We start from the raw sequence: 70,319 nt of genomic DNA on the forward strand, positions 1-70,319 counted from the left end.
TGCATCCCAAAACCGGCGTGAATGCAGGAAAAATCTCAATTCCCGCGGAGCCAGCATCCCCCGGGGATGGGCAGAGCTGCAGCCCGGGCAAGTCCCCCCGAGGCGGGCGGTGCAGGAGAGGAATCGACCTAAAAAACCGAATAAAAGCTAAAAACAACTCGGGGAATTGCACTTTTGGGGCGAACATCGGGAAGAGGGAGGGAGAAACGTGGCGTTTGAAGGGGCGTTTTAGCACAGCGATGATCCGAGATTCAGCCGGAGGGGCGGAACTTGAGACTGATGGTCCGCGGTGTCCCTGCCCGTGTCCCCTGTGCTCCCCGCCGTGTCCCTGCCGTGTCACCCGTGTCGGGGGCACTCTAGGGACGGCCCCCGGCAGTCCAAGGCCAGCCACAGCCGCCGGTCCCGGCAGCTTTTGTCTGGGAGCGATCCTCGGATATTCCCGATTTTAGGAGGCGTTATCCCCCCTTCGGCACCCGCAGCCTCTGAGCCCCTGCTGGCCCGTGCAGAGCACCAAGGACAACCAAACAGCGATTAATTAGCTTAATAAACGGCTCCTAATTAGCGGGTGGGAGAGGTGAGGCCCCGGGGCTTCTCTCGGAGGCGGCGCCGCTCCGCGCACAGGGCTGGGAAAGCCGGGCCGCGAGCTCTGCAAAACGATGCGTCCGTTTTCAAATACATCTGGAAATGTACCAATTGATCAGTTGATCAAAATTTATCAATTGATCAAATTTATCAATTTCATGGACCCCTTAAAATCCCTTAAATTTTAATAAATTTAACCCCAGACTGTCACCGTTCCCCCGAGCTCTGGCTCCATCTCACCTTGGCACCCCCCAACTCTCACTTGAAGATACCAACCCTCCCCCAAAATCCTTCCAGAATTCCAGAACCTGTCCAAAAATTAATTAAATATTCTTTTCCAGACCCCTCTGGGGGGGCCAAACCCGAGGATTTTCCCACCTGCTGCCCTCCCTGGAGCCCAGTCCCGAGGGATGTTACGTGGGACAACGCTGCTGCTTTGCTTTTGGGGCGGGCATCCCCAGTTTGAGGAGTTTTTTGGGGAGTTCCCACTTTTTCCCAAAGGGCCTCCCCACTTTTGGGAGTTTTCCCCCACCTTTTGGAGAGGACCCCACATAATTTCATGGATCAATTCCCAGCCTTTTATGCCTCTTTTAGTAACAATGTATGGACTCCCATCTCTCAGAGATCAGGATGAGCATTCTGATCTTTTATTTTTTCCAGAAGGGTTTGGAGAGGGATGGGGACATGTCTGGGGACCCTGCGGGCAAGAAACTGGGGGGAAATCCTCTCAGGGAAGGATTTCTTCCTAATATCCCACCTAACCATTCCCCCTTGTCCCAAATCCCTCTCCAGCTCGCCTGGAGCCTGTTTAGGCACTGCCAGCGTCTCTGAGGTCTCATCTCCCTGGTGACTTCTCCAGGTGGACACCCTGAGCTCTCCCAGGCCGGATCCAAAGCAGAGAGGCTCCATCTCTAATAATTATAGATAATTAATCTATTATTAGATTAAGATAATAGATAATTAATAGATAGATCTAAGATAATAGATCTAAGATAATAGATAATTAATAACCAGGGCGGGTTTACAAACTGTTTGTTGTCGTTTGTTTGTGGAGTGGGATTTATTTTTGTTTTGGTGGGGTTTTTTTTTTGTATTTTAACAAAAAAAATTGGGTTCTTGTTGTATTTTAACAAAAAATTCCGTCCGTAATGTTTTACCACCTCTCTCCAGGTGAGGGCGCTGCTCTCCCGCCGCCGTCTGCGGGGCGTGGCTTGCAATAACGGAGGCGTGGTCACCGTGCGATGTGGGCGTGGCCTCCCCGCGCTGTGGGCGGGGCTATCGGGGCGGGGCCGGGCCGGGCCGGGACCCCGCGGGGAGCGGGAGGAGGAGGAGGAGGAGGAGGAGGAGCGGGGAAGAAGAAAAGAAGGGCGGACGGAAGGAAAGAGCTGGCGGCCGCAGCAGCGATGGTGAGCGGGGGCTGCGGGGCCGGTGTGGGCCGGGGAGCAGTGTCCCGGCGCGGCCTGTGTGAGGCAGCGAGGCCCGGGCCTCGTCCGGCGGGGCTGGGTGCGGGCTGAGGGGTCCCGGACGCGCCTCAGGGGATGCCTGGCCCAGGGTTTGCTGTCAGGTCCTCACTTCGTCCGCCATCTGAGGCCCAGACCCTTCCCCTGAGCCTAAATATATCCTTTTATCCACACACTGCTTTTCCACAATTACCTATTTTCTGGGCAGAGAGGATTGGGAACGGTGTTTTCTCCTGTCTCGGTTAATTTATCTTGGGTGGGGCGCAGTGATGTTTTCCTCGTGATTTTGCTGAAGGTGCCGATCTGGCTGAGAGAAATCGTGTCTGCTGATTGATTGTTGTTTTTTTTTAGAGATGCTGCTTGCTAATTGGCTGTTATTTTTTTAGCTGGAAGCAAACTTCGGGCTTGCTTGGAACATAGCCCACATTGGCGTGAATCTCGCAATTCCTCAAACCTGGAAGGGGCACTAGATTTCTTGGTTGTTTGGTTGTGGTTTTTCCCCCCATCAGCAAGGGGAATTGAAATCCCAGCTGCTGAGTGATAAATGAGGCAGCATTATCTTTGTCCCACTCCTTTGTCCCAATGGTTGTGGCATTCCCAAGTGCTGCTGGAGCAGCTATGGGACAGCACCCAGAGCCCAGCACAGCTTGTGTTGGCGTTGCTTTCAGCTGCCAAAATTTGGCACTGGCTAAATCCTTGGCTGCTTGTCCAGACTGGCCTGGGGCTGCTGGGGCCCTGCTGTGCTCTCACCTCAGTCCCTTCCGTGCCAGAGCTTTGCGGAGGAAATTGCTGCTTATTGCACCTGAAAGACCTGCTCAGGTCGGCTCTTTTATTCACCGCATTGGGCAGTAGCTATTGCACGGGATTCCTGGCTGCTGGAAAGCTTGGGAAGTTGGCTTTGTACTCGGGGAAGGAGGAGAAACACTGACACACAACATCTTCCCTGAGCTGTGGTTTCACTCTGGCATCCTTCCTGTGTCCTTAGCAAAAGGCAGTACATTTTCTTACCTAGACAGGGTAAAATCTTTCTTTTTCCGTGTTTAGCTCATGTCCAGCCTCTTTCTTTCTTACCTAGACAAGGTAAAATCTTTCTTTTTCCGTGTTTAGCTCATGTCCAGCCTCTTTCTGTCTTACCTAGACAGGGTAAAATCTTTCTTTTTCCGTGTTCTGCTCATATCCAGCCTTCTCCTTTCTTACCTAGACAGGGTAAAATCTTTCTTTTTTCCGTGTTCTGCTCATGTCCAGCCTTCTCCTTTCTTACCTAGACAGGGTAAAATCTTTCTTTTCCTGTGTTCTGCTCATGTCCCGCCTCTTTCTTTCTTACCTAGACAGGGTAAAATCTTTCTTTTTCCATGTTCTACTCATGTCCAGCCTCTTTCTTTCTTACCTAGACAGGGTAAAATCTTTCTTTTTCCATGTTCTACTCATGTCCAGCCTCTTTCTTTCTTACCTAGACAAGGTAAAATCTTTCTTTTTCCATGTTCTGTTCATGTCCAGCCTCTTTTTTTCTTACCTAGACAGGGTAAATTTTTTTTTTCCGTGTTCAGCTCGTGTCCAGCCTGCTCAGAGTTTCCCACTCTCTTCCTCCTCTGAGAAGTTGTATCTGGGTGAGCAGGGCAGGGTTTGCTGAGGTGCTGCCTCGCTCACTTCCTGCCTGGGGTTTCTCCAGCAGTGCTGGCTGGTGTGGAGATAACCCCAAATCCCAGCGTTTATTGTGGGTGGTGTGGCAGCATTCCTGTGCCCCTTTCTAAGTAGGGATTTTGGGGTTCTGCTCATCTTTTTTCCCAAATACACGACGTTGCCAATAAAAAGTTGTTTCCATCTTCTGCTGCATCAGCTGCTTCCAGCACAGAGCTGCTGAGAGGGACTTGGGGGTGCTGTGGTGGCAGCTGGCCCTGCCCTGGGCTGAGCCCCTGCAGGGGATGGGGCAATTCTGCCCCTGCTCAGGTGAGACCCCACCTGCAGAGCTGCCTCCAGCCCTGGGGCCAGCACAGGAGGGACCTGGAGCTGCTGCAGAGAGTCTGGAGGAGGTAACAGGGATTGGAGCAGCTCTGCTGGGACAGATGGGATTGTTCAGCCTGGAGAAGAGAGGCTTTGGGGTGACCAAACTGTGGCCTTCCAGTGCATGAAGGAGCTGACAAGATAGGTGGAGAGAGACTGTGTGTAAGAGACAAAGGGGAATGGCTCCACACTGACAGAATGTCAGGTTTAGGTTGGATATGAGGAAATAATTTCTCCCTGTGAGGGTGGTGAGACCCTGGCACAGGGAACCCAGAGAAGCTGTGGCTGCTCCATCCCTGGGAATGTCCCAGGCCAGGCTGGAGGGGCTTGAAGCCACCTGGGATAGTGGAAGGTGTCCCTGCCCATGGCAGAGGGATGGAATGAGATGAGCTTCAAGGTCTCTTCCAAATGAGTCTGTGATTCTACAATTCTCTTATTTTTTGCATCCCAGGCAGTGCAAGACATTTCCTTTCAAGTACTTGCAGGCCTGGTCCATGCTTTAGTCCTGCCCTTAGAGCATGAGCTGAGATTTAGGATTCTACCTATTTAAGATTCTACTGAGATTTAGGATTCTACAATTGATGTAGCAGCAGATGTCCTGGTCTGTTTGCTGTGGGGATTGTGATACAGTTTTCTGTGTGAGAAATTTATATTTCCTAGAAATCTGCGTGTAGAAGTCACTCAGGATCCTTTGTGTTCTGTCTCCTTTGCCTCTCCTTGCTCATCAGGATTTATCCCTGCCATATCAGGAAGGACATGTGATGGATATTGCAGGGGTCGAAGGGCTCTGGTGTGTGGGTGTTGAGAAGATAATTTTTGAGGGTTCTGCCCCATGCTTGGACCTGCCCAGGAGCAGGGCCCTTACTGCAGAACAGCAGCATTCAGTTTGTGCTGATACTGGGGGCTTTGTCCCAGGCTTGCATAACCCTGCTGGGGAGCTGTGCCAGGGCTCCCTGCTGCCTTTGTTCATGGATGCCTGCTCCCAGAACAATTGCCATGCTGGGCTCTGCTTCCAGACTGCTCCTGCCAAGCTCAGTGCTGGGGGTACCTCTTGGTGGCACCCAGGTTCTCGCTAAATACTTCCAAGAAATGCCCATTTTATTCTCTGGGAGGTGTGCAAGGATTTCAGGCGTGGAGGACTGAAATGTGCCCAGGTGAGCCCCACATGCAGGGAGCTGGGCACTTCTTTTACCCTAATTATTGTGGGTGGCAGCAGAGGATGTTTCCTTGCACATTCTTGGAGCTGGTGACCCACAGAGATCCATGGTGAGCCCACCATTGGGTGGGTCCTGTCTCTTGTGAGGTCTTGGAGTGTTTGCAGAACCTTCTATAAAATGGTTTGCCTAAGGGAGCAAAGTGAACGTGACACCTTGTGTGTGTTTTGGGTGAAATGAAATTTGAACTTGATTTTTGGAGTCTTTTGGGCTCCTGTAAAATTGTAATTTTTTTTTTGAGCCACCAATCAGTCTTTTCCCGTGTTTGTTTGGGTTAAATGAAATTTGAACTTGATTTTTGGAGTCCTTTGGACTCCTGTAGAATTGTACTTTTTTTTGAGCCACCAATCAGTCTTTTCCCATTTTGTTTTGATATTTTTACATTCCATCTCAGCAGTGGGTAGCTAGAATGCTGCTGTATTTACTGTGACTTGCTGCCTTGTTTGTTTTTGTGCTGAAGCTATAATTAGCCATTGTTTGGCCACTCCCCTGGAGCTCTCAGGGCTGGTGGTACACTATGTATACATTCATTTTACAGACTCTATACGTGGCAAACCTCCCCCCCAGCTGCTGTCATTCTAGAAAAAGGAAAAAATTCAGTATGGCAGTGGTGGAAACACATGCAATACAGATTAAACTGGTGGTATTGGGGAGCTGTGGTAAGTTGAGTGTGGCCTGAATGTGTTTTTAATTTCACTTCAGCCCATACTTTCAAAAGTTCACGATTTTTGATTTCTGAGCGATCACGCATCCGGTGTCGCTCTGTCTGCCCACATCCTTTGCTCCTGCTGGGCATCCCGTGGTCCAAACCTCGAGCTGCAATTAGGAGCTGACTAACGAACATTCCCTGCCTGCTGCTTATGCAAAGGTATTTGTCAGGCTGGGGTTGGCAGGGAGGGCCGGAGGAGCAGAGCCATTACCGGCGTGCAGACCAAAACACCGCAGGCACAGGCAGCAACCAGCACTCTCTGAGGAGGCTGGGCTGCTCTTGCTCAATCCCACTGCTGCCTCTCCAGTAGGAATTGGGCAGGCTGGTGGCTCTGAGGCTGGGCTGCTGTTGCTCAATCCCATGGCTGGCTCTCCAGCAGGAATTGGGCAGGCTGGTGGCTCCCAGTCCAGGCTGGTTACTCCAGTCAGATTTGTGGCCAGCACACGTGCAGGTAACGAGGTGTCAGCAAAGGCAGGGCTAATTGGAGTCTTCCTTCCACTTAGGAGCTGAATAAATAAATGAGGCTGCCGTGTCCTTGCTGGCTTGGTGGGGTTTGTTTTCAGCCAGGAAGCTTCTCCTGGGAAGAACTCGTTGTGTTGGAGCTGAGGCCTTAATTACAGTGGCAGCACCGGTGTGTTCCGCCTGCTCCCGTAATCGGAGCTGACCTGACTCGGGCTCTTGGAGCCTTCTCCCTTGGCCTGGATTTACTGTGTGACAGCCACCTTCTGCCTCTCAGCTCTGGGGACATGAGGGAAGCTGGTGGCAGACACAGATGTTCAGGTTAGGGTGTGTGGGGAAGTGGTCAGAGGGTCCCTAGTTTGGGAATACGTGTGGATTCAGGTGAAAGCTGAGGATGTGGTATAAACTGACAGAGAGTAGGTTTAGGTTGGATGTTAGGAAGAAATTCTTCCCTGAGAGGGTGGAGACCCAGGGTGCCCAGAGCAGCTGTGGCTGCTCCAGGATCCCTGGAAGGTTCCAAGGCCAGGCTGAGTGGGGCTTGGAGCCACCTGGGATAGTGGAAGGTGTCCTTGGATCCCTGGAAGTGTCCCAGGCTGGGTTGGGTGGGGCTTGGAGCCACCTTCGATAGTTCTTGGAAGGGACAGTTTAGTTCTCAGAAGGGACACCTTCCACTAAACTGTGTATCTAGGCTCTACAGCACTGATTAAGAAAGTTTAGATCATCTACCACTCCAAAAAAGAGCTGGAATAATTGGATTTCTTTGAAAGGCAAATAGAATGGATCCCTGGAAGTGTCCCACACCGGGCTGGGTGGGGCTTGGAGTCACCTGGGATAGTGGAAGGTGTCCCAGCCCATGGCAGGGGTTTGGAATAAAATCAGCTTTAAGGTCTTTTCTGGCCTAAGTCTTTCTGTGATTCTTTGATCTGAGCACTTCCTCCCTGGACACTCAGCCTCATGGTATTGCATAACATAAGCTTGCCTTTAAAAGCTACTTTTATTCTGTGGCCCCGTTTTAAACCCACTTTGAATGTTCTTTTGGAGGAAGGAAGGTTCAGCTGGTAAAATCTTTCTTCCTGTTTTTCTCACAGGTAAACTCAGGCAGTGTTTCAATTTCCACAGAAGGCACTTGTAATGAAAGTCTGAGGTTCTCTGGTTTATTGCCATTCTGTTTCTCATTTTTGTTTTTTCTTTTGAGCTTTTTTTGTGTCCTACAACTCGCAGCTGAGGAAATGCTGTTCTGGCAGAAATGCAAAATGTGCTTTCATTAGCTTTGGCATTCCTCCCCCCTCCCTTTTCCATCATCTGGGACAGAAGAGCATTACTGCAGTTAATTTGTGCTCTTTTGTAGTGGCATAAGTGCTATCCCTGGAACCAGCTCAGCTAGCTAATGACTTTTAGAAATAAAGTACTAAGGACGTATTCCTAATCTGTGCAGCTAAAAATTCAATATGTAAACTGCTTAGGTAGCTGAGTGCATTAATATCAGTACAAATGAGCACTGCAAGTCCTAATGATAGCAATTAGTATTTTATCTGATACCTGGGTCTGTTTTACTGCTCTAAGAATAAAATCAAATCCTCCAGTGGAGGTTTTTTTTCTCCCTGCACTTTAGTGTGCTCATAAGTCAGGTTTTTAAACTGCTTCTGAAATAATCCTGTGGCTTGTGAAGCTTTTATGTGGAGAAGGTTCTCTTACAGAAATAAAAGCAGCTTATCTATTCTCTTCTAATGGGAAGGGAAACCTTTATTTTTTGATGCCTTCACAAACAAGCAGTTTATTGTCTTACATGAAATTCTGTCCTGTAGACAGGTTTAAAATCAGGTCAGCCTGTTGGCTTTAGCTCAGCTGGGGAATGAGGAAGAATTTTTTCACTCTGAGCAGCACCTCCAGGGCTGCAGGGCAAGGGATTCTGATGGCTGGGCTACCCAGAGCCTGTTTATTCCCATTTATTCCCCTGGAAAATGAGGAAGTGGTGTGGGATTGCAATCTTGGAGAATTCCAGAATGGTTTGGGTTGGAAGGGACCTTGGAGATCATCCAGTGCCAGCTGGACCAGGTTATTCTGAACCCTGTCCAACCTGGATTTGGACACTTCAGGGATCCAGGGGCAGCCCACAGGGAAAGATTCCTTCCTGACATCCATCCCTCTGTCACACACCCTTGTCCTGTCACTCTGCTCCCATAAAAAGTCCCTCTGTCTCTTTTTTATAAGCTCCCTTTTAACCCAGCGTGTTCCTGGGTGTAATAAAAACATTTGAGTGCAACCTTCTCAATGCCCTCTGGTTTCTGTGGGATCAAGTGAATAATTCAGAATGTAAAGGTCTCTCGTGTCTTGCTGGATACTTTCAGGGGAAAGGAGCATTTGGGAAAAACTGAGCCAGAGGGCTGAGAAATTGTAATTCACTGCTAACTCACAATTTGGATATACCAATGAGTTCCTGTATGTCAGTTCTCAGGGGTTTCAGTGACAACAAAATGTGCAGACAGCTGGGATCTTCTGTCCTGAGCTTTCTCCAAGAGTGAGGTCAATCTCTTGCCAGATTTATTTATTTTGGCTTGGCCATTGACTGGAGTGACTTCTGTCAAGAAGGTCATGTTCCATTTTGACTCAGGGCTTACAGTGTCCTCCATCTTCAGGAGAAAAAAAAAAAAGGGCACAGCCCCTTTTATATTTGATGCTGCAGCATTTTCTTGCCATGAGTTGAGAGAACAGCTATTGAGGCAGCAGCCCATTAGTGGCTCCATTTCCCTCCTATAAGTGCAGCTCCAAACCAGAATGATATCCTGGAATTTCATCCCAGGCAAAGAACCCAAGTCATTGGTGCTGGTTAAACGCTCATTTCCAGGGCTCTGCTAGTGAAGATTGTGCAAACTCGCTGAAACTTAAGTAGCACCTCCGGTTAGCTGGAAAAGGTGGCTCTTCTGGAATTCTGGGGTTAAAGTGGCTTTGTGGTGAGTGGCTTGGAGGACGGGGCATTCATTAGCTGGGACATTGCCTAATTGCAGCGGTTTGTGTGTTTTGGAGGCTCTGATGTATTTTTAAATTGCCCTTTGCCAAGTGAATAGGTGCTAATTTGCCTTCTCAGAGCTCAGTGCTGCCTGCTTTTGGCCGATTCAGCCCCTGTCCCTTCAGCCTGGGCTGGGACATGGGTGAAAACCCTCCTCTGTTAAGGGTAAACGCTGTTAATTCCGTTTTAAAAGTTATTTATTTATTTTATTTATTTTATTAATTATTAATTAATTACTAATTTAATTTTATTTTAATTTAAATTGACTTCTTAATTTAAAAAAATATGTTTGGGTTGCTTAAATACTTTCAAACTCTGCCATGTTACATGCATTTTACTGCTTTTCCAATGTAGTAAGTGTTCATCACTGTTGCTTTTTGGTAAGGAAACCTGCCGTCCTCCTTTGATTATTAGAAAAAAACTTGGCTTTTTTAAAAGTACTGTTAGTAGCCTCTCCAGTTGTATTAGGATGACATGTTACCCCCTAAAAAAAAGTTAATTAAATGATGCTTCTGTTGTTGGCTTGACCCAGAAGTGAGACCTGAGAAGGGAAGTTTTTAATTTAGTGGTTGTTGAAAAAAACTGCTCTATTCCCACCCGAAATCCAACAGCACAGGAATCAAGGATTTATTCCTTCCAAAATTTAGTTACAAATCTTTTGAAAAGCCTCACGTACTTTCCCTGTTGTTTGGTTGAAAAGCCCCACATATTTTCCTTGTTGTTTGGAGGGTGAAGCTCTCAAGTGCTGGAGATCTCCCCAGTTAAACTGAGCTGGTCAGAAGGGAAGACGGATTTGAACAGGGCTCTGTTCTTGCTTAATCTTTTTATCTCTAGAAACCCTTTCCCAGAGGATTGGATGGAAGACCCCTGCTCAGGGGGAGATGTCCTTTCCCTCCTGTGCACATCCAGTTTTTCTGATCCTCTTGAAGAGCATCTGGTTTGAAGCCATTGATTAGGAGCGTGGGCTGTGTCCCGACAGTAATTCTGCTTTGACACTGTAATTGTGCTTGCATCACCGTTTTCTGGGGGTTATTTTGGCAGCAGCAGTGTTTTCCTCTCCCATCCCCCCTCGGTGTGTAACATGCTAATTACATCTTTAAATTAAGGACTTGCTGAGTGCTTCCATCTTCATTGAAAATCCAGCCCGAGGTACTTAATAGACTTGTTTTGGTGGTGCCTTCACTCACCACCTGAGAATTCCTTGGAAAAAAATGATCACAGTTCCTTCTTTGGGGAGTGGGAAGATCTGGTGGTGGTTCTTGGGCCTTTGCAGAGAATCTTACATTACTCATCTGCTCTTGGTGCTTGTCTCTCAGTAGCTGAAGGTTTGTGCTTTTATCTATGACTCTTGAATAAATAAATAAAGGAATAAAAACTATCTCCTACCTCTGCTTTTTATGTCACAGATCCTTCAGTGAGGTCCACAGCTCACAAATGGCATCAGGCAGCTCAGATACCAAAATCCTCTGATTCCTCACAGAGTGGGACGCTTGCCTCTTCCTCTTCATCTCAAATCTCATATAAGCAGACTGCTTGACTTTATATATCTGTTCTCTAAATTTGTACCACAAACAGTGATCCAAAATACAACTTCCAAAAAACAAATCCTTCACTAACAAAATTTCAATTTTCAGAAATAAACAGCCAGAAGTGCACTTGCTTAAAATTATTTCTAGAAAGAACTAAACCGTGTATCTAGGATCCATAGCACTGATTTAGAAAGCACAGATCATCTACCACTCCAAAAAATGGCTGGAATAATTTGATTTCTTTGAAAGGCAAATAGTAATATTTCCTTACTTGAAGAAAAAGGAGAAGATGCTCAGTTTAGTTGAAATGTATCTCGAGGACACACACTTCTAGAACTCTTAACTAATTTTTGTAGGAATTTAGGAAAGCATGGGATGTGCATACCAGGAAGCCCCTTTGTAATCAACAGTTGCATTTTTGATGTCCTACTTGTTTTCATTTGTGTTTTCCTCAACTTTGCACAGGATGCCATTACACCCTACAAGGAAATCCTCCAGATGTACTGGGAGAAAGTGACAGGCTTTGTGAACGCCCGCTGTGATGGGCTGGAGCCCTGGCAGCTCATTGGGTTGACTTTTTCTTCCACACTTGCAAGTGTGTGGCTGCATGACTTCCTCTGCCAGCCCGAGAGTAAGTATTGGACATTTTCTTTCCTTTCAGGGAAGGGAGGTGGCCCTGATCTGTTCGTGGGCAGTGGAAGGAAAGAGGGTGGAACAAGGCCAAACTCTTGTTAAAACAGACTGTGAAAAATGTGTATTTTATGATTGGCTTTTCACAAATATTCAAATGAATGTTATATGTGTTGTGTTAGAAAGTTATGCTGTATTAATTTTCTTAAGTAGTGTGAATTTAAATATAGTTTTAGGATATAACATAATGTTAAAATAGAAACTGTGCTATGTAAGATACTTTTTTAAAGAGAGGACTTGCACCAGATATCAGCCACAGGACGCCTGAATCTGTCAGAGAAAGAGAATTTATTGCTCTATTATTGAGTTCTTCCTGCCTCTCTCAGCCCTGAAGACTCAGTCAGGATTCAGAGGAAGAAGCTGACACTGCCCAGACAGAATCCTGTGTTTGAATGGAATTTCTGCATCATGGATGAGATGTAGGAATATGCAACAGGCTATTGCTTTTAAGGGTTAACCTCAGTTAATGTGGGTCCTTTTTTAGGCTTATTTTGCCCAGAAAGAGGTACCCTGACTGTCTGTAACTCTTTGTTTCTATTGTCTCATATTGTCGTAATCCAAATTGTCCAAATTTTTATTACTCTAATTATATTGCTATTTTTATAACCATTTTATTACTATTCAGCTTTTGAAATTTTAAAAACAAGTTACTGGCGTTTTTCACAAGACTTTCTGCTGTCACCAAATATTTACCAAATTCTTCTGAATCAAGGTTAAGGCCTGTCTGGTAAATGAAGCTCCCCCATTCTGTCAGAGGGTGCATGGAATGTGCTTCTGTCTCCTTCCCTTTCCCTTCCCTCCCTTTTTCCTTTGGCTAAACCATGTGCTTGTCACAACACACTCTTCTTGCCCAAACCCTGGGGGGATTTATGGAGAGCTGGCTTCCTGTGAACTTAGTCACTGCTGCAGAGTGTCTGGATAACTCCTGCTCGTTACCCTTCCTGCTGTGGGGAGATGTGGTCTTGATTCCATGCTGGGGGCACATTTCAACCTCAAAATGTTCAAGATACAACTGCATGTGATAGTGTGAAGAAATTTTCTTCTTGTGATTTTTTTTTTAATGTATTTCCGGAGTATCTTCCTGTTTTGAGTGGTTTCTGGTACTGGCAGCTCTACAGTGGAGCTGAGTTCTGCAGAACTGCAGTTTTCTCTGGTGGTGTGATGGCCTGAGGTCACTGCCATGCCCTCAGAGGTGCATTTCCGTTCCCACAGGCCTTGGGGTTGCACTCTGGTGGCAGCTTGTTAAAAACAGCCAAGTTTTTAACCTGATGTCTCCTTCTGTGTCTCTTTCTGAGGCAGCCCTTTCTGAAGCAGCTGGAATGTCTGTAAGGAACAAATTGCTATGAAACTTCTGTTCCTGGCTAGTATTTGTACTGTTACACAATGTATTTTAAGTATGGGCTGGCTCTTAGGAGATCTGATTAGACTGACAGAATTTTTCAGGAGTTGGCAGTCTTTTCTTGCTGTGAAATTAATGGATGGAACAGTGTGCACACTGAGCTGTGCAGCAGAAATGTCATTACCAGGGCACTAACAAGTGTTTACTACAGAATGTGCCAATTAGTGTCCTTGGTAGCTTTCCAGATTGTATTTATGAAGTGAAATGTGTATGAAGTGTAGATAAAATTGCAAAGTCTTCAAATGGTCGATTTTTAAACTTTTAGTTATTTTTTGGTTTGTCCTGTAAGTGCTGGTGTGCAGGTAGGACTGGGAAGGCATTTTTGGTGGCTGTAAAGCATCTGTGTCATCCTGATTTCATTCCTGCATTTGGAGCTACCCAAGGAGTTTTCCAGTGCTTGTCATCAGTGGCTTCTCTCATTTGAGTCTCTGTGCTGTGGTGGAATTTCTGCTGTTGCCTCTGTCCATCCCCTTTCCCTGAGTCACCTCCCAGTGCATCAGACAGGGCAGATCCATTGTCACCAATGTCCCTGTTCCCTCCTTTGGTCTGGGAGCCTGTTTCACGCTGCTCAGTGGTTTTGTTTTTAAGTAACTATTCTGCTTTTTAGAGGCAGGAAATGGTAATAATTCCTTACTTTTAGCAAACCCTGAAATCCCTCTTTTTCTTATAAAATCCACATGTGGGTGTGAATTCCCATGCAAGTAAGAAAAAAATAACTGATTCCTGCCGTCCAGATGTTTCCATGGCATGGTCCATCCATGAAAACCTTGCTCTTGGATCCACTCATCTGTCTCCCCCTGTGTTATTTCAGCTTGGATCAGGAATGCTGAGCCTGGATCACGAGCTGCATCAGAAGTTTCTATTTTGTCTTTTTGTTTCTTATGTTCCTTTCTGCTTTTTGTCTTTCAGGTTTGACATCCCGAACTAAAAAACAGTTCTTTAAACTGCTGAGAAAAATGCCATTTGTTGGGGCTATAGTAAGTATTTGAACAAGTATTACAGGACTATTCCTGGTTCTTTTTTCAGCTTTTTTGGAGAATATACAGTTCTGTGCATCTTTGTTGTCATGTCACTGTGATCATAATGACCCAGGACATACATCTGGAATGTCTTCTGCTGCCTCCTGGTTTAATGACAGATGTAATTTCTACGCAATCTTTATGTCATAGCATCACTTCCATAACAAGGGGGTTCCACCTCTTTTTAACTTTTGAGCTATTTTATATTAATATAAACTCAATAATGAGTGAATTCTTCAGTAACATTTTAGATTTTAAGAAAATTATTTTAATTCTGGAAGTAGGTTCAGGATTGAACTGGAATTATTCTTCTGGAGCAGTGTGGAGTGTGAGACAGCAATTGTCACATGGACAGCAATTCCACATTGTTGTGCAGTGTGTATTTATTTTAATCAAGCAGCTGGCCATGATTTCTTCAAGGCTCAGATAACTATTAGCAAAAGTTAGCAGAAGGATATCAGCACTTTGTGTAATCATTAAAACGACTCAGGAGCTCTAGTGTTTGGGAGCTGGTTTTTTGTTTGTTTGTTTGTGGTTTTGCTTTGTTTTAGTTTTTTTGGGGGGAGGGGTTTCTGGGGTATTTTTGTGATTTCATTTTTTCTTTTTTGTTTTTGGTTTTTTGGGGGATTTGGGTTTTTTTTTAGGTTTTTTTAGGGGTTTTTTGAGTTTTTTTTTTTTAATTTTTGAGGGTTTTTTAAAATTTTTTTGAGGGTTTTAAAAAATTTTTTTGAGGATTTTTTTGGGGGGGTTGTTTTGTTTTGGTTTAGTTTTTTATTATTTTGTTTGTTGTTTTCTTTTTTTTTCCCTCATAAAAAGTTGAAACCACAACTGTCAGCATGTTTTAGCAGGTTAAGGACTGGGGCTGTAGAAATGCGCAGCTGGGTTTATTTCACCTCGTAAACCACGGCATCACACTCGATTGCACTTCCTGCTGCTTGCTGTGCTGGTGTATTTACACCCTGATTCCAGAGGTCACATCTCTTCCAGGCAACTTGATCCAAAGAGTAGCACAGAGGAATTGTATTTGTGGGGCTCCCAGATGAAGGGAGGAATGATGAATCTGACTCCATGTTCTCAGAAGGCTAATTTATTATTTTATGATGCTGTGTTATATTAAAGAATGCTATACTAAACTATACTAAAGAATACAGAAAGGATACAGACAGAAGGTGAAAAGGATAATAATGAAAACTTGTGACTCCTTCCAGAGTCCTGACACAGCTTGGCACTGATTGGCCAATGAGTCAAAATAATTCACATGAAACCAATGAAACAATCTCCAAACACATTCCACATGTGAGCACAACACAGGAGGAGCAAATGAGATAAGATTTTGTTTTCCTTTTTCTCTGTGGCTTCTCTGCTTCCCAGTAGAAAATCCTGGGCCAAGGGATTTTTCAGAAAATATGAGTGACACAGAAGAATTTTTTTTCTTTTGCTGTGGAGACAGAAGGAGTTCTCCAGTTTCTCCCACATCCCTCTGGAAGGGACTAAATCCCTTCCCTGGCCTGTTCAGTGCCCCCGCTTTCACCTCCTAACCTGAGTAGCCCTTGATCAAGTAAATTCTTTTCGGCTGGTTTCTTGCCTGCCTGTTAGAAAAGGACACTTGATACAATCCCTGTTGTGTCCAGACTTCCCTTCCCAGGGCTGACCCTGCTCCCCTGTGCCAGAGCACTCCTGCTGTCTCCTATCTGTGTCCTCTTCCTGCTCTCTGGTAGGTTGATTCCTGATAACTTATCAGGTGCTCACAAGAGGCCTTGACTTTGAGGCATTCCAATGTCCAAAAGTCAACATCCCAACACCTGTGTTGCCTGGAAGAAGGATCTTTACTTTGGAATGTGTTGAGAGAAGAAATCTGGGGCTTCCTGAGTGCAGGGTGTGGGTGGGAAGAAAGAAAATCTTTCTGTATTGATTCTTTATTGAGATTTCTTTATTGTGTCTCTGTTTTTGTGAGTTTCTAAGCTGTGTGTGTGGGGGTAGAGGAGGCAATGTACAAACCAATGCTCCTGAAGACCACTACAAATTAATAACTGTGACTTGAAAAGGTTTGCTGGATAAAAAATGCATTTTTTTTCCTTGAGTTTTATTTCCCTAGGCACTAAGGAAAGGAGTCAAAGCTCCCAGTGGGGCAGTTCCTGTCTGCTCCATCAGCACCTCAGATACAGGCAGCAGGTCCTGTCTTGCACACTCTCAACAATTATATAGAGTTTGACCAGTGCCATAGTTTGATAGGCTTTTTTCTTGCTTTTTAGATTCAAAAGAAGATTGATGAAGCCTTGAATGATGTCACTTCCAGTTTATCCTTCCTGAAAGATGAAAGGGAATATATCAAAGCACTGCCAGAACAAGGCATGAGCCAGCCTGAAGTGCTGCAGAAGATGAAAGAGTACAGCTCAAAAGGTGAGTCTGTGCTGCAGCAGACACCACACATGACACTTCCTCTCCTAAATGAGTCCCAGTGACTCCTGCTCATTATTTCAGATTAAATACTTTGTCCCCTTGCAAGTTTTTGTCTGTTTTTCTTCTGGATGTGACTGAGATTCATGAGTTCTAATGCTTTACATTGAAATTCTGTTCCTTCCACAAGAATTCTGAGCTCATGGGGAGATGGGAGAGCTGAGGAGAGGAGAAATATGAAGGAAGTTCTCTTTTTGGATTGCATTTCTGAGCAGCTGCCTTGGTGTTTGACTTTTACCAGAAATGTGAAGCCCCAGAAAATACTCACAATCAAAGAAAGCAATTTCCAAGTAGGATTGGTAGGGAATTTCCAAGACTGTGACCTCAGTTAAGAAAGACAATGGTTTGTGCCTTGAAAAAGCCTTTTGAGGAAGAGTGATGATGATGTTCTCCTGGCTTGAGTCCACACAAGCAGGGTCTGACACTTCATCTGAGTTGCCTCTCTCCTGTTTACATGTTCCCCCCGATCTGTGTGCCTGTTACTCCTAATGAGCAAATCTGGGTGACTTCCTGTCCAGGGGAGAAGATACAACTGCCCTCCTCCTATCCTAAATTTGAGAAATGCCTTGAGCTAGAACAGTGCATCTGCTCCAAATTCAGAAACACACAATTTCATGATCCAGTATCCTGGAACAACTTCCTTCTTTTCTCCTGCTGTGTATTGCTAACGTTGTTTCTGTCTTGTGTTTTCTCTTAAATTTTTGTTTCCTTCCTTCACTGGGTTCTTTTTTATTTTCTAAAGTCCTCCCTATTTTTGCCTCCCACCCCTTTGGAAGTTGCCTGGAAGTCCCAGTTTAGTGAAATTTAATCAAAGTGCCAGCACTGTGGATTTTAGCAGTACAAACTTGGCTTTTCCATCTCTTCCCAGCTCCCTGTGGTGGTGGGTGCTCTTTGAAAGTGGCTTTAATTTAGTGTCCAGTTGGTTGAACAGCAGTTTGGGGAGACTGCTGGGGATTAAGTGGATTATTTATTAATATAACTGCTAGCTCCAGCTACATGTTGGTTATGTGCTGACTCTTTAGTCATCATTTACTTGCTAAGTTCACACAGTGCCAGGGGCTCAGCTTCACACACAGCTGTCCCTGGGCCACAAAACTCAGGGAAATCTCAAAAGCTGAGTCCTCCTCTGTGGAACTGAGGGGATTTTCCATGTGCTTTTCCACCCTGGCTGGGAATGGCTGAGTTTGTGAGCAGTGTGCCCTTCCCTGTCTTGCAGGAGATGTACGCTGGCAGGATGGGAAAGTCTCAGGGACTGTGTACAGTGGTGAAGAGAAACTCACCCACCTGCTGGTCAAGGTAAGGTGCAAGCAGGCCAACTTTGCATTTTCAGGGTGACCAGAAACCCCTCAGAGCTGTTCCAGCATCCCAAAGTAAACAGGGAAGATATAAACTTAAGTCTGGGAAGAGGAATTAGTGGCAATTTGGGCAGTGTGACTCTGGCCAGGTAACTGTCCCTGTGAAAGCACCTTGTAGAGATAACTGGGATCTAATCAGATGAGGTGTTGAGTGAGAAAATAATTAGTAATTACAGGTAAGCTGGAGACTGGTACTGGAACAGCTTTCACTGTTTTGAGCAGAACTAAGCTCCTCTTAGTTTGAGCAAAAGAGAAGTTTTGGGAAATGTGTTTTTGAGCAGTGCAGCACTGAATCACTGTCACAGTGTGCAAGTGCAGTGGAGCACTTAGACAATGGAGCACTGGCAGGCTTCAGTGGTGTTTCTGTGAGGTCTGTTTACCTGCTCAGGAACTCCTCCCTTTGAGAAGGCTGCAAAATAACCTAAACAGCCTAAAGGTTTGTTTTCAAGTACATCTCCTTGCAGAGTTGTTTTGCTAGAAAGGGAAGTCTGGCCCTCTTGTTCCTGGGAACAGTTTTTGTTGCAGGCTCTGTTTGGTGGCTCCTATTGCTCTTTTCTTCCTCATGTTGACATTTTCTGTGCCACTTTTGGAGAAACAAAGCTCAGAGCAGCCTTTCTGGAGGGCCTGGGCTTGGATCACTTTGTGGAAACATTCCCTTTGTTTGTGCTGATTATTCACTGGTTTGTTTTGCTGTATTTTATTGAACATTCCCTGCAGTTGCTTTTTGATCTGGACTGCAGGAGGTTGGGGCTGGCCTGTTCCAGCTTTGTATCCTCTTGAGTCCACAGTTGTGGAATGAGCAGAAATACTGGTTTCCACAGCCACCTTCCTTGTGGTGTGGGTGGGCATTTGTGCTTTACTGCCTGCTTCAGAACCCCCTCTTAACAATAAACTTGAGAACAAGTTCTGCTAAGTCACTTTTTTTGCCTGATTTGTGTAAATCAATTGCAGGATGTATCTTGTGTTCTTTAAAAACAGCAAATTTATTAGATCTGTCCTTAACAACAAGAGATATTGCTGTGCTGTAGAATCCACTGCAGAGGTCTGAATGCCTTAGAAAAACATTTATTTTTTTTTCTTTATTTTACTCCTCAGCTTCCCAGCTTGTGGCATTTACTTGCAGGAGCAGTTAAGTCCTGTAATATTCTTAGGGTAAAATGCAGCTAATTTGCTTCTAGAGTGCACATGGGGAGTTCTTAAAGCCTCATCTGCAAGTCTAACTTTCTGTCTTTGTTTTCTGAAGGTGTATGAAGAGTTTGCCTGGAGTAATCCTCTCCATCCAGATATATTCCCTGGTCTGAGGAAGATGGAAGCAGAAGTAGTGAGGATTGCCTGCACACTCTTCCACGGGGGCCCCAAATCTTGTGGTGCTGTAAGTAACCTGAACATTTTGGGTATTTTTGACTTGGATCAGTGCAAATGCACCTTGTGCTCTCCAGGTGAGCATGAGGGTAAGCTCATTCTGGTGTGTTCCATGCCAGCTGTGTGGAGGTTGCTTAATTCCTCTTCTTGAGAGAGACAATTTCACTCAGAGAAACAGTTTTCTAAACATGACCATTTACTTCAGCTCTTTTTCCCCCCACTCTTAAGTGACACAGGCTTGATGGCAGTTGGAAAGGAGAACTGGTGTAATGCAGCCTGGCTGGATGTCAGTGGAGAACTGTGAACAGAGAAGTGTCACTCTGAGAAGCTCCCCTCAGTTTTAGTCTCTGAGCTGGAGATCTGTGAGCCTGCCAGATTGCTGAGCTCCAGGGCAAGGCCAGCTGGCTGGCTGGCTACCCACCAACAAGCAGGCATGGCATGGATTGTCAGCTGTCCAGCTGGAAAGCTGCATTTCCAGGCTCGTGTGGCCTTCCTGTGCAAACCAGTTGTACAGTCTTGATAAAATTCCCAGCAAGAGTCCAAATGTTTGTTCTTAAGCTGATGGAGGGCAGGGTTGGCACAAGGGCTTACCAACTGAACTGGCCTTGAGTGGGCACTCCCTGTCAGCTGGAGGGTTCCTTGTGGTGAGGAGCTGAGTACTTGAGCAGCTTTGCAGAAGGTGTAGTGGGGATCAGACTCCCAGTGGGACTGAGGATGAGCTCAGCTGTGTAGGAGTGCAAGATGTGATTGCGTTTGAGAGGAGGAGGAGGTGACACCCTCTGACCTGACTTTTCTTCTCAGGGCTGTGTTCCTTGTACCACCTTCAGCTTGTGAAAAAAGCCAGTCTCGTGGTTTTAAAATTTTAAAAGTTTCATAGTAATAAAATGGTTATAAAAAGAGTAATATCATTAGAGTAATAAAAATTTGAACAATTGAGATTAGGACAATATGAGACAATAAAAACAAAGAGTTACGGACAGTCCAGGTACCTTTTCTGGGCAAAATAAGCCCAAAAAAGGACCCACATTAACAGAGGATTAACCCTTAAAAACAACAGCCTGTTGCATATTCATACACCTCATCCATGATGCATAAATTCCGTTCAAATACAGGATTCTGTCTGGTCAGCTTCTTCCTCTGAATCCTGATGGCATTTTCAGGGCTGAGCAAGGCAGGGAAGAAGTTAATTTCTCCTGATAATGGAGCAATAAATTCCCTTTCTCTGGAAGATTTAGGTGTCCTGTGGCTGCTATGTCATTCCTTTCTTTAAAAAAATATCCCATATAGATAGTTTTTATTTCAACATAATGTTATAACCTAAAACCATATTTAACACAAAACTTAAGAAAATTAATACAGCATCACTTTCTAACATAACACATACAATATTCATTTGAATATTTGCAAAAAGCCAATCGTGAAATACACATTTTTCACAAGCTTTAGAGGAGGAATGTGCCTTTTTGGTTATAAAAACCATTTCACCTCACCTCAGCTGCTTCCTGGCTTGCAGAGCTGTGATTATCCCCGTAGTGGGGCAGGGGGTGGGCACGAAGCTGTTGGGACTGGTTTCTGTCAGCAGTTGGGACATCAGCTGGCACAGCAGGCAGAGAGCTGTGTGCCCCTGCTGGGTGCTTGGGGAACTTTGCTTGCTGAAGCCTGCACGGGGAACCTTGGGGCTTTGTTATGTAAAACACGATGTAAAGGTGCCAGCCTTGGCCTTGGCTGCTCTCCCACTGAAATGGAAAAGTGGGATTGCCTAAGAGAAGGTCAGAACAGGTAAAAAACTGCATAACCAAAGTGAGACCTGCATGAATATACTCTGGGGAATGCTGCTTTTCCTTCTGTCCTCCTCTCCCTCCTGAGGATGGTGCCACACAGCAAAGGGTGGGCACAGCCTGCTGTGAGGTTCTGTCCTGGCTGCTTGAACAGCCCCATTGGCAGGGAGAAGGGGAGGGCTGGCTAGTTGACCAGCCAGAAACAGAAGATTAATTGCACCCCTGTAATTCCCATGTCTGAGTGAGTGTTTCCAGTGGACTTCTTGTCTTCCTCCCACTGCTCTTCCTGACTCTGAAGTATCCAGAGTTTTGTATTTGCAGGGTGCCCCGTGGCAGGAAGGAATGATGAATCTGACTCCATGTTCTCAGAAGGCTAATATATTATTTTAAGATACTCTATAATATTAAAGAATACTATAGTAAACTATACTGAAGAATACAGAAAGGATACTTAGAGAAGGCTAAAAAGATAATAATGAAAATTTGTGACTCTTTCCAGAGTCCTGAGACAGCTTGGCCCCAGCAGACACCAATGAAACAATCACCTGTGGGTAAACAATCTCCAAACACATTCCACATGAGCACAACACAAGAGAAGCAAACGAGATAATATTGTTTTCCTTTTTCTCTGAGACTTCTCAGCTTCCCAGGAGAAAAATCCTGGGCAAAGGGATTTTTCAGAAAATATGACAGTGACACCCAGAGTTGCTGATCCCTGATGGAGAGAGGTGGGTGGGTATATGGAGGTCACATGCTCTTTAAGTAGTTGGGCTCAAAGACTTCTCTTATTTTCTTTTCTTCTCCCCAGAACTGAATTAACATTTCAGAATAATTTCTGGAGGCTTGGACAGTTGCAAACTCAATTAAAAAGAGGATTTTTTTCAAACTGATGATTTGCTTTCTGTCTTGGGAAGGCTCTGCTGCAGCTGGTGGCTCAGTGCTGCAGTTATACTTCTAGAGCTGGTGAGACTGTAAAGCAGAGAGGTTTTAATGCTAAACCAGGGGAAGTGCAAAGAGTTATCTTTAAACTGTTCAAGAGGGGCTGCTGGCTCATTCTACTGACAAGGCCTCTGGGTTTACTTGATTCAACTTTTGCAGTGCTGAACTTCAGAACAACTGCTTTTTTTCCCCCCTGAGCTTCCTCATTGCCACCTCTGAGAGGTAAAGTGTCATAGTGCCAGGCCCCTGTCCACTGGATTTCCTAACCTGATTTAGAAGCAGGGACTGCTTGGCCAATTTGTTGGTGTTGGTATCGGTCCCTGAAGGTGGTGGAACTCATGGGTGCTTCTGCAGAGGGTGTCTGCATCTGTGCTGTATGGAAAGCACCTAAAAGTTTCTGTCTGCACTTCTCAGTGAGGCAATTTCACTTCCTTTGTGCTTGATTTCCATAGCACGTTCAGAACAGCACTTTGTGGCAGTAACACTGCTGCTCAGCCTGGCAGAAGCTGCCCAGTGACACCTCCATGCTGTTGCCAAGGTTTTCAGCAGCCTGGGATCTCTGTGTGGTCCTGCCCTCTGTCATGTGGACACCTCCCTCAGTAGGATCTCTGGGGAGCTTCCTGTTTGAAAGTTTTTGGTGTGTTTCATAAAACACTGTCTTTTTTACTCTTCTGAATGTTCAATCAGACAAGCAGCTTGTGTTATTTACAGGAGTTGCCTTTAGCTGAGCCATGTGGGCTGTAATTCTCCTTTTGTTGACATGGCCATAAAAGCTCTAACAGTGCCCTGGTGGTTGGGGAGGTTCAGACATGCCTTTGTCTTGAATTGCTCTGGGAGATGCTTCAAGTTTTTAAGCAGTTTTAAAAGTAATAATTTTCAGCAGTGGATGGCTGTTTCCTATTTCTCACTAATTACTACTATTGTTCTTACTTTAATTGTGTTATGAAGAGCAAAGAGACAGGGATCGGTGAGTTGGGGCGCCTGGAAGATTCTAATCACATTCCTGCAATGATTTGGAAGGACTAATTAAGCTCAGCACATAGAAGAGGAACAGGGGAGTTTGTTCTTGTCTGATGTGTTCATGTTCACAAGGTGCTTTGTTTTGCAGTGTTGGCTCTGTGGATTTCCCCTGTAATTTGAGGAGAAATCAGCACTTTCATGCAAGCTGCAGTATTTTTGTTTTTAAGTAGCTTTTTGAACTTTATAAAGAAAGGGCAGCTTTGAAGTGTAGGGAAAAATTCTGTGTGCATGTGAGACGTGAGTATTTGATGTGGATCTCTCTGGGAATTCTTTTTCCACTTATTCTAGAGCGGAGGACAGGAGAGAAAAGGCAAAATCACCAGATGCAAGCCTAAGCTTCCTGTAGAAACCCATTTTGTCTCTTCTCCCCAAATTATGTGGCTTCCAAACTCTGGCTGCACATTTGATGTAGGAAGATTTGAGTGATATGTCTTGAGGGGGGCTTAAACTGTTCAGATCTGTCAGATTTTTTCTGTAGTCGTGAGCAGGTCACCTTGAGAGGCACAAGTTGTGGAATTTACAACCTGAAGGGTTCCAGGGGTTTTATGGGAGGTTGCCACAACATTGCAGTGGATTGTGGTGTGGTTTTTTTACTCTCTTACCCTAGAAATAAATTGTTGTTAGTTTTTTTTTTTTTTTTTAATTCATGGGGTGGTTCAGCTCAGTGAAACTTCTGGTTGGCTTTGTCTCCAGGGTCTGAATGGACGTGTTTTTAGGTGAAAATGGAAGCAAAACTTCAGAGACCGTGAACCACTTTGGTTCTTTAATGTCTGACAGTTTGACAGTAACATGGCCAAAGGAATCCTGGAATAGGGACCATATCTCTTATTGCTGTTGTAATGTTGAGCTTCCAGAGCACTGGGATTTGGAGGGAGGGAGCAATGGAAGTGATATATCGAGTTTGGAAAGCAGGAGGGATATTTATTCCCCGTGCTCTCTCCTCTCCCCTCCCATTTACAAAACAACAAATAAATCAAGAACACAAAATGTCTGTTTACTTTCCTTTTTCCCCTACACTTTGCCCGGCCTTTGAAGATAGTGCAGGGCTGCAGAGCTGCCTAAACAATGCTTGTTTCCAGCCCCTTTTCCCATGGCATGGAAAAGCCTGTGGGCTTCATTGAGGGGAGAGAAGAATGTGTGTGAGCCCTGGGCGGGTGCTGAATCACCGCGCCTTGGCCGGGCGCCGCAGGCACTGGGGAAGTTGGATCCTGTGACAGTGATTCAGGCTCTGGCTGCAGCAGAACGAGTTTGCAGTCAGTGGCTGAGCTGACAAAGCCTCCTGGAAAGGAGCAGCCTCCGTGCACAGGTATCATCCATGTGGACCAAGAGGATTTTGGTGTTAGAGCTGTGCTGGGCTAAAGGTGCTGTTCCAGACTTAGGCACTTCTCCGTGCTGGAGACTCACGATGTGCTGACTCTGGGCCAATTTAGGAAGCTGAGCTGCTGAAATTCAGCTTTTTGGGTGGATTTTCAGCTGTCTGAACAAGCTTTCTGTGTGGTCATCTGGCAGTCTGGGTGCCTGGGAGAAGATCCATCCTGGATGCTCTTCCTCACCCTGCATGTGACTGGCTGCTGACAAGTGTTGGCTCTGACCTACCAAAAACTGTGTGTGGCTCAGCATTCCCATGATAGAGCCAGACTTTGGGGAAAGGCTTGTTACATATGAAAGCAAGATGTTGGTGTTTTGGTGTTAGGATTGAAACAGGAATAAGACTGTACAGAGGCTGCTTTTTCAAGAGCACATTATCTAGATGAGCATAGGGAATGCTGCCCAACAAGGAGCAGGTGTTCAGTAACACAAATCCCCACGTCCTTCCTAGCAAAGTTTTCACAATCATTATCCTATGCAGTGTTGCAAGGATAGGTGCAAGTATGCAATAATCCCATTCCTCTTCTCCCACCCAGTAGGAAGGCAGTCTATCACCAGCTGGGTTTTTTTCCCCAAAGGTAATCACAACCTGACAGATCTTTATTCATAAAGGGCATTGAGAAGTGAGTGGCACAGCCCATAAAACCCTTAAAACATTGTTCCTGCTGCCATGCATTTGCTCCACAATTAATGCAGAGATGTCTTTATCCAGTGAGAAGCTCTGTTAGGTTTTATCTGTGACAGCTGTTGCTTTTAAACTTGCCCCAAAAAGCAGGAATTGTCTATGGAGTGACAGTTGCTTCTACACTGCCTGTGGCAGCAGCTGCTGCTGGCTTGGATTGTGTCAGGAACAAATCTTGGCAGGCTGTTAACTTTGTTCCTTATCTCTGTACTTCACGTTTAGTCATTGTCACACAGTCACTTGGCATTTTCAGGGTTTGCAGCCATGTCAGCAGGGAAAAACCTAAGGAAAACCCAAATGTCATAAGGCATACAAATCTGATTCGCTTCTGTTTGGGTTTATTTTTGAGGTGGAAGAGGCTAAAAGGGGAAGTTGCAGTTGGTTCAGCAGGTCTGAGGAGCAAAATTAGTCCCCCATAAGCAGTTTAAGTAAATTTTGATTCCTCATTTATGTGAACCTCTGTATAACTGTCCCAGCTACTCCAGATCCTCAGGTTTTGGCTCACCCAATAAGTCAGTCCTTCAGGCTGCTTGAAAAACCAACCTCACATTTTCCCAGGTTAAAATTTTACTGGGGAAGGTTGTACCCAGTGTCCCCTGCATGCCAGAACTCATGACCTACAAGAGACCTTCCACTTGAGGAATTCCTTCCTGTGAAGAGTTTAATTTGTGTATTTGCAGCTGCTCTTGAGTTCAGTATGCAATAGTAAACCTGTGTGTGCCTGCCTCTCTTCCACCTCCTGATGCAAACCCTGTGGTCAGGGTGAAGAGGGCTGGGACAGCAGCCTTAGTGGGTGGTGTGGGTACTGACTGCACTGGCTGGGGGAGAGGAATGCACAAATTCCTCCTGATGTAAAATTCCTTGTGTCCCTGAGGCCTTAGAAGCTCTGGTATTGAGCAGACCTGGGCTGGTCTGAGCAGAGAGGAGGTGGGAGAGTTCCAAGTCCTGCAGCATTCCGGGTTCTGGGAAGGTTTTGTAGCTGAGAAGTGGTGCCAGCCCTGAGCTGACTCTGTGCCTCAGTGTGGCACTGCTCCAGGCCTAATAAACCCTGCAGGACTGCAGCTGACCTAACACAGAGTCAACTTTGTTGTTCCTGTGTACGTGGCATAATTCATCTGTAATGCAGATAAACAATCCCCAGGTAATCAAGAGCTCGAATACCAGTAGTTTTGTGTGAGGTGACTGTGCAATGTGGTCCCTTCCTGCTGGGCTCTGGAAGTCTATACTTTTTGTTTGTTTCCCCTTTCCCCCATCCCATTTAAATAGAGGATTCAGCATTTAAATGTGCATTTTCAAGCTAAGTGTCAGAATGCATCCTTGTGCTGTTCAGTGGCTTTGCTGCCCTTTAAACCCTGAGTTGTCCTGTGTACCTTTGAAGCAGAGTCAAGAGATGCTGTTCCTGCATCCCCTTTTTGCTTTTCCCTCCTGCAACACCCATTGTTATTTTTCCTGTTTGCTTCTTTTCTGGTGACAGATGACATCTGGGGGCACTGAGAGCATCCTGATGGCCTGCAAGGCATACAGAGACCTGGCTTATGAGAGAGGCATCAAGCAGCCAGAAATGTGAGTGGTGCCACCACAGCTTTTTCCTTTGGTGGGGCCTGGTGGGATTTACTGTCTCCTTGAGCTGAGATGGTGCTGGACCTCAATAATCCTTCATTTCATAGCTCATTGCTACCCCTTTCTTGTCCATCTCTGTGTGGAAAGAAGGGTTCAAAAGCACAGAAAGTTTTAAAGCAAGCAGCCTGGGGGGCACAGATGTTGCTGGGACAGCTGTATTTTGGCAATACTTGTCTGCTGCTCCAGACAGCTGCTTGGATCAGCTCTGCTCTTCTGCAGAGATTGTCAGGCCCTTTGAAGTATTCGAGGGGCTTGATTTATTCACATCAAAGAAGGCTTAGCCTGAAAACTCTGAGGCTGGAGTTGGGCTGGTTGGAGCTCAAATGAGGAATTGTGCTAATCATTACACTGCTAATAGAGGATTTGCTGTCTCTAATGTGCCGTCTCTTTTCTTGATGGTGCATGGGAAATATTTCTCTGGTTAATTGCTTTGAGGGGAAAATGTTAAAGGAAACAAAACACTGGTGGTTCTTTTCTTCCCTCTCTAGCATTTAAGGCTCTGATAATGATGTGAGGCCTCAGAAAACAGGGTTAATTGAGGCTGTTCAGCCACTGCCACTGGAGACGGGAGACAGCAAATGTTGCATTCATTTGATCTGTTCCTTTTCCAGGTTGGTCCCTGTGAGTGCCCACGCTGCCTTTGACAAGGCAGCACACTACTTTGGGATGAAGCTGATCCAAATACCTCTGACCAAGGCTATGGAAGTGGATGTTCAGGTATCACTTTAGTCTCTCTCTGTGAGGAAATTAACATTGCACAGCAACTAGGCAAGAAATCTGCCTGTCCAGGTAGAGAGTCAGTGGATAAAGAGGGAGGAATGCTTTGTGGAAACAACAAAAAACAGCATGAGGAAGTGTCATTGCAGATGAAGTTGTATTTGAAATAACTGGATGTTATCCCTTTGTCCTGTGGGATTCATTTAGACTCAGGTATTTTATGTATTACTTAAATAGCCCCAGATTTCAGAGAAGAGTGAACAAAAATATCATGATATTTCCCAGTGGATGAGTGGTTGTAGCTCGTTGCTTTCCATACTCTTGTATGCCTTGATCTCTGCATGTTCTCACCCTTTATCTTTTTTGGCAGGATGGCACTTGGTAAATGGAATGTGAGCATCTTCTCTCTTTAAATCTTCAGGCAATGAGGAGAGCCATCTCGAGGAACACAGCCATGCTGGTCTGCTCTGCTCCCCAGTTCCCACATGGAATTATGGACCCCATTGAAGAGGTGGCAGAGGTAGGGTACCCTTACCTGTAGGAACCTGTGTGTTGTAGCAGTAAAACCAGCACAGGAAGAATGGAGGGGTTCCAGGATGCTGAGCAGTGAATTTGGTGGGGAATCTCACTGGCTGGAAGGGTATTGCTGTCCTCAAAGGAGCTGTTTACCAACAGCAGGGTATGTAGGATGCAGTTTGGGACTGAGGGGGAATGAGTGACTGTGAGACCAACCAGAAGTGCTCATGCTTTGCTACCTGAAAGGAAAGAACACCTAAATGGCTCGCTGGTGAAAAGGCTTTGATTTATGGCCTGCTGGTTGTAGCAAAATAGGTGTGGAGGGAGAAGGAGTCAAAGGGCTGGGATCTTATTTTCTGAACACACCTCTTGATTTCTTTCCTCTCTGTGCTCCAGTTATTTATGTTGTATGTGACCAGCCAGGGCCTCTGACCTTCTGTTCATTTGGCTCACACCCTTTTATTTTATTGTGGATGCTCCTTTCAGACGATGTTGTCACATTCCTTTGGCAAACACAGCAAGCTACCAAAATGCCACATTGTTTTTCCTGTGTGTGGAAGGCAGGAAAAGGCATCCCACAAGCAGCCAGCCCTTCCACATCTCCTGTCCTCCACAACTTGAGAGTGGTGTGATGTTCTCAAAGGGTTCAGTGAACTGAACTGTGAAATACCAAGTATGTTTTGGTGACTGGAGTTTGGGTGCTCCAGCCACATCATTTTGATCTCTTGTTCACACACAGCTTGCAGTGAAGTACAAAATCCCCTTCCATGTGGATGCCTGCCTGGGTGGATTCCTTATTGCTTTCATGGACAAGGCAGGCTTCCCTCTCAAGCGTCCCTTTGACTTCCGTGTGGAAGGTGTGACCAGCATTTCTGCTGACACCCACAAGGTGAGGAGAAGGGTCTTCCAGGGCTTTCATTTTTGGGCTGTGATTCCTGTTGCCATCCTGGCCTTCAGGCATTTCTTCTCTACTGTGTGGAGGAGCACTGAGGTGCAGGGGTAGGGGCTGCTCTGTTCATGTGCTTTGTGCAATATGCCCAAGTCCCCACCTTATCAACCAGAGCAGTGCACTGAGTGCCACATCCAGTCATTCCATGAGCACCTCCATGCATGGAGACTCCACCACCTTCCTGGGCAGCCCCTTCAACCCTGACAGCCCATTTTTCCCCTTCCACAAAGAATTTTCTCCTGATTTCCAACCTTAACCTCCTCCCCTGGCACAACTTGAAGCTGTTTCCTCTTGTCCTGTCACTTGTTTTCTCTGAGCAGAACCTGACCCCCTCTGGCTGTCCCCTCCTGGCAGGGAGTTGTGCAGAGCCAGAAGGCCCCCCCTGAGCCTCCTTTTCTCCAGGCTGAGCCCCTTTCCCAGCTCCCTCAGCCTCTCCTGGGGCTCCAGGTCTGTTCCCTTACCTGGAAATACTCCAGCCCCTCCAGGGCTCTCTGGCTGGAAGACCAGAACTGCACACAGCCCTCAAGGTCCCCCAGCAGAGAGGGACAATCACTGCCCTGATCCTGCTGGTCACACTATTCCTGATCCAAGCCAGGTGCCATTGCCACATGGGCACGTGGTGGCTGATGTACAGCCACTGTCACCAGCACCCCAAGGCCCTTTCCAGCTTTCCAGCCCCTCTGCTCCAGCCTGGAGCTGCAGGGGCTTGCTGTGACCCAAGTGCAGGATCTTGCACTTTGCCTTGCGGAACCTCAGCCCATGGATCCAGCCTGTCCCAAGCCCTCTGCAGAGCCTTCTGCTCTCCAGCACATCAACAGATGGGATCTTGGTGAGGGCCTGGATTCATTCCTGTGCCCTCTTGCTGCTTTCTAACCCTTTCTGTGCCCCTTGCAGTATGGCTACGCTCCCAAGGGCTCCTCGGTGGTGCTCTACAGTGACAAGGAGTACAGGAAGTACCAGTTCTTCATAGCCCCTGACTGGCAAGGGGGAATTTATGCCTCCCCCTCCGTGGCAGGCTCCAGGCCTGGTGGGATCATAGCTGCATGTTGGGCAACCCTGCTGCACATCGGAGAGTCGGGCTACGTTGAGGCTACGAAGAGGATCATTAAAACAGCTCGTTTCCTGGAGTCAGAGTACGTGGGTGCCTCAGGGTTTGGATCCTGCTGGACCCCTCCTCACAAACTGCTTTTGGTTTGTTTTTTCCTAGGACCTGCTGGGCAGTTCTAGGAGAACATTTGTTTGTGCCCAGATAGCTGAGGGGTGCAGGCACCTTCATTCAGCTTGGCTTTGAGAATTCCTCCTGCCTCAGCTGTGGCTGAGGGGGAATCTGGAGGGAGGACAAAAGAAGGGTTGTACTTTTCCTTGTTGGGGTGCTTGGGTGGCTGTGAAAGAGAAGCTGATTTTCTCTGCTTTTCTGTCTTGTCTTCTCTCTTTTCCATTTCTTCCTGGGTTTACTTGACTTCAGGGTATGTAATGACCCAGGTCCTCTGACAAGCCCCAATGGCCCGGGCGTGGTGCATGATTTTTGGGTGGGAATGTGCTGCCATCTCTTCCCTCTTGTAGCTTTTCCTTTAAGGCTCCAGAATGTCTGAACGCTGTAACATTGATCAGTCATTTCTTTTCTCCTCCTTCTTTTCAAGGTTGAGAAAAATCGACAGCATCTTCATTTTTGGGAAGCCAGAGGTGTCTGTCCTGTCCATTGGCTCAGACACTTTTGACATCTATAGATTATCTAATTCTTTAGCTGCAAAAGGATGGAACTTGAATGTCCTACAGTTCCCACCAAGGTGAGTGTGTGGAGACCAGGCAGTGATGTATTTATTAGCAAGATGCTCAACTTCAGGCCATGTAGCTCTCGTGATTTGCTGAGTACTGTTGTCCATAGCTGATAAATTGTATGTAGAATTTTTCTCTGCAGAGTAGGAATCACTTTTGTACAAATTGCCATTATACATCAGCGAAGATAAAGTAATAGTAATTTTAATGAGCCTGGCAGAAGACTTTCTATTTACCTCTATCTAATACAAGCAGAAAAATGTAAATAACCAAGGCTCTATCTCATGTTTAGTTAACTGAGGGTTTGTAGATTGATTTATTGATTTTTGCTGTCTTCCTCCTGCCCGCTGAAGATGAAGGAAATCAAAACAACAGTGAATGGCTGATCATTTTCAATGTAAAATTAATCTTTGTCAGAGACTTTCCTTAAGTGGGAAATTGGACTTTTGTGGGCAGAAGGGGTCAGTGCTCCCAGATGCAACTGCACTGAAAAAAATTTAGTGGCCATGTGAAGCCAAGTCCATGGAGCCTGAGGTGATAGGTCAGAGGTGGGTGCTTCCTTCTGGTGATGGCTTAGAAGCTGCAGAGGAAGGAGAGGGAAATGATTGCAGGGGTCCCTGTGCTTGCAGGCAGCTGCATTTTTCTCACCAGAGTTACCTGGAATGAGGTGAGAAACTTTAACCTAATTGTGAAGTCAGGAAGGAAGGAAGGAGGTGGTTCTAGCAAGCATTTTGCAGGGATTACCCTTAGTGGCAGTGCTGTTTCAAGGAGATACACAGTTCTCACTGGCCACAGAAGGGCTCAGCTGCTGTTGGGGGCTCAGGAAATATGGAGCTGTGTGTACTGGAGGTGGTTTAATGTCTGCCCTCTGCCCTGCCTGCCCAGCATCCATCTCTGCATCACACAGCTGCACACCAAGCCCGGCGTGGCTGAGCAGTTCCTGAAGGATGTCAGGGACAGCATCCAGGACATCATGAAGGACCTCAAGGCCAAGACCACGGGCATGGTGAGGAGGCCAGAACACGGTGAGGGGGTGTTTGGGCTGAGGGTGTTTCTCCTGTGTAACAGCCTCTCTTCTCTGCTTAGGGAGCCATCTATGGAATGGCGCAGTCCATCCCAGACAGGAGCCTGGTGGCAGAGATTTCCCAGGCCTACCTGGATGGCCTCTACAGCACGGATGTTCTCAGCACTGAAAAGCACATGAACGGCTCTCCCAGCCACCACTGACTGTAGTGCAACAATCTGTGCCTTGCCAGCCAGCACTGGGGTGGTTCCAAAGGTTTCCTAGGGAAAGAGATTGCAGTTCCTTTGTTCCTACAATTGCAAGTCCGAGGGTGGCTTGATCTGGAAGAATTCCTTCCCTGTCTTCGTCTCTTCTGAAATCTGCATTGTTTTCATGCCCAATTTCAGTTTTAGGGCTTTTCCTCCCTCCCCCCTGCCTGTTTTCATCATGGCTGTTGATGGTGAATTGAATGTCCATTCCACAGCTCTGAATTCCTCAGGTATTCTGCGTGTCCCTTCATTCCATGTTGTTTCTCCTCCTCAGACCTGGTATTCAGCCAGTGTCCAGCCAAGTGTTAAATTTGAGTTCTCACATTGTGTTCCACAGCTCCAATCTTCCTGGAAGCTAATGGCAGACAGTAAATTGGAAATTTTGTTTTCTCTTGAGTATTGCTGTAAGCTGCTGCATTTAACAGACTGTGCTGGGAACCTTACATCTGTGTAATGCAGAGCTGATAAATTGGCAGAGGGAAGGTAGTCATGGCCTCCCTTTGAAATCTGAGTGAGACTGCAATCAATATCTGCTGAGGGGGAGAAAAAACCAACACAAACTCCTTTTCTGGAATCTCTTGAACAACAGCAGAAATAGAAACCGAGCAGGTGGTGTAGGGAGAGGAACTGGAAGGTACTGAAACCCCCGGGTACATCGTGGCTGTTCTGCTCCCCTGCCTCTCGTAGAAGACATGCATTGACCACCCAGGAGTGCTGTTTTCCCTTGCACAAATCTGGAGGGAGGTGCAAAGCTCATTTCACTGTTCAGAACTTGAAGGTTTTACACTGTCCCCTCAGGATGCTGTAGCAGAGCCAGCCAGGCCCTGGCCCCTGTCACAGCCAGGGACGTTGTGCGCAGACGGTTTTTTTAACCACAGTCTTTTAGTATCAAAAAGGTGACTTTTGTAATAGCAGTAATCTCAGCTCTTTGCACTGATTCTTTTAAGGCACATTCTCAAAAGGGCATTCACCATTGTGCCTTGATGCTTCTCTGGCTTTTTTTTTTGTGGCAGGCCAGGGAGGGTTAGAGGGTTCAGCTGTTGGACCACGACCTTGGTTGTGGTCGTTTCTTTATGGTACTAATTCTGAAAACAAACCTCAAAGGCAGGCTGGCCTCAGAGGAAGCACCCTTGCCTGTTAGGTAGGATAGTAGTTGTAATGAGCCAAGTCCCTTCACAGTATTACAAAGATGCTGGGAGAAGCAGAGGAAAGGATGCAGCAAGTCAGAGCTGTTCCAGCCTTGGGCACATGGCTCAGCCTTCCTATTTTTCCCCTGCTGTTTTTAGGGTGAGAGAGTTTTCCCAGCACAGCCTTGTGGCCTCAAGGACAAGCCAGAATCTCTCAAGTAGCCTTGGAGTTACTCCTGCAGGGCTTTCCCATGTTTCCTCTCAGCTTTTTGCATGGAGCAGAGTTTCCCAGGCAGAATCCCACGTGTGGGTGAAGACTTCATGCTGTGTCTGCACAGTCCTGTGCAGGGCATCTGAAGGCATCCCTCTGCTCCAGTCTGTTAGCCTGAAGCTGGCCCTGGCTGAAGCCCAGGAATTGTAAGGAATGAGAAGGTCACTGACCAGCTCCTGCAAAAACCAGCCCAGCCATTGTGGGAAGGATCCTGGCTTTCCAACAGCTTTATTCCCTGTGCTAGGAGACACAAGCATTTTGGCCATCTGCCCTGAGCTTGATGACTTCATGCAAATCTCTGAGCCCTTTTGAAATCACTGAATTGCCTGAGAGTCTCTTGGTGGTGATATCAGCTCTGGCAGTTTGTATTGGACCTATTTATTCTCTCAAGGTCTTGCCAATGTGACCATTACTGTATCTCTGAGTTTGGAGACAGTCTTCAGTGTCTGGCTACTGTGATGGTTCTCTTTGGAACCGAGATTTAACAGAACAAAAAAAAAAAAAGGGAGGTACTCTTTTTGTTTCTGCTTTAAAAGAAAGAAGGGGTGGATTGGGGTGGGCTGAAGGAGAGCAAAACTCCCTTCTCTTCCTTCCCTGGTTGCATTTTCCTCCCAGGAGGTAGGTGGATCTAACAGATCAGTGCTCCATTTCACACTTTTGGATGTATTTGAAGATGTTGTTTGTAAGTCAATGTATTCTATTCTGGGCTTTGCTTATTAATAATATTTGTGGGTTTAATTGTTCCATGTGTATTTGTCCTATACTGTAAATGTAATCCTGTGGTCAGGAGTAGGCCACTGTAATTCCCTGGTGTGTAGTTTTTATTCATCCTTGTCACCTAACATGTAATCTGCATCTACTTTATCATGCCAAATGGTCCTGGAAAAACAGATTTACAGGCTGTGTGATTGTTTTAAAGACAAAAAAAAGAGAAGAATTTGATGAACTGGATTATGATCTGAAACTGGACGGTACTTTTAGACCTGGAGGGATCCTTGCCACTGTGAATTCCTGTGGGATTTCCTGGTTTTCCAAGCAGGATGCTCAATTTGTTGCTTGTACAAAGCACTCCCAAGGGATTCACCTGTTTTTAGGTACTAGAATGAAGAATATCCAATGGGATGGACCAAGAAGAGATGTGTGTCTTCATGCCATGGATTTCATCTGCACTTTTCTGATGACTTGGGGGAGAGGGGAGTGGAAGGGTTGCGTACAACACAATAATACCTTGCCCAATAAATCCACAAGGACTTTTTAATGGACAAATGGGATGAGTTGATCTGATGGCAGTTTTCTGCTTTGCTCTGATTTGCCCCTGGTCGAACTGGAGGCTGAAATAGCTGGAGAGATGGTGAAAATGGGCCTGGTTTGTATTAAAATGGTGCATTTAGCTATCTAGGCTCACTGAGCTCTGATTTTTCTGCTTCAGTGCTTGTTTGAATGAATGTGGACCTGGAATTTGCTCATGCACAGCCTGGTCTGTGGCAGGGAGGATGGTTTATGAATCTTGCTAACTCTGCCTGAGGGCTGCTCTGTCCTTCTGTCAAAATGAAGGTGGTGTCAGTGTCTGCATCTTATGTGTGATATTCAAGGATGCTGGAAGTTAAGAGCTATGGATTTTCTATTAATACTTTGTAGAACTTAAAAGGGTTTAAAAAAAAAGAGAAGAAAAAAAGACTTGAACCGGGTGTTTGTAGTGTTCTTCCCCAGACTGTGGTGCTGAAATCAAATGCTGTTGGTTTCACATGAGATTGTTCATTGTATCAGTGAAGATCCTGCACCACCAAATCCACCCACAACCTCTTTTTGGGAAGTATTCCACCCTAAGCAGCCCCTGCCCTGGTGCCATGCTGCTTTTGTGCCTTTTGGTTGTCCTTTCCCTGTGTTTGTGCCTTGGCTGTGATTTTACACAAGCAGTTTTTACCTGCCCTGGCTTTGATCCTCATTTAGTCTTTCAGACCCCAATCACTCTGAGATGAAGGCACCTGCTGTTTCTGTGTGAAGTTTTTTTTTTGTGGCAGCAGCACCTTCTTGAGAGCAGTCAGGGAAACCTGTTGGTGTCATTTGGTCAGTGAGGCCTCTCTGCAAAGAGCCACCAGGTTAAAGGAGATGTTTATTGTAAACATTTTCAGTTGGTATCCCGGGAAAGGCTGGCTCCAGTCGGGGTGAGACCATCTGCCTGATGTAATACTGCTGGAGAGGGGTTACAGCAATGACAAACTGCACAGCACCTTGCTGCCTGGCTACACAGAAGCCAAAGGGGTCACAAAATGGGTTTTAAGCAGAAAGCACAACGGGGGCAGGCTCTGGACAGATTTACTGGTGTAACTTGACTCTGGAAGGACATCGACCTGTTGGAGCGAGTCCAGGGGAGGTACCAGGGTGATCAGAGGGGATGGAGCACCTCTGCTATGAGGAAAGGCTGAGAGAATTGGGATTGTTCAGCCCAGAGAAGAGAAGCTTTGGGGTGACCTCACTTCAGCCTTCCAGTGGCTGAAGGAACTGACAAGAAGCACAGAGAAGGACTTTCTACAAGAGCATGTAGTAATAGACAAGGGGAAATGGATTCACACAGAATAGGTCTAGATGGGATAGTGGAAAGAAATTCTTCCCTGTGAGGGTGGGCAGGCCCTGGCACAGGGTGCCCAGAGGAGCTGTGGCTGCCCCTGGATCCCTGGAAGTGTCCAAGGCCAGGTTGGATGGAGCTTGGAGCAACCTGGGATAGTGGAAGGTGTCCTGCCCATGGCAGGGGGTTGGAACAAGGTGATCATTAAAATCCCTTCCAACCCAAACCATCCCGTGGCTCTGTGATATGACTGACTCCTGGTAAGAGGCTCAGCAGCTGGGGGTGTGGGATCACATGGCTAAGGAAGGGTTTAAGGATGGAATGTGCACGATCAGAGATGGATACGTACACCCTGAGCAGTGCCTCCATCCATCTAAGCTGCGCTGGGGGGGCTGGCAGGGTGTCAGGCTGTCTGGATCCAGGATCTAGCTTGGAAGTGGGAAAAGGCTCTGGGTGCAGGACACGGTGGCACAGTGGGGTTTTTGGCTGCTGGATCCCTGGTCAGGAGAGGGAAGCTGCCACCTGCTCGATGAAGCTGGCCAGGTTGATGTCTCGCTCCGACAAACCCCCGCAGTCGTGGGTGCTCAAGGTGATGTGAACCTAAGGCAGACAGACAGGCCCAGAGTTGTTGACAGAAGCAGCAGGGCTGCTCTCCTCAGTGCTGCATCTGATGAGACTAACTCCAAACTTGTTAGCAAAATTCCCTGGGCTGGCAGAGGCGCTCTGGCACTTTGCCTGGTTTTTCTCCTTCCTACAGCTCATGCTGGCCACAAGCTGTCACTGCCACCCCTGCCTCAGTCACAGCAGCCACCTGTGCCCATTTTCAACTCACTCTTTTCCCCAGAAGCTTTTCCTGTGGCTGCTACTTGATACAGATTTTAATAAGCAATGCTGGTGCCAGCCTGCTCAGCTGGATGGGATAAAAGGAGGAGGAAAGGATCTGAAGGCTGGCTGTGATACGGGAATAGCATCTGAAGGAAGAGGTCCTGCTGATGTTGAACAGCACTTGCTGCTCCTGTTTTATCCCTCAGAAGAGGGAGCTGCTCCCTGAAGTGCCCTGCTGTGTCCCCACCATCGTGTTCCTTACCTTGTTGTACACATTGAACCACTCAGGATGGTGATCCAGTTTTTCTGCCTGTAGAGCCACTCTGGTCATGAAGCCAAAAGCCTGCAGGGTAAGAAGGAAAGTTAACTCTGAGCCATTTACCCTGCAACATACTGGTTTTCATTCCCGTTACTAATAACTTTACACTGCCTGTGGCTTCATAACCCAACCAAATGCAAGGCCTGGGCTATTCTGGAAATTTTCTATGGGTTTTCCTCTTCCTGAGGAGTGTTTCCCAGACAAACTGCTGAGTTGATCCCTTTGATGTCTTGGGGAGGTTATTTTGCTCAGCCATTCCATCTCAGGAGAGACACAGAGGGCTTTCTTTGGCTGAGCTTTGCAGAGGGGCTGCTCAGTCTGCAGAGCTCCGTGCCCCTGGTGCTCGTACCCGGTTGAAGTCCTTGAAGTGGAACTCTTTGAAGATGGCATCTCTGCCTTCCACCTCGTTCCACCCCACAGCTCTCAGGTTTGGCAGCAGCTGCTCCCTCTCCTCCGTGCTCAGCCTGTGGGCTTTGCCTGCCTGGAAAGGGAAGGAAGGAGAAGAGGAGCAGGTCAGTGTGGCACAAGTGGGATGAAGCAGATGTTGAGAGCAAGGAGGCATCCCATGGGTTGTGGAGTTGCAGCTGTGGAGTGGGTGGGAGGTTGGAATATCAATGTCCTCTGCTCCCTGCCTGGAGTACATCCTGCATGTACCAACAAAGTCCAGCTGGTCCCTTCTGTCCTCTCACCTGCAACACCTCCCACGGTGCCTGAGGTGCTGAGAAATGATACCTGTGTGAAGTTGAACTCCAAAATAGATTTTCTTTTACGTATAATCTTCTGGGGAAAAAAGAAAAACAATCAACAACTTGAAAAGCAGAAGCTCTTGTGATCATTTCTAGATCTGAGAGTTGCTTTAGGGTTCCTGAAGTAGGAGGGCCTCATTCTCTCTCTTTCTTTCTCTTTCTTTCTCTTTCTTTCTCTTTCTCTCTCTTTCTCTCTCTCTTTCTCTCTCTCTTTATTGTGAGCCTGCTTTTGAGGAGAAAGAAGTGCTGTGGATCAGAGATGAGTCACACTAAGCTGCAGTTCAGCTCCTTTCCCCCCCTCTCCTTTATATTACAATGGATTTTAAGAGGCTGTTTCTGCCTGTGAGGAACAAAGGGCAGAGGGAGGGATTGTGGTTGAGCTCTGCCTTGGGCAGAGCTGCTGGTACTTATTTTTTAAGGGGTGGTAGTGGGGAAGCAGCAGTGTTTGGCTTTGAGGAGTGTTTATAGGCAGAGATGAAACTAAAATGAAGCTCTTGGGGATGGGGGCTGCCTGAGCCAGCTCTGCTCTGGCTCAGTGGGGAAGGCAGGAGTGAGTGCAAAGGGGCACTGCTCTCTGAAATGTCATGTTCTGGCAATTAAAATTCTTTCACAGAAGCACAGATTGTTCTGAGTTGGAAGGGACCCACAAGGATCATCAAACTCCAGCTCCTGGCCCTGCACAGGACAGCCCCAAGAATCTCACCACATGCCTGAGAGCATTGTCCAAACACACCTTGAGCCCTGGCAGGTCTGGGTGAGTTAATCTTTCCAGCTGGTGATGATAAAGAGCTCCTTGGAATTTATTTTCCTTTATGTGCTGTAGAGCCAAGTGTGGCAAGTTGGATATGAGTCTTGACACATCTGGCTCAGTTTTTTGGTGGGTATTTGATCAGCAGCCCCTTGAGCTGCTTTGCTTGGGCATCAATGCTCAGAAATGGCATTGGGCAACTGAGGCAAATCATCCCCTCCTGTGCTTTCCCTGCTCACAGGCTGCACAAAACCAATGAACCAGCTGTGGAACTGATGTTTTTGTGGGTGGGTCTTGCATGTTTTGGGGAAGATTGGAATGATGACACCCCACTCCCGTGGCTGTGTGGGTGCCTACCTGTGCATCCCTGCACAGAATGCAGAGTGTCACTGGGGGTGGGATGCTGCCTGTCCAGCTGCAGGATTTTTGGGGAGGGTGTTCCTTGCCTCTGCATATTTTGGATGACCCCCTGGCAGCCCTGGCTCTGTCACCCCCCTCCCCACCCCCCAAATGTCAACGCTGTGCTGGCAGGGAAGGCAGTGAGCAAACAGCACTGAGCTCAATAAACCCAGAGCCGTTGCCCTTCCCTGCTGATGGCAAGATAAGCCGGGCACAGGTAGCTTAGCAACTGGATAAGGTGGGGACAAAGGATGGCTCTGCTGGCAGGGAGCCACCCGCGGGGGCTCTGAAGGGAGCAGGGCAAGGGATTCCTGAACCAGGATGTGGAACCAGAGGCTGAAACCTGCTCCACATCCGTGCTAAAAAGAGGAAAGGTAAAAGCTGGGATAGCAGCTTGGAGCAGAGGGATGCAGGGTTCCAAACCAGCCTTCCTCGGGCACAGCAGCAAAGGGACGTGGTGTAATTGTTCTTTTTCTTCGTTGTGACTCTGTGGGAGGATGGCCCCGGGGCTTTTTCCAGCCAGCTCCTCCCAGTACCAGCGGGAGGCATGGCCAGGCTGAGGTTTGGCACACAGAGCACCCAGAGCCAACTCCTCTGGGTGTGTCACAGGGCAACCCCTCTGCCTGGAGCACCCCCTGCCCTCCATCCTGCCCCAATCCATCCTTCTCCACCCCAGGACATGGCCCAGCCTGCTGGTTTTGTCAGGATGGCATGTCAATGCTTTCATGTGCTCTCACTCCTTAAGAGCACACACTCTTCTTGTTAGGGAAATGAAATTATTTTGGTTTTTTTCTGCTGGCTCTCAACCGCCAAAAAGTTGGGATTTTAATTTTTTTTTTTTTTTTTTGCCAGCAGGAAACCAAGTAGATGCATTGTGCAACAGAGGAAAAGTGAACCAGCAAGGGAAATTGGGAGAATCTGAACCCTCTGTTCTAAAATCTTCGCTTTTAAAGAATCATGGAGTGGTTTGGGTGGGAAGGGACCTTAAAGATCATCCAGTTCATGGGCAGGGACACCTTCCCCTATCCCAGCTGGCTCCAAGCCATGTCCAACCTGGCCTTGGACCCTCTTTGCTCTAAAATCTTCCCTTTTATAGAGTTATGGAGTGGTTTGGGTGGGAAGGGACCTTAAATCCTCTCCAGTTCTACCTCCTGCCATGGGCAGGGACTCCTTCCACCATCCAAGGTGGCTCCAAGCCCCATCCAACCTGGCCTTGAGCACTGCCAGGAATCCAGGGGCAGCCACAGCTTCTCTGGGCACCCTGTGTGTGCCAGGACCTCTCCACCCTCACAGGAAAGAATTTTCCCTAATGAAAAGCAGAATTTCCACCTAGGAGAAGGCACGGGGGGTAGCCCTGGAATGCTGTATTCCACAAGGGACACGAGGCTCTTTTTTTGCGGTGGAAAAGCCAATTCCCAGCCGGCTGGGGCGTGTTGCGGGGCTGTGCAGATGGAGCACACGCGGGGGTCGTCCTTGCCCTACAGAATGTCTACAGAATGTGGGGAGGGGTCGTTCCTGGCGGATCCTTTCCCTCCCCCTCTCAGAGGAAGGAGCCTGGAGAGCGATCCTACCTTTGGAAATGCAGCGGCAACCGGTGGAGCTGCGCGTTACTGATTAACCACAGCGCTCGCTCCTTTCCCCTTCCTCCTGCCTCTCCTCGCACCCTCCGGCTGCCGCTGGAACATTTCTGCCTCAGGAAAGGCACAGCGAACAGCCGGCTCGCCCAGCAGCCACTCACCATGGTGCTCGGTGCCCGCCGGGTGATGATGCTCCTTGCCCGCCCGGTGATGGATGCTCCTGCCCTGCCGGATCCCGCCGGGGCCGCGGCTCCTCCGGACCGACGGAGGCGTGGCGAGGCCACCGGGTCCACCCCCGGCCAGCCGAGCCTTCCCAGCCCTGGCCACCTGCCTGTGGGGCCTCACGGGGACCGGGGAATGGCCGGACAGGGTCTCTGGGAGCCTTGCACCACAAATTCGCGATGGGTTTGGCCCCCGAGCCGCGCAGCCCACTCCTGCGGGTCGCTCCCTTAATGTGAAAAATACGTATTTTATGGTTGGATTTTCGCAAATATTCCAATGAATTGTACATATATTATATGTATATATATGTGTAAATACATATATAATATGTATATATATGTGTATATACATATATATGTATGTATATGTATATACATATATTATATATGTATGTATATGTATATACATATATTATATGTGTATATATATGTATATACATATATTATATGTATCTATATGTATATACGTATGTTATGTGTGTATATATACGTATATACATATATTATATGTGTGTATATATATATTATATGTATATATATGCATATACATATATATATGTGTATATATATGTGTATATACATATATGTGTATTAATGCATATACATATATTATATGTATATATATGTATATACGTATGTTATGTGTGTATATATACGTATATACATATATTATATGTGTACACATATTATATGTGTTATGTTTGAAAGTTATGCTGTATCAATTTTTTTTAAAGTAGTGTGTAAAATATAGTTTTAGGATATAACATAATGTTAAAATAGAAACTATGTATGTGGGATATTTTTTAAAGAGAGGAATGAGGTACTCGCACCAGATAGCAGCCACAGGACACCTGAATCTTTCAGAGAAAGAGAATTTATTGCCCTCTTATCAGAAGAAATGAACTTCTTCCTGCCTTGCTCAGCCCTGAAGACTCAGTCAGGATTCAGAGGAAGAAGCTGACACTGCCCAGACAGAATCCTGTGTTTGAATGGAGTTTATGCATCATGGATGAGGTGTATGAATATGCAACAGGCTGTTGCTTTTAAAGGTTAATCCTCTGTTAACCTGGGTCCTTTTTCGGCCTTATTTTGCCCAGAAAGAGGTACCTGGACTGTCTGTAACTCTTTGTTTCTATTGTCTCATATTCTCCTAATCCAAATTGTCCAAATTTTTATTATTACTCTAATTATATTGCTAATCACTGGCTGCCTGTCCAGGTTAGCCCAGGTTACATCGAGTGAGAGCCCTCTTCTGCAAATGGAGCAGGAGAGGAGCAATGCCCCACACAACATTTCCCAGTATTTTTAAGGCATTTTCTGCCACTGCCCAGGTAATGGTGTGTTCATGGATGCTGAGTGCTGCTCCCAGGCATTTTCCCTCTCCAGGCCAGATGGATTTGTGCCCATGTCCTGCAGCTCATCGTCTGCTCAGCCCACTCACATGATGGGCAGTTTTCCAGTGCTGACCAGTTTTTATTGTGCTGCTGTACGTGGCAGACAGAAATTCAGCCCCCTGCTATTCCCTCACAGCTTTCTTCACCTCTGAAACAACTAATTCCAGAGTTATTTATTTAATTTATTTTAGTACAGCATGATATACATCCCTTGTATATACTCTTGTGCACATTTTGTTTTCTACTGTAAGAGATTGTGGGTTCTGCAGAGATGATTTGTTGATCCAGGAGGCACGTTAGAGGGAAGCAAATCCTTCTATTATTATTTTTAATTTTTTTTTTTAAATTTTCCCCTCTGTAGGTTTGTTTGCCAGGGTAATGAAAAGGAAAAATGACCATCTTTTGTATCCTGAGTGTCTATCCAGGGAGAAAACACTTAGAGAGCAACGAAGCACCTCAGAAGAAAACAATTGTGTGCAGATTTGGAGCTGGAAGCTTTGCTGTGGATGGCAGCAGGAGGTGTGCTCTGAGGTTTCCAGCAATGAAATCAGGAGGTGGGGCTGCTCATGGGGCTGGGAAAGGGCAGCAGAATATTTTCCTGGCCTAAGCTGGAAGTGCAGGATTGGCAGTTTCAGCACAGCCCAGCAGAAGAGCCCCTGTAAATCAAATAGGTTGAGCAGGTGAACTGAGGGCAGGTGGCAGTGCCTCTGTTGGCCTCCCCATTGATCAGGAGATGGGCAGGAAGCAAATCCCTCATGTTACCTGGCTTTCCCTTCACTGGATTTTATTAACTGATCCTATTTCCCTTGGCAACACGAGTGCTGCCAGTGCTGAGCCACTGCTGGCCACCTCAGCTCCCTAGAGGTGGAGAACACCAGGAGGAAAAGGATTCCTTGCCCTGCCCTCTGATTGCTCAGCTCCTTTGTACTGGCATTTTCTCTCCTGAGTGACAAATCCAGCCTTAAGTGCCCAGTTCATGGGAGGGTCTCTTGCAGAGGGATGGTCTGGTCCTGAAAAACAACAACAGGGCAGTGGAGGTTTTCCTCACTCTACAGTGTGGGATTGTGTCCAGGGGAATCCTTTGGCTGATTCCGCCTCCTGAACCTCCAAGTTCCCCTTCTGCACAGTTTTAACTTCCCCATGTGGAATGGGACCCTTTAGGTTTGTGTTTAATGATTAATTGAGGGCTGTTGGGCAAGGTGTTTGCTCAGAGCAGTTTGCACCCTGTGCAAGGGGTGAACCTGTGCACTGCGAACAGATTTTTGCTCTTTTCCCCTCTCCTTTTTGTCTATTTTCCAGCTGTGCTGCTTTTGGTGGCAGCTAAACCCACATGTGTACAGGACTCTGCATATTTGGAGGGAGATCTCGTATCAGTCACTACTGAAATTCTTATTTTGTCAACAACTTTTTAACAAAAAAATATACATACATGCAACAAAAAATATACAACATACCTGACCCTGAAAGCTGCTTTGCTTGGGAGCAGTGTTCTGTCTGCCATCTCAAAATTTGCTTTTAGATGGGATATTGGGAAGAAATTCTTCCCTGTGAGCAGGGAGATGCCCTGGTACAGGTTGCCCAGAGAAGCTGAGAGCCAAAGGGTGTTTTAAACCAGGGTGGGCCAAACTCTTTCATCATCTGCAATCTGAAATATTGCTCTCGTGGCAAAATAGATTTAATTGAAGAGCTTGTTTAGCACTGGAGGGGATTTATGGCAGGTGTGACAAGTTTAAGTTGACAAAAGGGCCCAATAAACAGAAATGAATCATTAATTAATTGTGTGCGAGATTTCCTCTTGTAGCAGTGTTTTATCAAAATCATTGAGGCTCTCAGAGCAATGATCAAAATAAATTGGAGGCTGGCAGAAACTGGGGCTTTGTTCTGCTCACACTGTGTGTCAGGCTAAGGTCTTTTGTCTCAGGCAGAATACCCTGCATGGAAAATAAGATGGAAAAAATAGCAGTAAAATGGCATAACCACTTCTAATATGCTGAACACATGAATCCCAAGGTGGGAGGTGAGGTGCTTTCTGATATTGCTGCTTTCAGGAATATCAGACCATATAGGAGTGAGCGGTGTTTCATTGAGGGGAGGTCTTGGTTGGATATTAGGAAAAAGTTTTTTTTACAGAAAGGGTGATAAAGTTCTGGAATGGCCTGCCCAGGGATGTGTTTAAAAACAGCCTGGATGTGGCACTGGGTGCCAGGGTTTAGTTGAGGTGTTAGGGCTGAGTTGGACTTGATGATCTTCAAGGTCTCTTCCAACCCAACCCAGAGATTCTGTGAATTCTGTGACAAATCTGAGTTTTGCTACAGTTTACAAGTGGCTTTGGATAAATTGTTTAACCATCCTCTGTTCCCATTCCCTGTGCTAGCTGGGATACTCATTTTACTGGGAAGTCTCATGAATTATCTGGTATTTGGAAAGCTCTTAAATCCATGTAACTCACGTGTAACAATTAAATGTGATCCTGCTTTTACATCAGAACAACAATAATTCAGAACTGAGCACATTTTGTTTTGATTTTTCCTAAGCCTGTCTGAATTCACAGAGACAAGTGACAAAGAAATATGATTCACCATATGCATGACTGCTCCTGAGGTTTCCCAGAGGAGGATGATGATGGAAACCTGAGTCCAAGGTATCCAAAGTACTTTGCCATGGATAGTGAGAGGAATGGCAGATTTGTCTTTACAAACAAGCTGGTGGATAAAACCAGCACTGGGAGATAAAAGAAACAATGGGAAGGGTTCCATTGATTGATGAATGGAAAAAGGTATTTGCTTTTACAAATAAACTTTAGGTTTGCTGATAAATGAAATTAGACATTGAAAGGTGAAAGAAACAATGGAGAAGAAAAACCCCTAAATTCCATAAGAATTAAAAATTAAAAAGGAGGTTTATACATTAGAGGGGAATCTTTGGTATCAGGTGTTCTGGGAAGTCTGAACTCTCAAGTGCCTCAGAAATGGGGAGACAGAGAAGGGAAATGTGGCTGGGAAATTGGGATAAAAAGGAGGCTGCGTCCTCCAAAAATTTGAGAGATCCCAGGGAATGCCCCATGACCTCTCCCTTTATTCAAATAAAGTAAAAGGACTCCTCTCTCTCCTTTTTGGACATAAACCTCTGGTGTTTGTGGATTAATTTTCCTAACAATCCCTTCTCCTGTGTCAGACTGGTGCTGGAACACACCTCCCATTCCAAGCCAATTCTGGCACGGTTTAGAATAGGAAGCTCAGAGTTGGGACAGAATAATCCTGTTTGCATTCTGTGTTTGCCCTGGAAGCCAAACACGAGGGCTCTGGCAGCTGATGTACCCTGTGTCACAGATATTTTCTGCTTCCCAGCAGTTTGCCCCACGGTCTGCAGCAGAACAGCGCTGAGATCACAGAGTTTGTGGCCTTGCCAAGGTCACCCAGGTCCTGCAACAGGATGTGCTTGTCCCAGGGGAAGGCAATCCATCCAAACTGCCTGGTTTGGCCTGGTTTGCTGACGGATTAGTCCTGGAACTCCGTGCTTCTCTGGGCACAGCTGGAGCCTGGCACAAGGGAAGAAGATCCTTGTGTTCATTCGGCTTCTTTCCTGACTTTCTGACCAAATTTCTTCGTTGAACAGGTTGGATTTTCTGGCAAATTTGCAGGGGTGGCAGAGGGTGAGTGAGCGTGAAAAACACCAATCACTTGTTTTTAAAACTTTGAAAGTTTAATAGTAATAAAATGGTTATAAAAATAATAATATAGAAGTAATAAAAATTTGGACAATTGAGATTAGGACAATATGAGACAATAAAAACAAAGAGTTACAGACAGTCCGGGTACTTTTTCTGGGCAAAACAAGCCCTAAAAAGGCCCCACGTTAACAGAGGATTAACCCTTAAAAGCAACAGCCTGTTGCATATTCCTACACCTCATCCATGAGGCATAAATTCCATTCAAACACAGGATTCTGTCTGGGCATTGTCAGCTTCTTCCTCTGAATCCTGACTGAGTCTTCAGGGCTGAGCAGGCAGGAAGAACTCAATAAGGGAGCAATAAATTCTCTTTCTCTGAAAGATTTGGGTGTCCTGTGGCTGCTGTCTCGGTGTGAGTACCTCTTTCCTTTCTTTAAAAAAATATCCCACATACATAGTTTCTATTTTAACATTATGTTATAACCTAAAACTATATTTAACACACTACTTTTAAAAAAATTGATACAGCATAACTTTCAAACATAACACACACAATATTAATTTTAATATTTGCGAAAAGCCAATCATAAAACACGCATTTTTCACAGTATCTTGGCAGATCTGGAAAGGTTTTCCCATGTTGAGGAGTTTTGTTCCTTGTTCATTCAGGGAGGGTTTGGCACTGCGTTAAGCAGCTGCTGTACGGCCACGTCCTGTCACTAGGGGTCAGGAAAATGCTGGAAAACCGGAGATCTCCCTGAAACAGCACAGGGTGAGTGTGAGCTCTCAGAATCCACCTCGTCCCAAAAACCAGGAGTGGTTCCTGGCCCTGGCAGCCCTGTGAAAGCATGGAGAGCTGTGCAGAGCAGCTCTTCAGCTGCACCCTCAGGATTATTTCCCACTAGAAGCGTTTCCAGAGCCTTTGGTGCGTCCCAAAGCCATTGGAACATCTGTTGCTGGGACATGCTTGCAATGAGGGTGATTCTAAGGATCATGGAATGGTTTGTGTTGGAAGGGACCTTAAAGCCCTCCCAGTGTCACCCCTGCCATGGGCAGGGACACCTCCCACTGCCCCAGGCTGCTCCGAGCCCCATCCAGCCTGGCCTTGGGCACTGCCAGGGATGGATCAGCCACAGCTGCTCTGGGCAAACTGTTCTAGCCCCTCTCCACCCTCACACAGAAGAATTTCTTTCCAATATCCCCTCGAAATCTCTCATCTTTCAGTTTAAAACTGTGAAAAACGCCAATCACTTGTTTTTAGAATTTTAAAAGTCTAATAGTAAAAAAATGGTTATAAAAAATAGTAATATTACTAGAGTAGTAAAAATTTGGACAATTAGGATTTAGGACAATATGAGACAATAGAAACAAAGAGTTATAGACAGTCCAGGTACCTTTTCTGGGCAAAACAAGCCTGAAAAAGGACCCACGTTAACAGAGGATTAACCCTTAAAAGCAACAGCCTGTTGCATATTCCTACACCTCATCCATGAGGCATAAATTCCATTCAAACACAGGATTCTGTCTGGGCAGTGTCAGCTTCTTCCTCTGAATCCTGACTGAGTCTTCAGGGCTGAGCAAGGTGGGAAGAACTCAATAATGGAGCAATAAATTCTCTTTCTCTGAAAGATTTGGGTGTCCTGTGGCTGATATCTGGTGTGAGTCCTTTCATTAAAAAAGTATCTTACATAGCATAGTTTCTATTTTAACATTTTGTTATAACCTAAAACTATACTTAACACACTACTTAAGAGAATTAATACAACATAACTTTCTAACATAACACATATAATACTCAATTGAATATTTGCAAAAAGCCAATCATAAAATACACATTTTTCACAAAGCCATTCCCCTTGGTCCTATCACTGCAGTTGCTGATGAAGAGACCCTGTTCAGCTTGCAGGTCCCTATCTGCTCAAGGCTTGTCCCCAGATCATTTGGCTGCCATTTCTGTTTTCAAGTCCTGGGGTTTTATTCCCAACTTTGCAATTGCAAGGAAAAAGCATTTAGGGGATAGGAGAGGGGCCCTGGGTGTGGGTGTAAAGATGAGATCTGTCTGTGCAAGTGTTTTATGGGGTAGCATTAGAGAAGGCAGGGAAGCTTTTTGGGCAAACAAGGCCTCTGATCAGAACCAGAAATGTCAGGCTGCAAAGCCAGGTGAAAAGAGTTGCTCATAGTGAGGTATTTAACACCTGGGGATGGTTTGGAAGGAAGGAGTGACTGTAACACACGGGAGAAGGTGAGAGGAGAAAAGATTTGTTAAGGCGGTGATTTTTTTGGAGACAGAGAAGCAGTTTATGGGCCATGGCACATGATGAGGGGCTAGAGGGGCAGGGCCCAACTCCAGGAGCTTTGCTATACGGTAGAGTTGAGGATTTTATTTTCTTAATCTGCCTTTGGGTGGTTTTCATGGTAGTTTTGTTTTTTGTTCCCCTCTGATCAGGGCTGAGATCGCAGACAGAGTGGGGATTTTTTGGTGATAAATGATGGGCTGGTGGCTGGGGTGTGCCTGTCTCTCATAGTTTGTCTGTGGGAGTGTGCTTGGGTGCTCAGCTTCATCTGTAGCCACCCCAGGAGGGTGGTGGGTGAGCAGGGGAGCTGTGGGAGCACACTGCTGGAAGTGTCCAGGCATGGAGTGTGGTGTACGAGGAGCTGCTGGAGACACACTGTCAAATTTTGCATTTTTCCTAATGCAGAACCTGCTACTGGAAGCTCATGGTATTCATGTCAGGTGCAGCACTGATTTTTTTTTTTCCTTGTTAGCATTAAACATACTCTTTTGATGAGGTTACTCTCTTATTTACATTACCTCCTCCCTTCCTCCCCAGCCTAATGAGCTTTGTGCTGCTTCTCACAGACTGAATCCTTGTGCTCTGCTTGTTCTTGCTATTAGCGGCAAGGACCACTGGACCATGCTGTCTGCGCTCTTTGTTCAAAGCAGGATCAAAATTAATGGGAAAATTGTGTACGTGGCAATCCTGAGAAGCCAAAAAGCCACCGTGCCTCACCTGCTGGGGGTAGCAAATTAGATAACAGAGCAGCTCGCTTCAAAATCTGGGATAAAGAGCTCCTGAGGCAGGCACGGCGAGGAGGGAGACATGAAATACTACAAAGTGTCATTGATTCACAGCCAGGGCCAGGCAAAACGGAGCTGTGTGTGAGTCCAGCCAGCCCTGCTGCCCCCTGTGACAGCTGTGTCCTGCTTGGAAGGGGGTTGGGATCAAAAGGAGGCACCTGGCACTCGTGGTGGTTTGATCCAGCTCTTCTGCTGACATCCCTGTGAAGGGCTGCTGGAGGTTGTCTGAGCAGTGCCTTGGAAATGACTCCTCAGCGTTCACGACCTTGCAAAGCCCAAGTGTTGGAGCTGGAGGGGAGGAAGGGAGGTGGCTGTTTCTGAGCCAGAGCAGGAAATCCCTGGTGCTGGGAGCTCCTGGGGGTGTGTGGCACCAGCTGTCCTGGGCTAGCACCTCAGAGCTCACGTCCTGTGGCAAGAGAGCTCTCACAGGGACCTGCTGCTGCTGCTGCCCCAGGGGAGGGAGGGTGGTGGCCACAGTGCTGGGACAGAGCTGGCTGCTTCCTGCAAGGGTGAAATTTAGATGTCAGGAAGATTTAGATGGAGTTTTAGAAAGAAATTGTTCCAAGGGTGGGTGTTATGGTGTTCACAGGGGTTTTTGGTTGAGGGAAGAGACGAAGATCTGACTCCATGTTTTAGAAGGCTTGATTTATTATTTTATCATATATATTATATTAAAACTATACTAAAAGAATAGAAGGAAGGATTCCATCAGAAGGCTAGCTAAGAATAGAATAGGAAGGAATGATAACAAAGGTTTTTGGCTCGGCTCTCTGTCCAAGCCAGCTGACTGTGATTGGCCATTAATTAGAAACATCTAAGATAGACCAATCACAGATGCACCTGTTGCATTCCACAGCAGCAGATAACCATTGTTCACATTTTGTTCCTGAGGCCTCTCAGCTTCTCAGGAGGAAAAATCCTAAGGAAAGGATTTTCCATAAAAGATGTCTGCGACAGGTGGGGACACTGATTCCCAGAGAAGCTGTGGCTGTCCCATCCCTGGAAGTGTCCCAGGCCAGGTTGGACAGGGCTTGGAGCAGCCTGGGATAGTGGAAGGTGTCCCTGCCCGTGGCTTAAAGGGCTTTAAGGTCCTTCCCAACCCAAACCATGTAGGGGTTCTGTGTCTTGTAGGATTTCTCTCAGCCCTGAGCCCCTCAGAAGGTGCTTGTCTGTGGACAGGTCCCCACAAAGGGGAGGAAAGAAGGGGGGAGTGTGTCCCACAGGGCAGAGAGCGTTTGTTCATGGCATAGGAGGGTTTCCACTGGGAGGGCACACCAGGGAATCCACCTCTAATGTGTCATCAATGCCTTTGGACAAACTGCCTGCAAAGCAAAGAAGGAACAGACCCAGTGGCCAAGGGCAGAAGAAGAGGGAGAACAAAACAGGAACTTTTCTCCCCAGACTCCTGCTCCTGTTGTGCTAACAAAAAGGATGAACAGCTCCAGGGCAGGTGGGAGATGTGATATTGACCACCATGGCAGCAAGGACTAAATCCAGCAGGATCCAAAAGCAACCTCTGGGCAGTAGCAGCAGCATCACTCAGCAAAGGGAGGGTTTTTCTCGTTTTTCTCCAGGTATTGATCAGCAGTTTGCAACAAATGCCCAGCATGGAAATAAATACAGGTGCTGCAGAGCCTGAGGCCACAGGGAACTCTGCAATAACTCAGCTGTCTCTTCTGATCCACTCCAGCCTGGTGTCTGCAGCTGCTCTGCCTTCTTAAGCAGGTAACTGAGGGTTTGTGTGACTGATCCATGACACTGGAGAGGGTCTCACCCCAACAGCTCCTTGGAAATTCAGCCTGGCTTTTGTGGGCAAATCCAGCAGAGGTCAGGAGGGAGAATTGTGATATTGAGAAGCCCTGGCATTTTTTGGCACCCTCCTGGTGCCAGTGGAATTCTCCTGGGCACAGGTGGGGTTCACAGAGAGGGAACGAGTGAGAGCCCACCCAGTGTGTTTTGCCCACCTCATCAGCACAGCAAAATCTGGGATCTGAATTGCTGTGTCTGGAGCTCAGGTGTGGACTGCAGCAGCAGGCTCCTGTTTTGATTAGTGGTGCATAGCTTTCATTAATTGATGCTGTGAAATACCTGCTGCAAACCAGAAAAATGTGACTGTAGGTGCTGTGGTTCTGGGTGTTCATTTCCAGAAGGAGCGAGGAGTTGGGGAAAAGGTTTTTTGCTGTCTTTGTGGCACCATTTTCTGATACAATTTGAGGGACAACCTGAGATATACTCCAGGTTCATTTAAGGGATTGGCTTTTATTTCACTTGCTTCCGTTTACACTGCTGGGAGATTTGGCTGTGCTTTAATGCATGGAATTGTGGCTTTTCCTTACAGAGCTTCAGAAAGACTATTTTAGAGCTTGTGGGAAAACAGCAAGGTGGGGATCAGGCCAGGATCTTTCCCCTCTTTGCCTCTGTCTTTGCTGGCAGTAGCATGGTGCAAACCCCACTTGTCCTGCTTTCCAAGCCTCTGTAGCAAGCAGTCAAGCCTGTCATGTCAACAAAAACCATGAAGAGCTCTGCTTTCTGCTGAGGCAAGAAAGATAATTTGTGGCTCAGGCATGACTGAGATGTTAGGTGCCAAAATTATGACCACTCTGTCAGATTGGCTGGATAATTTTTACTCCCAAGCCTTCCATCAAGAGGATTTTCAGTGCTCAGAAATTAGTCTTACTCTGCAGAGCTGTCAGTGTCTCCCAGCTGTGTCAGTGTGTGCTCTAACAAATGTGTGTGCATGCGATAGAGCTGTTTCCTCATCATTCCCTGCACTCCTCCACACACCTGGGAAGCTCCTCTTAAGTGCAGCTCTCCTCTCCCAGGGGTCACTTTTGTAAATTTGTTTCTTGGTTTGTTTTCCAGTAGCGTAGAAAACTCCTACAACAGGCTGCTTGTTGTGTGGTGTTGTTTGTTGTTTTTTTCCTAGGCTGTGTAGCCACACAGGGAAAAAGATTTCGTGTTTTGAGTAGATTATGCTTGAAATTGATGCGGGGGAGGTTTCTTTGTGGAGGTAGGGAGCTGAAACAAGGAGAAATCAAGACCTCAGAGGGTTTAAGACTCAATTCTGAGCAAAACTGTATCCTCACAAGGTAGGTAGTTGTAAAGAGGGGCTGTGCTGAGGCCTCTTGTCTGGTCTGCAAGGGGTGCAGGTCCTCTTGCAGAAAAGGAGCAGCAGATCCTTTGGGAAAGGAGCATCCCTTCCCTGACCTCTGTTTTGGTTTGGAAGGATAGGTGCCTGCTAAGGAAAGCAGGAGCCTTCCCCTGAAATGGAAAATGGAAACCTCCCCCCGCCACCAGAATTGTCATAAATTTTAAATTAAGGGGCTCTCAGGCAAAGATATGGGAATAAGAACAGTTCTTTAATAGGGAAGAAAATAAAAGGATAAAATGAACCATGCAGTAAACTAAAACAACACTGACAGAGTCAGAACACAGCCTGACACCCTGTGGGTCAGGGTGCTGGCAGCAGTCCCATTGGAATTGTGGCTCAGCCCTCCTGCAGTGTCAGGGGTGGTTCTGCTGGAGCAGGGATCCTGGAGAAAGGTGCAGTCTCTGCCTCTGAAGATCCAGGGGAAGAGGCAGCTGCTGTTCCTCTGGGCAATCCAGTGGAGAAGCCGTGCTGGTGTTCCAGAATCTCCAGATTATATCTGGGTAGGAATGCTTGGCTCCTCCCTCTGGGCTCACATCTTGCAATGGGATGCTGTGGTTCTTATCAGCCATGCAGGGACATTCAATAGCTGTTATCAGTAGATGTCTCCCCAGCTGTGGAAGAGATAAAGAAAGCTACACACTGGACAGAAGACAGCTGCCATACAGATGGTAAATAGAATACAACCTGCTTGGCGGTCTGGGACAACATCCCACGGCCATGGGTCAGTCACCTCCACCTCCCTGGGGACACCTGGCCCTGCAACAACACATCTCCTCCTAGCAGGAGCTGGGAGTGTATCCATGATATTTTCTGAAAAAATCCTTTCCTTAGGATTTTTCCTCCTGAGAAGCTGAGAGGCCTCAGGAACAAAATGTAAACGATGGTTATCTGCTGCTGTGGAATGCAACAGGTGCATCTGTGATTGGCCCATGTTGGATGTTTCTAATTAATGGCCAATCACAGTCATCTGGCTCAGACTCTCTGTCCGAGTCACAAGCCTTTGTTATCATTCCTTCCTATTCTATTCTTAGCTAACCTTCTGATGAAATCCTTTCTTCTATTCTTTTAGTATAGTTTTAATGTAATATATATCATAAAATAATAAATCAAGCCTTCTGAAACATGGAGTCAGATCCTCGTCTCTTCCCTCATCCTAAGACCCCTGTGAACGTGGTCACAGTGGGAGGTGCACAAAACCCACCTGGAAGAGTTTTTGCCTTTGTTTCTGGTGGTGAAGGTGAGCTGTGAGCCTGCAGTTGCCTCATCCTTTTGGCTCCGCTTCCTGGCTGATTTGGGTTCTATTCTTAGCAGCTGATGTGCTGCTGGAGTCACTCTCCTCCTAACTCTGCTAATTAATCAGTGTGCCCCGTGACAGCCCTTGACCATTAAATAATATTCATTAGTATCCAGACCCCACCAGTATGGATGAACCCATCTATCTTCATTAGCTCTTGGATTTCAGCATCAGGAGCAGGAGCCAAAAGGGACAGTGAAAGGGCACTTTTCTTCCTCATCCCTGTGAAAAGTGACCTTGATGATATTTTTCTTTCTTCCCCTCCCTGCCCCTTGTGTGGTGGTTAAAGCAGAAGGTGGGCAGGAGTTTCAGCTCCTCTCCTCATCCCAAGTGACCATCCTTGGGGAGAAAGGAGACAGGGTGCTCTTTAAAGGTGGTAAATAATGTATGATTATTTGTAAGGAATCCAAGAATGTCTCTGGGGCCACGAAGGAGGGAAAGTGAAGATAAATATTTATCCATGTCGCAATTACCTTCCTCCCCCTAACAATTAACTTGGCCAGTGGTGGAGCCACATCTGCACACAGGCATCCCTAAATTCTCCAAAGTGGTCTGCACAACCCCAACACCAGGAAGGAGGAGTTACACTTTTTGGAAGTGTTTCCTGACCCAGGCAAACATCTGGTGTTCTCCTGGGAAGCCAGGGCTGTGTGCTCACCCTTGCTCCCCAAAACCAGAGGGAATTGCTGCCCTTGCTCATCCGTGAGGTTATTTCCTGAATGTTCCCGCAACACAGCAAATACTTGGTCACATTGGGAAGTTGTGTCATTTCCTTCCTGCCAGGTGAATCTGCCCTGAAGCTATTCCTCTTTTTGTCAGATTAAACTTATTCAAATTGAAGAGCTGAAAGGACTCAGTGAGGCCTCCTGAGATGCTGAATTTGTCTCCTGCCCTTGGGTTATCCAGTATTGATCCTCCAATCCCCCATGAATGTCCTGGGGGTGGTGGATTTGTCTCCTGCCAACAATCCCATGGGTGACCCAGGGAGGGATTGTGCAGTGCAGAATTTCCCTGTGTCTCTCAGACCTTTTGGGCCCTGCTCCCTGTGGCACTGTGGCTGTTGGAGATGAATAAAAAATTATATTTTTTCTCCTTGAAGGCTGCTGTACTCAGCCTTGCTCTCTGGTTTTCCAGCAACATTCCCGGAATTATTATTATTATTATTTTTTTCCATCCTCCTGTAGATCTTAGTTTGAATCCACCTCTGTTGATGTGGGTCTGTTGAGAAGATGAAAATCAGTGGTTTTCCTGGAGCCACCACTGTAAGTTATTTATACAGTGATTAGTTAAAGCCTCAGATATTTAATGCAGCCTTTAAATCACCTATCCACCAACAGCAATTGGTCACATAAAACTTCATTGAGTGGTATCTATCACTTACTGTTTTTCTCAATATGTGCATATATTTAATTTTCCACAGACCTCTCGCTGATATTTTCTGCTGAGGAGCCAGTAAATCCAGGGGCTTCATAAAGTGTTTTGTTGCATGGCTCTCAGTGAATTACTTGCAAAGGGAGCATGGAATATAAAAATTCATCTTGCAAGGAAGTTGCCCTGTTGGATGAATCCCATTTCTGTGTTAAAACAGGCTGAAACCTTAAAATGAAATGTATTTTCACAAGATGGGTAGTTAGCAAAGGCTCTTCCACCCAGGCAGTTTTGAATATTCAACCTGGTTGGTTTTGCTTCTGGTTTTTTTTTTCCCCTTCTGCCTCAGCTTGTGAGAGAACAGTTGCTTTGTGCAAGGGGTTCAGAACTGTACCTGTAAACTCTTGAATTCAAAGGTATGGTCAAAATTTAATGGTTTAAAGTCAGCTCAGAGAGCCAAGTTCCTCAGCTTAGCAGAGGAAATGGAACTTGAAAGTAGCATAGGTAGAAAATGTAAATGTAAAGTCTAATAACTTCATTTTTGGAAGAAATTTGAATTAAAATTGATGAGACAAGGTTATGCCTGCATAGAGTAGCAAGAGAATATTGCAGCTGGGGGAGCTGGGCTGAGCCCAAACCAGCACAAACCCTTGAAGTGAAGCATTTGGGCACCTTATCTCCCACCCTGGGTGTGCTGAGCTGCTCCTCCAGGGTCTGTGCATGATCTCAGCTGGGCCTGACCGTGCCTGGCACTGGGGAGGGTGGGTGCCACCACCTACAGGCTCAACTTGCTTGAGTTGTCACATCTTGGACTCAGATTTGGGATTTCTCTCATCCTGGAAGCAAATTTATCACTCATTTATGTGGCAAATATATGTCAGGTAGTGTTAGCCGCTGCTGTTGCTCCAGCAAAGGCCTCTGTCTTAGCCTGTGCTGTAATTAGTCATTAATTAAATACTCTCTAAATATGTCCTCCTCCCCTTTTTTGAAGCAAGGATGGAGCCACAGTCCCTTTGGCCGTGCTTGGTGGGCTGAGGAACAATGAGAGTGGCAGGTAAAGGTGTGGGGAGTCCTTCCTGTGCCTTCCCACCCAGCTGTGAGCGCTTCACTGCAAATCTCATTACAAACAGGGGCTGGACCTCTTCTTAACTGCAGCTAAAAGCAGTGTAGCCCCTTCCCAGCATTGCTATGGCACGAGGAAAGGGGGGAAAAATGCCCACAGACTTCAGAGGACTTTTCCAGGTGTGAGTGAGCCCCTGCTGTATGTGAAGTTGAGAGCCAAAGACTATCTCAATCCATCGTATTTAACTTTGCCCAATTCCCTTCCCATTTTCTGCAGTGATAAAACCCCTATTGCTCTTTCATCTCTCCCCTTTTCCTCCCAAGCAGGTTCTGTGAAAGCTGTGTTTGGGGGCGGTAAATCACACAATGGAAGCTTCCCTTCATAAAATGCTTTATGCCTCCCTCCATCAATATTTCAACGTGCAACACAGACACCAACATTTCATTTTAATTATGCTGCAAATTTCCTGGCTGAGGGAGAAAGCTGAACTCTGCCAGGCAGCCCAACCCCATCCCCATCCCCTCCTTGCTGTGGGATCCCTGCAACATCCAAATTGTGAGTTTTGTTCACCTGGATCGCAGGGCTGTGTGCATGCCTGGTGCACAGGAGGAAGAATTCCAGCTGGGCTGAGCCTGGAATTCTTTCCTTGCCTTTCCTTGCCTTGGATGTGTCTGTGGGAGCTGGTGCCTTGCCTGGAGCCCTCCAGCAGGCAGGGAGGGTGATCCAGCACAGAGTGTTGGGAAGATAGACCCTGACAGAGATCAGAGGCAAGGAAGGCTTCCCTGCCACAGCAAGCATCCCACTTCTAAATTGTCCTTCCTCAGGTTGCTTCACCTGCAAGGATATTGTATTTGCAGGGTGTCTGACAAAGGCAGGAATGATGCATCTGACTCCATGTTCTCAGAAGGCTAATTTATTATTTTATGATGTTATATTGTATTAAAGAATGCTGTACTAAACTATACTAAAGAATACAGAAAGGATACTTACGAAATGCTAAAAAGATAATAATGAAAACTTGTGACTCTGTCCAGAGTCTGACACAGCCTGGCCCTAATTGGCCAGTAAGACAAAACAATTCACATGAAACCAATGAAACAATCACCTGTTGGATAAACAATCTCCAAACACATTCCACATGAGCAAAACACGGGAGAAGGAGAAGAAAATCAGATAATTATTGTTTTCCTTTTTCTCTGAGGCTTCTCAGGAGAAAAATCCTGGGCAAAGGGATTTTTCAGAAAGAGTGAATGTGACACAAGGACTCTTCTGCTTCTCTTCTGCTGTGAAATGCTTGATCCAGCCCAGCAAGATGTTTTCCTTATTTGCAAGGAACAAGGCACACCAAGTATGTATAGTTCTGGGGATCTGGATGGAGAACTTTTGTGACCTCAAAAAATTATAAATAATTTGCTGGACCAAGGGGGACAGCACTGCCCAGCTTGGAAGGAATGGCTTTTTTTGGGAGCATCAAGGGAGGGCAAATGGCACCAAGCCACTGATAAAAATTGATTAGCAGGGCAAAGCATGTGCAGGTTTCCAAGCACTGAGTAAGCACCATGACATCAAGGAAAGGTTTTGTCAGTGGGATGGAGAATTCCCATCAGTGATGTGTCTTGGGGATGCAGAGCCAGACGAATTTCCTTTGCAGAAGAGACAGAACAGTAACTGAGGTGTTCAAGTCACTGAATGACACTGACAAGTCACCCCCTGCCCTGTGTAGGTAGCTCTTTTTGGGAGGTTTAAGTGATGGTCACCTGCAGCTGGGGGGCAGTGCAGGAATCAAGAGCTGTTCACTCAGTTCATGTGCCAGACTGGAAAACTCCTTGCCAGAATCACAGAACAGTTTGGGTTTAAAGAGACATTAAAGACCATCTTGTTCCACCCTCCTGCCATGGGCAGGGATGCCTTCCACTATCCCAGGTTATGCTTTAATTATTTTTTTTTTCCAGCAGGAAACCAAGTAGATGTATTGTACAACTGAGGGAAAGGAACCAGCAATGGAAATTGGGAGAATCTGGACCCTTTCTCAGATCTTCCCTTTTATAGAATCATGGCATGATGTGGGTTAGAAGGGACCTTAAAGATCATCCAGTTCCTCCTGCCATGGGCAGGGACATCTCCCACTATTCCAGGTTACTCCAAGCCCTGTCCAACCTGGCCCTGGACACTTCCAAGGATCCAGGGGCAGCCACAGCTGCTCTGGGCACCCTGTGTGTGCCAAGACCTCTCCACCCTCATGGGGAACAATTTCTTTCTAATATCCCATCTAAACCTCCCTCTGTCAGTTTAAAACCATTGCCTTTTGTCCTGTCACTATCAGGCCATGCTGAAAGCCACTCTCCCTCCTTTTAATACAACCACATTTAGGCACAGGAAGGAGCTCTCTGGTCTCCCTGGGCTCTTCTCCAGGCTGAACAGCCCCAGATATCTTCATGACAGAGGTGCTCCAGCCCTCAGAACATCCTCATGGCTAATGCTGCCCTGTCCATCCCAAAAAGCCACAGCAGATGCTCTCAACGTACAGCATTCCCAGGTATGTGATGCAGGATGAAAATCCACGAGACAAAACACAGAAGGAAAGAAGGGGGCCCCTAATGCAAAGGAAATCTGTCCCTGGTGGTGGTGGTGCTGTTCCATCATTGCCAATTAGCAGGAGAGTTAAATCCCTGGCAGCTGGTGTGGGATGGGACAGGAGACAGGGCACCAAACTGGGTGTTTTATCAGTGTAATTCCATGTGACAATTTCTGTGCTGGGATCCTGAAGGGGGAGCAGTGCCTGTGACACACACAAATGCTAACTGGAAGGGAGGGAGGGAGGGAGGCATTCATTCCTTGTTAGCACACACAGACCTGAATAATGCACTGATTTATGTAACCTCCCAAAGCCTGGCTGCTGCTGCTGCCTGCTGAACCCTCCTCAAAACAAACATCCAAATTAAGGTGCCACGCAGCAGACAAATTGCTCTGTGTGGAAACTTTGCTTGCAAAGTCAACGTTTTTGCAACAGCTTATTTAAAGCCCTAAAAAAAACCCCAAAACAAGGTGTGTGGAGAAACAAATATCTGTGTGTTGCTGGTATCAAGGCCCAGGATGTGGTTTTGAGGCAAACAGAATGTCACAGCAGTTCAGGCTTTCAGGCACAAGGGTTGGCATCTTTGGATGTGGATTCACTAAAATTCATTCAAGTCCAGGCAGCACCGAAGAAATGATTTAACAAATTATTCACCATCCTGAGCGCAGCAATTTGGGATTTTGGAACAGAGGGCTGCACATTTTGAGCTGAGAGGGGGAGTGTGGGATGTGTTACCCTTCACCCAACACCTCAATGCAGCATTTCCTCTGTGAAGGAAAGTGTGAAAAGTGAAGATAAAGCTGTGATCCCTGTTTATTTCTTCTTCTCCCCAGGGCTGGTGACTCCCTTTTACTCAGAGCTGCAGCAGCTTGGCAGAGGAGCTCTCAGGTGATGTTATCCATAGGGTAATGGGAATTTTCTTTCTCTGTCTGTGTGTACAATGCTCAAGCCATGTTAGAGCAAAAATTGAGTTGTTTTGGAGAACCTTTCCTAGGATCTCCTTGAAGCTCCTCTGAAAGAATTTTCCAGGGATCCTGCTCCTAGAAAAATTAACCTGGTTGTAATGGCAGAAGATGGGGAGGTAAGGGCAAGGCAGAGGGCCCTGAGAGAAGGTTGAATCACAGAAAAAAACTGTAATAGCTCAAAAGACAAATCTTCATCTGCAAGCCTGGAGAGAGTCTGGGAGCTGTTTGAAGGATGTGCCATGGTATCAGAGGCAGGGGCAGCACCAAAAAGCATTTCTGAAGAGCTGGGAATGGCAGTCCCAGTTGCTAGCAAGGAATGTTCCCTTGCTGGTCTTGAGATGACACAGACCATCCTAACAACCAGTGCTCTTGAACTGGAGAGTGTGAAAGGAGCTGAAATTTGTCTGTCCTCACAGCAAATGAGGTTTGGGTTGATGTGGAGGAGAAAAGAAGTGTCTGGATGGGCAGAGTTGTTTGCCAGGTGGATTTGCCCTCCTGCGTGGTGCAGCAGTTGCTGTAGGTCAGTCTTAAAGAACCTGTGGCTGATGAATGTGGCCTCTACCTGTGTAATCAGCAAGGATTTTTGGGGTGAGACCTTTTGGTCTAGACCCTAAACAACAGGACAGTTAGGGAGGAGAAAGGGAAAATGGCAGGTTTGCTGAGTGCCTGCTCCCCAAACACTCTCAGGCACATCCTGGTGCAGCCCAGAAATAAACAGAAGGGATCGACTTAGGGGAGGTTTTGGGTTTGCCATCCTTGGATCCTGTTTGACTACACTCTGTCCAAGAGTTGTTTTGCATTTCACCAGGGAGTCTTTTGTCTAAAGGGCATCGCTGCTGCAGCACAGTGGAGCTGTGCCTGCCCCTGCTTCCTCCAGTGGATATCACATTTCATTACCCTGATGAGCCTGAGCCAGTTCTCTGGTCGTGTTAATTTGCCCACAAGCCAGCCTGTGTCACGTCCCCAAGAAGCCTGTGACATTTTCCAGCCTCCCCCCATCCCTTCTGCTTCTGAAACCTCAAATAATAATAATAATGGCAGCCTTGTCCCTTTTTCTACTTCTTGTTTCTGAAAGGGACGGGCAGAGACACCCTCTTTGCTCAGCAGTCAGCCCTGGGCTGGGGCAGTGGGGGAGGCATCCCCTTCCCAGGGCTCTGTGCTCCTGTCCTGGGGCTGCCAGGGCTCCCAGCCTCAGGTTTTGTAGTTTGGAGAGTGGGGTGGATGGTTTGGCATCGTCCTGACTTTTGTGTGTGGAGGAGTAGAGTGCTCCTATGCACTTAAAGCCTTCAGGCCTTTTTTCCACTCCCCAGAGCACGGGTGCATCCCTAAGGAAAGGGCCACATCCCATTGGATGGTTTGGAAAGCCAGGTGTCTGCTAAGGAAGGCAGGAGCCTCCCCTGGAATGGAAAATGTAAACCCCCTCCCTCTGAGTTGTTATAACTTTGAAATTAAGGGGCTCTCAGGCAAAGATATGGGAGCAGGAATAACAGTTCTTTACTAGGAAAATTAAAAATACAAATGCAATAGTACAAAACAACCCTGATAGAGTGAGAGCAGTCCCTGCCCCCTGTGTGTCAGGGGTGGCACAGCCCCATCCCATGGGGGCTCAGCCCTCCTGCAGTGCCAGCTGTGCTGCTGCTGGAGCAGGGATCCTGCACAAGGGGGGAGTTTTCCTCTGCAGCTCCAGGGCTGCTGCAGATGGGCCTGGGCTCCCTCTGGCAATGCAGGGCAGCAGAAAGCTGCTCCTCTGGCAATGCAGGGGGCAAAGGCTGCTGTGCTGCTCCAGGCTCAGATTGGATCCAGGTAGGAATGCTTGGCTCCTCCCCTGGGCGCAGCATCTCCCCATGGGATGCTGGAATTGGATCAGCCCTGCAGGGACACTCAGTGGCCATGGACAGAAGATAATTAATGATTAATGGCCCATGAACAGCAGAGATCTCCTGGAGGGAGGATTGGGTGTGGGAGCGATAAAGAAAAACTGCCCAATGAACAGCACAGAACTGCCCCAGCTCTGACAGATGGGAATAGAACACCCCCCCAGCCACACCTTCCAACCTGAGACAGCAGTAAATGTTTTAAACCCAGGATCTGAATGCTACCATTTCCTCCATCCCTTGTCTGTGAGGCACTTGCAAGGATTTAAATCTAGCTGCATGAGGGCAGGTGAGAAGTAAACCACGTGTGTTTCTGTGGTGCTGCTCCTTTGCTACAGCTCCTGTTTGACCCATATTTTGGATTGTGTTGGTAGTACAGGAGAGTTCAGGCTGTTCTGCAGAATGTTTGTATCCAGAAATGTGAATTGAGGTGGTCAGAGGCTGAGAAGGCTGCCCAGGGAATGGTCACAGCCCCAAACCTGGCAGAGTTCAAGGAGCATTTGGGCAATGCTCTCAGGCACAGGGTGGGATTGTTGGGGTGTCTGTGCAGGGTTTGATAATCCCGCTAATAATCCTTGATAATCCTTGTGGGCCCCTTCCAGCTCTGGATATTTTATGATTCCATCAGATGTGCTTCTGCATTTTTCACAGAGAATATTAATGCATGCTTTTTTTTCCTTTCAATAATGAAACTTCTGCTTTACCTAATGATACATGATGATAATTTTGCTGTTCTACAAGGCTGAAGCCGAGCCACTGAAAAATCACCAGTGCTTGTATCATCCTAACCTTAAGGACAGGTATTAATTTCTCAAGAAATCTAACAGGCTCTAACAGGACAGAGAAAATTAGCTCCTGATTATTGCTAGTTTTGAGAGAGATGAAGGAGCACTCTTTCAAAATACTTCTGTGCTTGTTTCCCTCATCCAAGCATCCCAAGAAGGCAGTTCAACACTCTGCAAGGCTGAAGCTGTTCCTCCTGCTCTCCACTTTGGGATAGCCTTGGTTCTCCATATTCAGGTTTTTTAGAGGAAAGGTTAATGCACATTGGTCCATAAACCCCACTGGAGGCTCTGAGAGGCTTTGTATGGAGCACATACAGAGAGAGCGTGGAGCATGTGTGGACAAGAGCACTTCCACCAGGAGAACTGATTGAAAGAAAGCTTCAGGATGAGTGTGTGAAGGGGCCTTTGAATGGGTTTGGCCGTAACACAAAGCTGCTCCTGGAGAGCTCTTTGGCACAAGGAAAGAGGCTCTCACAAAGAATTAGTTGTGTGTTGCATCAAAAGATGTGAGGTCAGGGATTGGGGTAAGTGGATCTTATTGTAAATGGATCAAAGAGATCTGGATACAGAGACTGGAGCTGAAGATAATGACAGGGAGGAGTCACTACTAATGAAATGTGAGGCTCAAAGCATTTAAAATGTGGTGAAGAAGGACAGGACCTTCTCTCAGCCCTGAAAAACCAGGATAGTGAGGTGGCAGCAGTGTACATCCACCCAGGTGGAACTGGTGAGGAAGGAGAGGCCAGGGCAGGTGGGAGCTTGCAGAGGATGCCTGGATACTCCTGGAGGAAAAGCTGGAATCTGCACGATGTGTGCACAGGTGGTGGGAGATGGCTGAATTACAAGGCACAAGTCATAAACAGGCTGTGAAATGTTACAGGGACTGAAACAGAGATGGGGCTCTGGAGCCATCCACCATCAATGACATGTTGGGTGCTGCTGACCCAATAAAACAGGGCTCCAGTTTGTACAGAAAAGCCATGCTGAGAAGGGCCAGTGTCCACAAAGGAGACAGAGGAGTCCTGCAACTTAACTTGAATAAGGGGAGAGAGTCCACTGGGGCACATCCCTGTGAGGTCTCTCTCAGTTTCACAGGACTCAGCCTCCTATCATAAACTCCTGGCTGCACGTTGCTCTCTTCCTTTTCCCTTTGGCTGGGGTGGGAGGAAGGTGCAGCCTTCCTGAACTGCCCATCACACATTCCCTCTCTTGAACATGTTATTTCCCCCCAAAATTAGAAGTTCAGACTGCCTGGGTTCTGCAGATCCACCCGATGTTCAGGCTGTCTGGGCTCTGCAGTTGGCTTGTGCAGGCCCATTTCTCCTATTACATTAAAATTCAGAAGTCAGACTGGGTTCTGTAACAAAACCAGGTACTGACATAAAATCCATTTTGACATTAGCACCCATTTCTCCTAAAGACTCTCACCCATTGGGTTGTTTGTAAGGACATCAGCACCCATCTTTCAAATTCAACCTCCAACCTCCAGTCCAGAACCACGTGTGATGCTTTAAAGGCTTTAGATGTCCTCGAGCAAAGCCAGCCAGGAGGAAGTGGTAACTGAGGAGGATTTTTAGGGTATCCTGAGCTCAGCCACCTTCTGAGGTGTTTGCTTCTCCCTCCAGGAGCCTGCAATCCCAACCTCAAGCCCTCACCAGCTGCTGAACCTCTGGGGACATCAGCATTCCTTCCTGGGCCAGCACAGGACCTACCTCACCCTGAGCAGAGACAGGTGATCTCCAAATGCTCCACGCCTGCCCAGAAGCTGCTGTGAGGAGTGATTTCTAATCCAAAGATAATTTCTTCCTCCCAGCATCCCCCAGAGACGTTTTCCTTTGCCCCAAAAGGCTTCCTGCTGTGTTGAGTCATGCTTGAAGCCGTGCTTGTTAAATAAGTGCCGCTGAGCTCTGCTCTAAACAAATGAAGTTGATTTACCAGGCCTGTAGGATGGCCAGGTATCTAAGGTGTTATTTAAGAGTATTGGCACTTGGAAGGCCGAGTGCTAAAAGCACTTCATTTTTATTTCAGCTCTTAATTGAAAACCAGCTGGTTTGTCTCGTTCTCCTCCCCTGCTCCCATCCCCACGATGGGATAAAGGCTGTTAACGTGACACAACATGTTTGTCAAAAAGTGGCACCAGCCCAGGCTTTCACTTGTGGTTTATTAGTTTAATTACCCAGGGTCTTGCAAAGACTCCTCGGTGAGGCAGAAATGAGAGTCTCTAATGTTTCTTGGGCTGGATCCTTACATCATGTGAAGGCACCTGGTGAAGGCACGGAGGTAAAAACGTGGCTCCTGTGATTAACCTTGACTGGGTTCAATAATACCTCGGAGTCACATTATTGCTGACCTTGTGCTTTGCCACCTTCTCATCTTTCTAATTTGTCTTTTCTTCCTGCCTTTGCAAGAACAGGCAGAAGTGTTATAAAATCGAACCCTCCTGGCTGCCTTGTGGGAGAGAGCTCCTCTACTCACAGTGATTTTTAAATTTTCTTTTTTTAACTTTTGGTATATTTCTTGCTATTTGTGTTTTTCTGGCATTTGTGCACACAAACACTTGCATGAGAATAGTGAGAGTAGCTACTCAAGAGCTGCTTGGAGGCGTCCTTGTGATTTTTTTTAAAATAATGAAATTGTGTGATGTTGTCCTGAATACTGCCAGTCATCAAGATAATTCAGCTTTTCTTCACACTACAAGAAGTTCTCCCTATGTGCCATTTTAGGAGATGCTCCTGACATTTTTTTGTAAGAAAGGCAGGATTGAAGCTGGGATGTCCACAAAGAAAACTCCAGATGCTTCCTGGGGCTTCTTTCCGGTGATTTGCTATTCTTTGTGGGTGTTTTGGTGGTTTTTTGGGTTTTTTTTGGTGGGGTTGTTTGGTTTTCTTTGGTCACCCAGACCAGAGCACTGAGTGCCACAAGGTGTTTGTTGAACACCTCCCCACATCTCGTTGGGCAGCCCCTTCCATTGTTTAACAACCTTTTCTGTGAGGAAATTCTCCCTGATGTCCAGCCTGAACCTCCCCTGGCACAGCTCCAGGCCAGATTCCTCTTCTTGGCAAGGAATTCTGGAGCAGAAATGTGGATTCCAAGACCTAAGCAAGTAAAATGTTTGGAAAATAAATTGCTCATCCCAACATCCAGCATTAGGAGCAGCCTCTCTTCGTGAGACTTTCACCCAGAAACACCAGCAAGTGTAAAATTTAGTAAACACATCCTTCTGGGTATTTTTTTGTTTGTTTGTTTTGTTTATTCTGGAGCATGTTGAACTACCAGCTGTCCTCTTTACTCCATGGTGTAATTTAAGATGCTGGTTGGAGGTGCAGCAGCCTTAGCTGAGAGTTGCTGGCTACCCAAACCCTTTTATCTTGGTGGGATTTGTAGTCTGGTGGATTTATTGAGGATTTTCTCCTCTGGAAGGAGGTTTTATCACTCAGCTGGCCTTGGTGGTGCATCACAAGTTCCATTTCTCTGGGACTTCGGGAAAAAGGTGCTTACCACATGGGATGTTTATTTTTCATTAGGAGCGGGTTTACCCAAGGATGTATCAACACGGAACTTTCTCTCCGCAGGTCAAGAGGAAATCTACATGTACTTTTAGAAACACAGACAGCGAAACCATTAAATTAATTTGTATTTGCTTTGATAAAAGTGCTTCTTGCCTTCAGAGAATGATAATGGTGCTAGATTAGTGCATCCAGGAGTGCCATTGTGAGTGGCAGCTGGAGAATGAGAGCTTGATGGCATCTAAAATGAAAGAAGAATGTTTGCAATCAGTTTTGTGCTTCGTTCTCCTCTCACCCCGGCTACCTGAGATGTTCAACACATAATTCTACAATTATGTGGTGTATTTTTTATTCTTTTTAAGGCAAGGTATTGTAAGTCTTCTGTAAGAAACTCTCAAGATGCTATTTTCATGCAAATAGCTTTGTGCGCTAAATTGAGGAGCTTAAGAAGCACAGAAAATACAGGAAATGTGGGCAGAATGCATTCGAAATGTAAAAGTTTCCTGGGAGTTGTCAACAGCTCTTTAAGAAGTCTGCTGCCTGCACCTTTCAGCAGCTTTTTCTTTGTGATTGCTGGGTGAAAAAAACCCCAACAATTACAGAAGTGAAAAGATTGTGAGTGTCTTGTGCCGAGGAACAGCGATAAAGGAACGTTCTGCACTTGGCCTTTGTGGCTTTGGCAAAAACGAGGCGACAACAAAGCCCCGCTTCTTTTCCTATTTCCCACATTCGGAGTAAGAGGATGCCCAGGTTTTTCATGGCTTTTCCTTAAGGTTTCTCCAGCACCTTCTAGGACGTGTCCTTCTGCCTGTGCCTCTCCTGCAGCGGCAACTGTAGTGAAAGAAATCCGAATTTCCCGGTGGAAGGATCTTCATGGCTGGCACAGGAGATGAGTGCACAAGCCGTGATTGCCCAGGGCTAAAGCATCCTCCTGGAACGGAGAGGGGCAGGAATAAAGCCAGTGGCTTTTCCCACCCCCCCGAAAAGATGAGCACTTTCTACTGCACTGCTTGCTGCGGGTGATTAAGGAAAACAATTGCGCTCTGACAACAGGCATTGACATCTCCAAATGAAAATGGAGTGAAGAACAGATCCTGGGAGTCTCGCCATTGATGAGAATGGATTTCCCTGGATGCTAGGGAATATTTATATGTATTTATATATATATATATATATATATATATATATATATATATATATATATTTATTTATTTATTTATTTATTTATTTAATATATGTAAATATAATACAATTATATATATCATTATATATAAAATATAATTTAATATATATCGTTATATATTCTCATCAATGGTGAGACTCACAGAATCTGTTCTTCACTCCTATATATCATTCTATAGATATAATTTTACATATATATATAAGAAATCTAAAATATAACAATAATAATATATACTATAAACTATATACTATATAATGTATAGTATACATTATACTATATGTAATAATATAGAATATGTATTATATAGAATATATATAATATAGAATATATTGTATCTATAATATTATAACATATAATATATAATTATATTTTATATATATTTTAGTATATGTAGTTATATTAAATATAGAAAACTCTATTATATATAATTATGTATCTACTATATTATATCTAAAATATATATTATACTATATTTGTTATATAATATATATAATATATCTATGTTATGTATAATATATTACATATTATATACATACTATATATACAATATATAGTATATATTATATAAATACAATCTATATGATATATAATATATAATATATAATATATAATGTATAATGTATAATGTATAATGTATAATATATAGTACATAATATGTACTATATAACATATAATATATAACATATTTTATATAATACTATAAAAGCATATATATATAAAACATAATAATAGATTATGATATATATATTATTTATTTATTTATTTATTTTAAATGCTGCCTAGAACGGACAGTCCCGTCAGAGGAGTTCAGGGGTAATCTGTGGCACAAACCCGACTCTGTACTCGCATTGATGAGCCCACTGAAAGGCAAACAAGGAAAAGGCCTGAGTGAGTGAGGACAAAGAGGGGAGGGACAGCGGGGTTAATGCTGATAAATGAATATTTGACGTTTAAGTTCAACTTCCATTTGCTTGCAAATGAAAACAATTCTGTCAACACTGCAGGAGATGGGCCGCGCGGGTTTTTGTATTTGTCTTTTCCCCACCAAAGGTCAATTCTTCTTTGATTTAGAAGGTGAAAAGAAAGGGAGAAACGTGGACTTTAAATGATAGGCAAACACGGGGGCTGGCTGCATATCCTCAGCACAGCCCTGCTCCAGCAGCAGGAGGTGTCTGGGATACCTGGTCAGGGAAGGAAGAGCTTGCCAGACAGGTTTCCTGGAGGAATTTTTTGCTCCTTGTGATGCTCGCTTCCAGCCCCGAGGTTCAAACCAGGATGTTTACAGCCACATCTTTTTATAGGCAGCATGTGATAGGTAATTTTATGTGAAAAATCTTTTTAGTCCCCTGATGGAAGAAGTTAACTTAGGTGAGACTCGTTCTCCTGTGAATCCTTGGCATGCTTATAAAAAAGCCCCGTTGCAGCTCTCCAAAATATTAGCTGTAAAACTTGTTCCTTGTTAAAGTTACAATCAGAAGGTGTAATAAAGGGATTATTCAGGCATGCATTACCACGGAATGTTCATCCCCAGGCACTCGGGCGCTCACTCTGCAGCAGCACCGTGCTTTGCCTGGTAAATCTCCTGGTGGCTGCTGGGGTAGAAAACACAAGCCCTCCTTTAAATAATGCGTCCTCACCCTGCTGTGCCTCTCATCTGGTTCAAAGACAGCCCCCCTTTAAAGTTTAATCAGTAATTTTATCGTTGCTCAGAGGCAAAAGGTACCGATCCCAAAAATACAAAATCAGGAAAACCGGAATGGAAAAGTTGAACAGTGGATGGAACTGCACCTTCTCCTCTGCTCCTGCTGCTTTTAATTGATCCTTCATGGTGGTGTGTGCTTATTTGGGAGGGGTGGCCCTGGGAGGGTGACAGGAATCTGTTCTGGCTGACCAGAACCCACCTGAGCCCAGCCCAGGCACAGGGGAACCAAGCTCTTGGTGGTGAAGCTGTGCTGGAGCAGAGCAGGGAACGGGGAGCTCCCTTTGGATGTTTGGTTGGATTTCCTTCCCCAGGCGGCTCTCTCAGCACAGTTTCTGTCCTTGCAAGAGGCATTTTGGCTCCTGTTTGTGTTATCTGTGACCTCCTGAAACACCAAAGGGTGTGGGACATGAATCAGTGCAGCAATTCGAGGTGGATTTGTTATAAATTTGTTGAGAGACCTGAGATGGTGCTTTCTCAAGATGCCATCGATGTTGCTGTTTTCCAGAGCAGAGTCCCAGTGATCCCAGCACAATGGGAGAGGTCCCTGCTGGGGGAGAGCACTGGGAAATCATGGACTCATGGAATGCTTTGGGTTGGGAGGGATTTTAGAGCTCATCCCATCCCATCCCATCCCATCCCACCATTGGCTTTTCAACGGAGGTGTCTGCCTCGCGGGAATGGTTTGGCACAGCTTCATGGGGGAAATTTAAACCATTTTATTGTCCATGGGTGCTGTTTTGTCTAGAACTTGCTTGGCCTTTTGTGCTGAGACTGAATTAATCCTGGCTTGGTAGAGGGCACTTCATTATTTCAGTGGGAAAATATCAATCTGTTGGTGTTCAGTCTGTCCCTGTGTGTGTTAATGTTATATTTGTTATATTTGTTATATTATTATATTTTATATTATGTATTTTATTATTTATTATATATTTATATTATTTCTTATATTTGTTATTTTCTCACATTTCTTATATTATGTTATATTTCTTAGATTATTTCTTATATTTCTTAGATTATTTTTTATTTCTTAGATTATTTCTTAGATTATTTCTTACATTTCTTATATTATTTCTTTTATTTCTTATGTTATTTCTTATATTATTTCTTACATTTCTTATATTTGCTATTGCTACCATCTCTTTCTCTCCAAAACCCCTGCAAAGCCAGTCTGGGAAAAAAAGGCTCATTTTGAACTCTGAATCACCAGTATTCTCTGGAGTCTCCTACAAGCCCCAATTTGGGTTTTAAAGCTGGTAAAAACGATCCAGTTTAGGATGCTGTTGGTTTTGCTGAGCGTGTGCTACCCCACCAAACATTTTTCTTTGTCAGTCCAGCTGCCACTTTAGATCTCTAAGTCCATATTGTGCTGCTTTTCTGCTTGAAGAGAGATGCAAGAAAAGCAGCCTGTGCTGTGAGGCATTTCCAGCCTTTGAATAAGTTGTACAGGATTTTAAAAAATTTTTTCACCTTTTTCTATTCCTCCCATGATTGCTGTCTGCATAGGTAAAGCCCAGCAGAGCAAATGCTGATAACTCATCTAAAATGAAGCTGAATTATTGGAATATAGACCAGCATTTTGGTCTTGTGGGGAGGAAAGGAGGCATTTAGCGCAGCTTTGCCATGGATTGATACAGGGATGGCAGCAGAGGAGAAAAATGAGGGGTTTTCTTGGAAGCTTGGTGCAGGATTTTTATGCGTGGCTTCCTGGCTATCTGCACGGGAGATGTATATTTATATATTAATATATTTATATATATATGTTTATATATATTATATTTATATATATGTATATATATATTATATTATATTCTTTTTATACTTTTATATTTTTGTCTATTTTTATATATATTTATATATTTATTTTATTTATAAAAAGATGAGATTGCCAGCATTATAGAAACGTTACAGATGTGCTCTCATCTCAAGGTCACCGTTTTTCCCTTGTTCCCTGGGGGAGGCTCTCTCTGGGACTGGTGATCCATGCTGGAAACTCTCCTGTCTCTCACCCTTCTTTTCCTGCAGGGATTTTTT

The 70,319-nt window shown here is 45.9% G+C and overlaps 2 protein-coding genes across 2 annotated transcripts; one reads left to right on the top strand and one right to left on the bottom strand.

Annotated features, from left to right (window-relative positions):
- Nucleotides 1-1,889: 1,889 nt before the first annotated feature.
- SGPL1 (sphingosine-1-phosphate lyase 1) lies at nt 1,890-34,672 on the top strand. Its single transcript, XM_030951447.1, has 14 exons — nt 1,890-1,988; nt 11,427-11,592; nt 13,960-14,027; nt 16,322-16,469; nt 17,743-17,822; nt 19,125-19,253; nt 26,505-26,593; nt 27,262-27,367; nt 27,789-27,887; nt 28,623-28,772; nt 29,727-29,965; nt 30,473-30,619; nt 31,494-31,614; nt 31,695-34,672. Exons 1-14 carry the CDS (start codon nt 1,986-1,988, stop codon nt 31,833-31,835), a joined length of 1,686 nt encoding a protein of 561 aa, XP_030807307.1. The 5' UTR covers nt 1,890-1,985; the 3' UTR covers nt 31,836-34,672.
- Nucleotides 34,673-35,377: 705 nt separating this feature from the next.
- On the bottom strand, nt 35,378-40,741 carry PCBD1 (pterin-4 alpha-carbinolamine dehydratase 1). Its single transcript, XM_030951320.1, has 4 exons — nt 40,620-40,741; nt 37,338-37,469; nt 36,932-37,012; nt 35,378-36,444 (listed from the first exon to the last, which is right to left on the bottom strand). The coding sequence occupies exons 1-4, from the start codon at nt 40,620-40,622 to the stop codon at nt 36,346-36,348; spliced, it is 315 nt and encodes a 104-aa protein (XP_030807180.1). The 5' UTR covers nt 40,623-40,741; the 3' UTR covers nt 35,378-36,345.
- Nucleotides 40,742-70,319: the final 29,578 nt, after the last annotated feature.

The sequence above is a fragment of the Camarhynchus parvulus genome, chromosome 6 (genome assembly GCF_901933205.1).
Source record: "Camarhynchus parvulus chromosome 6, STF_HiC, whole genome shotgun sequence".
In the NCBI taxonomy this organism is placed as follows: Eukaryota; Metazoa; Chordata; class Aves; order Passeriformes; family Thraupidae; genus Camarhynchus; species Camarhynchus parvulus.

Excerpts from the sequence above, each read along its gene's own strand:
- SGPL1 (XM_030951447.1), top strand. Across the intron at positions 19,254-26,504 it reads GCCCCAAATCTTGTGGTGCT|ATGACATCTGGGGGCACTGA; the intron begins GTAAGTAACCTG and ends TTCTGGTGACAG. Across the intron at positions 28,773-29,726 it reads TTTCTGCTGACACCCACAAG|TATGGCTACGCTCCCAAGGG; the intron begins GTGAGGAGAAGG and ends TGCCCCTTGCAG.
- PCBD1 (XM_030951320.1), bottom strand. Across the intron at positions 37,013-37,337 it reads ACTTCAAGGACTTCAACCGG|GCTTTTGGCTTCATGACCAG; the intron begins GTACGAGCACCA and ends CTTACCCTGCAG. Across the intron at positions 36,445-36,931 it reads GGTTCAATGTGTACAACAAG|GTTCACATCACCTTGAGCAC; the intron begins GTAAGGAACACG and ends TGTCTGCCTTAG.